We start from the raw sequence: 72089 nt of genomic DNA on the forward strand, positions 1-72089 counted from the left end.
CTTAGTACAATTCTTTTTTATAAATATGCTTTCTCTTCTACCATCCATGGTAGCACTGAAAACATTGAGTAAAGTTGGCTCTGGATAGCCCTTTGTACAACTGTTTCATGTGTCTACCAATTATGCCACTGAGTGCACAAAACGTGTGTAGTGTACGCAGCAGTGTAAATGTGCAGTAATAAATACAGAGGTGGGGTGCAAATACAATCTGATAATTCCTATTGTGCCACGCTAACTCTGTGATTTGAACACAATCAAATTTCATAGTCACTTTTTTGCTAAATAGCATCACTTGACAACGTAATTGCTTTGTATTCTAAACACAGATCAAAGCTGCTACCTCACAAACTACCCTGATTCAGCAACCATTGAAAAACAATACGGCCTCACCGTAGATGATTAATTCTAGTACTTATTGCAGAGCAATCTCAGACTGAGTTTTTTTTATGGCCAATTTTCTTCTAATCAGTTTCCCCTACTCTTGCTTAACATTTAAGTTTGAAAAACTCCCACGGGCACAGAGTACATTGCCTGCAAACACTAACAGTATGCCTGCCCCTGCTCCCTCAGCAGTACGTGGGACATCAGTCCAGCTCACCTTCCCGTGCTTCTGTGGTTTGCTGAGGACAGGAGGATTACAGCTGGCTTTCCTTTGCCAGTGGAAGTTGTGTTGGCTTGCGGGGAAAGGACTGCGCGAGATCACCCTTTTGCACTGGAATATCCCATGTCTATGTGATAAATGGGAAGGAGCATAAGGAAGAATGGGAGAGAGATGGGGGATGGCAGTGTGGGAGAGCAAAGTGCCAGAAAAATCTTCTGGAAAAACACGGGCTTGCCCGGGAGCAGGCACTGTCACTCCTCGAGGAGAGGAGCGCGGCACCGCCGGAGGGCTGAGAGGCGCTGCCTTCGTGCTTCATGGAGACGGAGATTTTGTAGGAACATCCACAGCTCTTCAGGCAAACAGACAAGAGCCTGCAGAGCGTCCTGCCAAGCTATGTGCACCAACCCGTTTTTATGATGTGCTGGAGGATTGCATGGTCTCCAGCCCCGGCACTGAAACTTTTCCCACGGAGGAGAGCGTTAACCTTGTGGGGATCTGCCAGGGTCGCAGCCGGATGGGTGGGTGCTGTAGGGCACCGGCGTCTGCCCGGCTGGCCCGCGCAGCCCGGGCTCCTTGCAGGAACTGCTGCTTCCTCATCCTTTGTGCAGCTTCCTCCTGTTCACGCTGGCGGAAGGGAGGGTGCTCTGTAGTTGTTGGCAACACAGCTTTTCTTTGCTTTTCCTCTTGTTTCCACATGAGCTTGGAGGCCAAGGAGAGAATCCAGGCATTAACAAAGCCTCAATGTTTCATTGCAGATACATGTCGCTGGAGAAATGCAGGCTTTTAAGGCACGACCTTGTTAAAGTTCCTACAAATGCAGAAATTTGGTTTTCTCTGCTAGGCAGTTCCTACCTAACCCTCGGTAAGTTGTTCCTTTCCTTCCTTCCCTCCCCCCCCCCCCGCTTCTTCTGAAAGATTGTTGCTCTTTTGGCAGGTGTAATTCAATCAAATAGTCATTGCATATTCCTTGCTAGTCATTGCCTGCCCCCCTAGGCACTGACCGAGTCATTGCCTACCTGTTGGCCTTTCCGGGAAGCTGCATAACGCTGCAGAGACATGGTGGAGAAAAGCAGTATTTTTAAATGTGTGCTTTATTTTTGAAACCTGTATAAATAAATACAAAATGACAAAGAGGTTCATGTTTACTAAACATTGCATTTGATTGTATGACATTACACAGTGTCTGTCACAAGAGTTCACCTTGTAATTGTGTCCTTTTAGCTGTTGGTGCATAATTCTATAACTCACAGGAGACAATTAGTCCTGAAGCTGCATCCAGCCACCCTTTTAGTGGAACCCCTGAGTGCTTACATTGCAAGAGAGTGTTAGGGGAGCTCTGGAGCCAAGTGGCTGAAACCAGGGAATTTCGTTAAGAGAGGTCTGACATAGCAAAAGAAGAAGCTAATGGGAGAGGTGGGATAGATTCTCCAGAAAACAAAAAAGTATTAAAGCTTTGGAGCATTTTTATTTTGGATTTTTTCCCCTTACCAGTTACAGAAAAATATCTAAAGTCAGCAGAGATCACGGGTTCATTTGGGTATATGTTTTTTTTATGCTCGCTGAGAGCGGGCAAATGGACAAATCTTGAATGATCAGTTTTTACCTGAAGAGCTAGTTCATATTTTGATAGGGGTAAAAATATACACAACCACTTGATGAAGTGCTGGTTCTCCAAACCACTTACTCTCCTCCCCCAGTGAAGGTCAACTGCCAAGGTTTTATAGACATACTCTGGTCATGATTTGCTTGCTTGCTTCTTCTAATTGCATTCTTTGCTCTTTTTCACATTCATTCTCTCTAATTCTCTTCTGAAGGCTTGAATGTAGATACCTTACCTTCACAGTTCGAGTTAATAAAACTATTTACTGGAAATCGTTTTTGAATTCTATTTGGCCTATTTGAAGCAAATTGTTTTTTTTCAGGTAGGCTTGAATTCTGTATAGATTTTTATGGATTATGTATTTGAATGGTGTGTGAGCACCAGGGCACTGCAGAACAGGAGGAGATAAGAAGTGAAGAACTGTAAAGAGGTTTAGGGCTTTGAAAATCTTGCCCTACAACATTTTTTCCCCCTACATGAGAGAGTTTTTGGTAACATTTAGCAGACTCTGCATTCAGCTCTGCGTTTCCACCACATACCAGGTTTCCTGTTGTTTCCATTTGCTCTTGCCTTCCTTGTAAGTGCTGCCTGCTTGCTGCTCATCTTTCCTATTTTCCCCTACTGATGGAGTTAGAGCTCGATACCTTCCTTCCATTCAGCAGCAATTTGAAACAAACCTGGTGGGTAAAGTGCCACTTTACTCTTCCATGAAGCGATTAAATCCAAACCCAGACACCCCCCTTTGATCAAAGTGCTGCTTTGATACTGGACATACTAATGTCACCTGGGTGCGTGACAAAGCTGAGGCATTACAGAAATGTCAGCAAAGATACGTCTTTTCGCAGCTCACCTCCTGCTTCTCTCCTTCTGCGCAGAAGCCTCTCGTCTTCATTGCAGCTCATGCAGAATTGTCAATAACATAGGTTAATCTGGCCAGCATTTTCATAACTGATGTTATATACTTCAAATTTGGGATACTCAGTGAGACTTGTTAACAAATAAAATATCGTCCTAAGTCCTCTTTTAACAGAAAATCTCATATCCAAAGTGCATTCTTTTTTTGTTCCTTTGACTCATTTTCATTCCCACCTGACAAAGGAATAATCTGTCAAAATTTTTTTTAATGAAAAGCCAATATTTTCTGATGCAAATCTCAAAAAAGCAGTTCTTTCCTCTTCTCCTTCCCTTTCCAATAGTTTTTCCACGAGGAAACGTGTTTTCAAGCCAACTATTATATTCTGCTTGCTCTGTCATATAGCAATATTGAAAACCCAGCTCTTCCTGGCTTCAAATTGGGAATATTAAGCATTTTCAGGAAAGTTGGTAGAGGAAACTGAGCCTCCCAAAATCACTGGTGATTGAGCCTTGCAAAATCAGCTTCCACCTAGTAAAAATAAAGGGATTTCTGCTTGTTTTACAATTCTCATGCTCCTCCTGCTGTTGCCACCTTCATTTCCAAATGTACTAACAGAGAATAGAGATGGTAGGTGGGAGAAACCTTCTGGGGTGAGTACTGTCTAGGGAGCACCAATTTTTCTTGTAAGCCTAAGTAGAGGCCTATTGTTTTTGTAAACTTTTAAAGAACATTAAAAATATGGATGCCCTCTTTTAGGCTTCTCTTTGAGGAGAGAGTAATGAAATGCTCCACCTCTGCAGTGCTAGCCTCTAGGTTGTTTCTCCTTCTGCCTGGGATGGCCAGTGCTCAGCCGCAGCTGGTTCCGTGTCCCAGACACCTGGTCGGACACCCAGGCACCGTTAGAGCCCCCGTCTGCTGTGGGGAGCCGTCTCACAAAACTAAACTTAGCCCTTGGCTTCGAGGCGCAGAGGAAAATGGCCATTTGGAGCGTGATGGGCTGCATTTTCAGCAAAGCTTAATAGCTATAACCCCTGTGAGGTCTGTAAAGAGACACTGATGTACAGAAGAGTTATTTATTAAAGTATTTTCCCCATTATTTTTTCCATTTCTCCCTTAGCCAGGCACCACAGTTTAAAGCTCTATTGGTTGTAGGTGTCAGTAATTTAAACCTCTTACCTTATTTTCAGCCTGATGCTGGGAGAGACCACCTGAAGAGCTCTTCAGGGCTGTGAGTACATTTGAAAGGTTTTCTGTGCAGGCTTTTATGGCATGCTCTACAGTAAATTTAGACATTCCTAATTTGAGTTGACTTTTTGATTCCCTTGATTTTCCCATTTCCAATATGTTTTTATTTCTACCTGTGAAAATATTCTCCCGAAATTTATTATTGACCGCTCACTTCAGATATTTTATATTCTGAGATCCTAGCTTTTGAAACACAAGCTGGGAAAAAAAGGAACTCAATCAATGCTTCCAATCTTTTTTTCATAATTTTGAAGTCTTGCACCTCAACTCTGAATTTCTCCTCTCTAAGTCTGATTCTTCTAACCTTTTCAGGCTTGCTATCCTCACTGGCTGCAAGGCTGTAATTGCACCTTTGCTGGAGAGATTTGCAAAGCGTCAAATGGGTAGTTTGAATGGTATTTTCCTCCCCTCTCCCGTCTCTTTCTTTTCCTCTCCCCTTTTCTGCATGTTCCATATTATAAATCTGTCTAATATGCACACAGATGGGGATATAAACTATAATATGATGTTTAGACATGAAGTTTTGAATATTCCTCCTTTCTGGACTTCACAACTTACATCATGCCACTCTAACATATCAGAGGTATGGCAGAGCAGTAAAATGTCTTTGGCTTTCCTAGGGCAGCTGCTGCAGGGACTCTTCCAGCAAGATCCGAGCTGTTGGCAGAAATGGCTCCCATCAAAGGGGCTACCCAACAGGAAAAATCATGAAATTATACTGGGACCACAGCCTCTGGAGCCAGCACCAGAGGAGACTCAGCAGAAACCCACCGCTCTTGCCAGCAGCAGTACGGTGCCCTGATCTATGCAATGCTGCGAATAGGCGAGTCTGGAAGAGCTCACAACGACATGCTGAGCAGAAAGAAAAGAGAGAAATCCAGTTGCAGACATTCTTGGCTCAAGAATCACCTTAAAGGCGCTGGTATTTCCCAGTTCCTGCTGTAGGAAGTGTGCCTCAGGGCTCACTTGGTCTGGAAAGAAAACTGAACACAGCTTAAAAGAAAAAAAAAACCCTCCAACACATGAGTATTTTCTCATGAAGGTGTGGCTATTTTCAAACCACTACCAGTGAGCTGTTTTTCTCTAAAGTAAGAATACCAGCCAAAGAATACCAGCCAGGGTGCATTTGTTATTTTCAGTAAGTTATAAGCTAGCGTGCACGCGATCACTCTCTGATTCTGTATGATATTGTATATATTTCATGCAAAAGCCTCCAGCACTGGGAGGAGACTCTCCAGAGTCAATTATGAATGCTATCCACCTTTTATTCCAGAGCAATGAAATGCTGAATCTGTATCTGAATTCATATAAAGAGACAGCTGTGAATTTTCATTTGCCATATGTGGAGAGCTTCAGTCCTATTTAGACAACCTTAATATACATTATAGTTGCAAATTTTACATACTCTCAAATAATTTTGCTCACTCCTCATTTTTGTGTAGACCTTCCTTGCCCTTGCAACTCAGCAGTTTTTATATTTTTTCTCCTGTTCACCTGACACAATAAAAACTGTTTATTTTCCTTTTTTAGCAGTTCTGAATTTCTGCAACCAGCTTTTTTGTTCTTAACTCAATAACTTCTCTGTTGCTCCACTCCTGCTGATTCATTACTATCAGGACAGCTAAAACAGTCTTCCTACCAATTTCCGACAACATTTCTGGTTGGCTTTTCCTCCTTTTTATATAGAGCCAACTTGAATTGGGTATATGCACTCTACCTAATTGGTATGGGGGTGTATGCTCTCTCTGTATATATTAATGGGGCATGTAATTTTCCTGAATACAGCTGCCAAATATAAGATAATTTTTACTTGTAGTATCAGTGAACAGATTGCTTATTATGAAATATAATCAGTATGTAAAGACATACTTTTTTGCACTATGTGTTTTCTGGCACTGATTTGTTTGTATGCGTTTAAAATTTTGTTTTCAGCAAACTTCACCTGGGCAACTTGCTAATTTCTAGGAACACTGGTGTCAATCCTGCTCAAAATATGGATATTCACAGAATGGAGCATATTTAAAGGGATTTAATGTGGCCAAAGAGATTCAGAATAGAATATTTTGCGATCATTTAAATCACATTCTGTTGTATATACTCTGAATTTTCCAGCTATTAGGCTCTTTAAAGCATGTTTCTTCTATATCCTGAATCTGTAAACTTTAGACTGGACTTTTATTTCTGCTGTTGGATTGTTAGATGTCTTGTTCCCCTATTCTATATAGCTAGATGGTTGGCATATGTTTCAGTTATTCTGTATCAGGAAACTTAAATCAGCAAAACAAATCCAGTTCTCCTCAATAAATTCTGTGCTGCCATTAACCTACACATGTGTAAGTGGTGTTTAAAGGATGAACGTAAATGTAAGCGCACTCAGGTCTGTTGAATCAGTAGTCCTTCCTAGTTCATCTATGCAAACTAGTTGTGCATGACTCAATGACGTATTTTGGGATTAAAATATTCTGATTAGTATGTAGCATATACAGTTTAAACATGCTGTTCGTGAACATTTGCTGGGCTCACTTGAATTCCTTGGTAACCTAAAAAAGAGACTTAATATGCCTGCGTTCTGGAGGCATACATGCGGATGAGAGGGTTTTTTTTCAGAATAATATGTATTGATTACACATTTAGATAGCCTAGCTTTTGTAAGTAAGTCATGCCTGTGGACAACTACATGAACAGCTTTTGCTAATGTAGGCCAGTGAGGCACACTGGCCTTGTGCAGGACTGTTGCTCTTTGAGTTCCTGAATGATGTTGAGATGCAGCTTCTCTCACATTAGAATTTGATTGACTGTTTCAGCCAGAATTTCTGCCACCAGTGCTTGTGAATGTTGAATGTAGGCAGCGTGAGAAAGCATGAATGGATGGGGCCAGGTCAGGAACCATAACATGCAGTAGAAGTTACCTGTGGACTTCAGACTCCAGTTTTCAATGAAAGCAAAGTGGCTGAAAGCCTTGGTGAGTGCTGCTGGCAGCCAAGAGCTCTCTAGCTCTCAGATCTGCTACAGTTTACCCTGACTTGGGCTTGGGTCCTTCACTTGCTCTTTAAACTCTTTTTTATCTCATTGCTGCAACCAGGTGCAACAGAGCAACCAAAGCTAAACCCCTTGTCATTCAGTGTGGTGATTTGCTTCTCCAAGAAGCCTCAGCTCCCCCAAAACCCTAGCAGAAGGTGCGAAAAGGGTGGTCTGTGTGGCTGTGGGGGAAAGGATGAAGGCTAGGTAGACCCTGGGTGATGACCCCAGCTGTACCATGTAGACAGAGAGGTGTGTCTTGATGGCTGTTTTATAACTTTCTAGACACTAAGGCGTTTGTAAGGAAATGTTTAACAGCAATATTTCTGGTGGTCCTGGTAGAGGTCTAGTTCTCATGTAATCTGACAACTCTAGATTTTGGACCTATTCAAACCATCACTCAGTTGCAGATTTTTAGCTTAACCATTGGTTAGACTGCTCGGGCTGTGGTTCTGCTGCTGGATTTGCTAGGAAAAACAAAGAAAAACACTTGGATGCTATGAACATGGGAACAAAAACATACGTGGAAGCCTTTTCCCTGTGCTTGCTGCTGAGCAGGGCACAGCATGAGGCAAGAGGAGCTACTGGAGAAGCACTGCAAGCTCCGTCTTTGGGACATTGCTGGCCTCGAGCTGCTGCAGATATCCCTGAACTATTTAACCTTTGCTCTCTGATGGGAGTCGGAGAGGACGCACAGTCATTAGTTGGGTTAGGCCAGATAATTTATCAGTTTGCTGACTAGGTGATGGCACAGGAATTCTGTAGCAGGTTGGGAGCACAGGAAGCAAGGAGAGAGACAGCCATTTTATTTTAGGCTTATGCTATACATTGAGATTCATTATACAATTTTCTTCCCTAAATTAATACAAAAATAGTAAAAATAGGTTAAAAAAAGCCAAAACGAACCCCCCTGAAATCTTACAAGCCATTTATTTGACGCACAGATTAAGACTTCTTGGAGCTTAAATAACCTAGAGTTATTTAGACCAATTTTTTCCCGTCCCCAAACTAAAAAAAGGTGATGACTTTCAGAACGCCAGCCATATTGGACTAATTCCTGTCTAAGCAGAAACTGCCCCAAATAGCCGCATGTAAATGCTGAGGTGTCCCTCTCTTCAGGTGGGAGGCTGTGTCAGGTGTGGGTGTCTCAGGACCACTACAGGGTGCAGGGCACATCCACAGAAACATTGCTCTGCCCAACCTCAAGTGCACTGGGCAGGAATACCTCTTTGAATCACCTCCTGGGTCCATGCCCATCTCAAAAAAAGGTTTTCCCTTACACTTTCCTGGCAGGGAGTGGTTTTCACAATGGGATCCCCAGATGCATAGCCCAGAATTTGGACCTAAAGCTCCCCATTCTCTGGTTGGGCTGGGGAGGGGAGAGAGCGAGCTGAGTTTGCCCCCCGTGCCTGCTGTGGGCTGGGGTCCTCAGTGCTGCTCTCCCCATTCTCATCAGAGCTGCGTGTGCCCCAGGGATGCTTACGTCTTTCAAAATATTTAAAAGCCAATAAATGACAAAGAGCTTGAGTGATAAATATAACTATGTAAGCAAAGAAGAAATACTTTGCCCATATATAGCTAGTTGTACAATTCAATTTTTCTAGAAATGGGTCTTGATAGGCGTTAAGGTAAGGGAGGAAAAAAGTTGTGGGTAGTCCTTTCTGCTGAGGGTCTTTAAAAAGCAGCTTCCCATTGGGCTTGTGCCTTAGCACGTGAGCTCTGCTTCAGCAAAACACTCAAGCGTTTTAATAATTTCACACAGATGAGTAGCTGTATGTGAACAGGATTTCTTACATGCTTCAAGTTGCACTATGCTGAGGGACCTGCTGGCCCAGGCCACGGGACGGAGGCTTTGCCCCAGGGGAGCCCTGGGGCACTGGCCCGGTGGTAGCATGCGTTAGCCATGCACTGTGCTGTGGCTTGCCGCAGTAAGTAACCACCCGGCAGATCGGCCCCTTTCCTTCTTGTGCTCCTTTCCTGCCTCCGGCCTCTCATCCATGCTAGAGTCATTAAAGCAATTCAAGGTCTGTAGCAAACCCAAGGCCTAACTCATGCTCTCTGCTTCCTTTCCCATGTCCTCCAAAAATTCTGTCTTTTTCCCAAATTAAGGAATAGGAAAATCATTAATTTGCTAAGTTTTGAAATATCTATTTTTTTCTCTTACAAGGACACATGCTAAAGAGAAGCCTTTTCCTACTTTCCCCCTATTTAAAGGGGAAATCATGATCTCTAGTTCTGACTCTCCTGAATTTTGTCCAGTAGTGCCACCACTCAATTTTGTTTCGCCTTTTAATCAAACTAAGCAAGCTGTTGGTTGAAGTAGGATTTGGGAACTCACAGGAGGACACTTAGCCTAGAGAAGCATTTAAAAATACACCTTTCAATTTACAGTGTACATTTTACCTGAAATCAGCACTGGCTCAGAAAGCTTCTGAGAGCAGATGTGAATCCTCACAATTCAAAGTAACCTCAAGCCACTTTGGTATGGTTTTCTCTCCAGGTTTAAACAGTTGACAGTGATGATTATGTTTATTTGTCTTTAGAAATGCTTTTCTCTGCCAGATAGGCTTGTCTCAGTCTTCACAGCTCTAATTTTAGTCTAACTAGAATATTCTCACGTAAAGCTTTGGGCAGAAAATTCTGGCTTCATCAATTAATTTTTACAGTGAGATTATTCTGGCTATACCAGCTTTTCTCTTTTCATTTTTTCCTCCAGTTAGAGTACTTATGAATTGAGAGTGAACTTGTGCTAAGCCAAAATAAGGAATTATGTTACAAGAAAGACTGGACTGATCTTGAAGGTTTTATGCATTTAGGTTGGTTCTTTTTCCCTATGCTTACTGCATAGTAAAAATATACTGTAAACCATACCTTACTGTATGGAACTTTTCATGTTTCTAGCTGATATATGTGCTCAGAGAGCCACTGTCCTGCACATTCATGTAAGTCTTTGTTAAAAAAAAATATTTGCTGTTAAATTTAGGCAGTGCCTGACAGTGTATAATATGGCATTAATTACTAAATTTATACAAAAAAATGCGTCATTTATATTGCAGACAAAACTGCAGTTAAACCTGGGCTACAAAGCCACTTCAAAGCGTGACAAAATGCTTAAACATAGGTAGTCTTCTAAAACGGAGGTTTACTCCTATGCACCGTTAGGCATTTAGAGTGCTTTGGACCAAGAACAGAGCATGATATTTGCACCCATTACTCTATCGATGCAATTGATTTTGGTGAAAATAATTGCTCCAGAGAAAAGAGCCAAAGGGGAGCAAGGCCAACGTGGGTTAGCATAGTTGAAGAACACGCAGTTTCTGGTACATGTTGAAGTATTTAAGCTGCCTATACAGAAGGAGTGTTTGGTGTATCTCAGATACCTTGAGAATCGGGCAGAAATCTGATGGAGCTGGGTTAGGTGCATTGTAGGCATTTCTGAGGTTTTACCTCACCAAGCCTGAAAGTGGGGAATGGAGTAACAGCTTGAGGTGAAATGCCATGAGAAAGGTACGTAAGTTGTTTCTGCTTCTGTTTGGGGTTTTTCTACGGGAGCTGAGAGGCTTTAGAAAGTGGTGCTTCCTTGGCCTGGCCTTCCCTGCATGGACACGGACACGATCCCTGTTCCCTGCCAGCCCTGGGAAACAACAGCAACTACTGGTAAGGAATAAATTCCTGAAATAAAATGCCTGGGAAAGTTCAGGAATATGCCTTTATAAAGATTTCTAAGAATGGGCGAGACAAATATCCTTCAGCAATGATTAAGTACAGCTGGCTTTGCCCTGTGGTGAGAGAACGGACTAGATGCCTTCTAACCCTGATTTCTGTGGAAGCCCAAGCTTCTGCTGTGCCACTTCATCTTAGGAATGCCTCTACATCCATTTTCCAACAGGTCTGGAGACAGCAGAGAAATTTTATCACTGGTTTTATCACCTTTCTTGGAGAGCTCAGAAGGCCTCACATGCTGAGATTTAATAAGAGATCTGTGAAACTAGAAGCTCATCTTTGGTCATCTTTTTAAAGATGCTCCTATTTATGCATTTCAATTACATGTGAGGAGGTTTATCATAGCTATCCCTGCGCCTGGTGGTTGTAACTGATGGCATCAGGGATAGCAGAGGTGCAAAATCAGTGTTTGACTCGCATTCCTTTCTGCAGCGTACAAACAACCTCTTTCACACATTTCCCATTTCCAGGTGTCCCACAATTTAGTAGACTGCTGCTGTCAAAAGTGGCTTGTTATTTCTTTGAAACACTCTGTTGATTTGTTAATGCCGTCGTAAGTTTAAAAGCCACCGCAGCTGCCTGTTGAACAGCTGGGACATAGGTTGGTTGTTACATAGAGGACATAATGACTGTCACAAAAAGTCTGCAACAGAATATATATTTGAGGAATTATTTCTAGCTGGAAAATGTAGCCCCCAAGCCTGCGTCTAAAAAAAAAAAATAGGAGAAACAGATCTTTCCCTTCAGCTCACATACATTTAGCTGTCTTGAGGGTGTCCACCTGATTTCTGCCAAGGTTGAAGTTGCTGTTACAGCTCGCCAGCTGCTACTCATCTTATGCTATTCAAGCAAAGAGCCTGTGCATTCCTGGACACAAAATCCTTTGTCCTCTGGTCAGGGAAGAGCGCTATTCGGAAGAAGCAAATGTTGGCAGCTGCACTGCAAACTTGCCGGTATGTAACATTTTGCTTCAGGGCAAAATATCTGGCTACCTTATCTTCTGCTAGAGAAGAGGCTTTGGTAGTACCCTTGGCTTGAAAACTAACAAACATTCACAAGGTGGCATTTGAAGATTTTGCATAGTGCATCCAGTGGTTTGAATGGAATAGATGCTAAAAGCAAGTTTCACAGGATGCAGCATAATCTGGGTTTGCTATCCTAGATGCGCTAATCACGCCAATGTCCGTGCAACCCAAGCAGCCTCCTGAGCCAAAGCACTCTCACTGGGCTGAGCCATATGGCTGCTGCAACGCCCACTAGGCAAACAGTGGCACCAAGTGCTGAAAATTTTTCAAGAACTACTTTCTGGACAAGCTGGAGGAAGGAGTCCGGTTGAAATATCCATATATTCATAGAACACCTGACACACCAGCTAGCTTCCCGCAACTGGGTTTTAGCAGGCAACTCATAGTTGGAATACTCTCAGCAAAACTAGTACAAGTGGCTTATGTATCCCCACTAGGGCTCTGCCTAATAACAAAACCTTCCAAGAACGCGTTTGTAGGAGGGTAGAGGAGAAAAGAGATGCTTCTTTGTCTGCGTTACTCCACAGAACTGTGGAGGCATAGTTCTGGCAGAGTTATTGATTTAGAACTCACAGCTCCAAAAAGCAGTAACATAATCTTTCCAATTATTTCTTTCCCTCTAATGTGATGCTTTCAATAGACCCCGTTGGTACAGGCCCTTTGGGGACATAGTTGAACTGGCTAAACTGCAGTCCCTACCTTCAGTTTGTTACATACGACACTTACAGTTTACTGTCTCTTGGAAGAGCCCATAGCTATAAGGTCTATTGCTTTACAGGTACTCTAGGAAGATTGAGGGATTAAGTTAAACATTACGTAAAACTACCCACTAATCCTCTTAGCGTGCCTTACTGGTGAATGGCCTGAAATAGACTCTTATTAAAGAGCCCTAACATTCACTCCCTTGATGATATTTAAGTATTTGAGGTTTGTGTCATGGATTTTGGTGCTGAAATATTCAGTACACCAACTTCTGTCTGCTGCTAGGTCCACTGGCACATGCTAGTAGAGTGCTAACAAAATTACAGTTGGTAAAGCAGATTACTTTTTAAACTAATAGTGAGACATTTATAAAATAGAATTATATATTTTCTAGAGTGACAGAGTCACTGGGATGGTTTGTTTGTTCTTTTTTTTTGTTCTTTTTGTTTTTATAAGAAAAAGAAACAGCTATAAAACCATGATTAAAAATGTTCCAGAGGATGATTTACATTTTAAAATAATGATTTTTTTTTTTTTTTTTTTTTTAGGAAAAATAAGCTGATTTATAACATAAATGTGTTTTGAAAGTGTTTGGTTGCTGCATACTGCCTTCTTTCCCAGTACAGTTTGCTATCTGTTACACAGTCTTGCATAAATGTTTAGATTAGGGGAGAAAGGAAAAATTAAATGTGATGGCTAAGACCTATAAGAGCTGACTCACTGACTTGAGTTATTGCTGTGCAGAAAGTTTGTAAAGCCTTTACATCCAGTGGACACTGACTGCTACTCCGGCCTTGACAGTTGACCTTTCAATCTGATTGGGTTTAGCAACAATAATTTGGTACCTGCAGTACAGCCGGTGCAGGACGCTGCTTAGTAACCCAACTTTGCTCATTAGATCTTACTTCATGTGTCTAAAATTCACCCTCTCTTTGCATGTGTGTGCAAATTCTCTCATAATACCTGTTAAGGGAGCCAATCAAGGAACAATCCCCTTGATTTTTTCTTCATTCCTCCCATCATTTTGAGTATTCTTGGATTTAGCTTAGAGGGTGAACCCTCCCCCCTCAAACCTCTTCCCCTTCCTGCCCCCAAATGTTTAGCCAATACTGGTTTCTTTTTCTCTCAGTAAGACCTAGTGTAAAAAACAACAAACAAACAAGTTAGACTGTTGTAATTTGGTCAACCACTCGGGTGCTATCCATATCCACCATTTCAACACACTCTATTTCCTCACGGTTTTCAGGATTCTTCTTCTCTTTCCTCTTCTTCTTAGATGGTGGCAGGAAAGTCAGTATCACAGGTAAAATGGCAAAGCAGTGAAAGAAGGTGACTAATGCTATTAAAAACAAGCACCTGAACAGTGTACGGGTCAGATTTGAAGGCACAGCTGCTAGAGGAATCAGACCAACTATGTAGCAGAGGTAGCTCTGCAAAATAGCTACCCCATGCACTTCCAGGGCATTTTTCACCCATTTAGTTCTTGTGAACTCTTTGCCCAGGACAAAGGTTGATAACAGTGGAGCACAGTTGTCAATTGTATAATTAATTCCGTAAATTAAGCACAACACAGAAATACAGTCTAGTTCCACTTTCCACAAGGTCATAAAACCTATAACTCCAAACTCAACTGAGGCAACAGTTAGAGTGAGCCAGACATTGATCAGAGAGTCTGCCACCAGGAATGCAGAGAAGAAGAGCAGAAATAAAGCACTGATGCAGGAGTTTTGTAAGGGGGCTCCCACCGAAGAAGCGTAACGATCCATGTACACGAACGATGGATTGAAGACAATGAATTTCACCTTGGAGGTGAGCGAGAGCTTCCTCAGGGTTTCCAGGAGGTCATAAAGTTCTTCCCTCTTGGTTTCCATTGTCTTGGCCACCAAGAACATCCTGGAGGCCACTACATCGACTTCGTTGTTGTATTTCTTGGAAAAGATGATATCCTCTGTAAAATGGGCAAACTGAGGGGCTTTCAGGAAAGAGTTCCTCAACATATCAGTGAAATTTTTCTTGGGCAATCCAGTAGATATGTTGAGTTTCCTAAGATAATTTAAGTAGCTCTCAAACCAAGATATCCTCACAAACCCCTTGGTATACTCTAGCACATCCTCTTGAACACTGGTGTTCCAGTACTCTATCGACTCATAGATATAAAACCCAATGACTGGGCTGTAGTTACTGAAATACTTTTGCTGGGCAGTAGTATACTCAATGGTTCGTGTTGCAGTTGCTACGATGTTACTAAGGTCTGACCCTTCACTGACCTGCAGGTAGCCCATTAAGGCAAAGGAAATATAAACCAAGTAAAAGAGAACTACAAAAGGCTTGACGTAAGTGTTTGTTATCCAGTCACAATAATAGCGTTTAAGGAACCACACCAAAAGATGACTTTCGTAAGTGTTTGTTTCCTCTGAATCTGTTGTGTCCTCGCTGAATTTGGCTGTCAGAAGAAACCTATACCATGCAGGCTTCTCTTGCAATACCTCTGGCTTTGGTACCTTTCTACAGAAGATACTATGCTGGTAGTTGTTTTCTATGTAGCCAGTAAACACCAGGCTGGAACCATAAAAGGAGAGTACATAGAGGTAGTTGAAGAAAATTGCAATACAGGAATTGCAGCAGAAAATCCTGGCTGCTTCAATGTTAGTGAAGGGACTGGCCCCTATTCCAAAAGTGACCAGGTACATGGCAGTGGTGAGAGAAAACGAGAGCATGGAGTCTGCAAATACGGCTGCAGTTCTCTCCTTAACATGTTGGTCTTCTCTAGTTTTTCTCCAGGAGGACAACATTTCAAAAGTCCCATATAACCCATGACCTACAATAGAGAACAAAGCAAATGTTTAAAGTACTCAAATCAACATGAGGAAAAACGGAGTGTGGGCATGCTAAAGGCTCAAAGGCGACCCATTTGGCTGTTATCGATCCTTGAGGTAAATGACCTGCAGAAGAGAGAAATTGTTATGGATTTATAAGCCACAGACTCACATTCACTACTGACTAGCAAACCTCAGTATCTGAACTTGACGGGAGTTCTGCCTCATTGATGCAGGGTTGATGAGTTAAAGAAAAGGTATTTTTTCTGGTTGGCTGTTTCATTTCATTATTTCAGAGTGATTGTGATGGAAGATGCTTTGAAATTAGTTTTTCCTGATGATGGTATCTGACCTGTGATGAAAACAAAGAAATAGGACCTTGAAGTGCCTATGCTGGAAGCAGAGCTTTAGTCAGTCACTTTGTAGAAAAACTGTAAAAAATGAAACCTTTATGTAAGCTGAGTACTGTCAAGTAAATCAGTCACTGACTTGTCCACTTCCTATCCAAATTTTCTGTCAGGAAAAAGAATCCTAGAAATGAAGAAAAAAAAAACACAATGAATTTTAGAGAAGCAGAATGATAGAATTGATGTGCCACTGCATTAGTTTTCTTACTTTAATATGTTAATAAAACCAAGTGGAGCTCCATTTTTCTTGCCAGTTCCTAAATGTTGTATTACTTTAATTAACTATTAAAGTGGATGCAGCTTTCATGAAAGGAGATAAAGACCTGCAGACCTAAAACCTTCCATTTAACCACAAAGTGCAGGTAGAATAGGGAAAATGCATGGTTTTATCTTAATCTCTGGTTGGCTGTCTTCCTCGTCTAGTTTCTTTTCTGAGACAGATAACAAACGTACATTTAGGGGATACAGAACTCTGCTTGCTTGCAGTAGAGCTGAATGGGAAACATAGTCATCAACCAAATATCAGATGAGAATGGTCAAGATAAAAGTAGGCTGAGGTTTTATGTGGAGGTCAAAGTAAAAAACTGTCTTTCTATCACAGCTAAATTTTAAGACTTTGACACTTTCTCATAATACTTCATACCATCTTCATCAGTAAGTAACAGCTCTTTTCCACACAATCTCACCCTCTTTGTTGCCTTTTAATTTCTCTTCTTCCTTATTGTTTTGCTGTTTCTCCTGTCTGCTGCTTCTCTCTCTGGTCTGCTCTTTTCTCTGCATGGCATTTTCTCTAGATACTCCCCAAAGCCACTCCCCTGTGCTTTGCTCTTACCCCACTCCCTGATAACATTAGATAAAATGATCAGTGCTGAATTAGCTGCTGATGAGAATGAAGTGCAATCATTGGACTTTTTAAGTTGATACTCCAGTCAGGCAGGGTCAAGGTAATTCACACATCTCCGTCAGAATGTCAGGCTGTCTGCAGAGTACCAAAATTGCTGTATTGGTTGCGTGGCTCTTCACATACAGATGATTATCACTTCTGCCACATGGGCTACAAAATTGTTCAAGCAAACCCTGAACAAAGTACGCGTTCTGAAGACCCAGCACATATCATGGTTTATTCTTAAATGCCCCAGGTGAGCTAGATATTTAACTCACTTGACAAATTAACTCTTTTGTAGTCAGTGCCTTTCAGAGAATGGACAGCTACCCCCGATACACACCACCCTTGCAAGGATTATCCTATCCACATGGTGAACAGGTGGAAGAGCTGTTCACTCTGTTAATACTGAAGAGAATGGATATGTTATAAAGAATTCAAAATAGAGCACTCACGAGATGAGATAACAGAGCAACTGGTGTATTTCCTTATCACCATCACCTGGTATTTGGAATAACAAAGTCCATGCTCTCATGTGAATCAGATATCATGCCTACCTTGTTACTTGGAGTCATAGCCTGGAACACAAATGTCCAGTTCGTAGCAATATTACAGTCTCATTTTTGGTACGGCATTTAGCATTTATCTTAATTTTCCCAAACAACGTTTTACAGTTGTTTTCAGAGGCCAGGTCAAGACTGTTAATTTGATAACTAGCATCATGGCCCCTCTTAAAACTAATGGGAAATACTGGAACTCCCGAGACATAAAATAAAGGAAAAAGCACAGTCAGTGACTGGCACCCCGTTGTTAATTATGCTTCAAATACTTATGTTCGAGCCTCAGTAGGGAAAGCTATTAAGCTTGCTTTCAGTGTGTTCTTTGTAAAGACAGACTGACCTTTATTTAAATGTAACTGATCACTTGCCAAAGCAGGGAGTGAGAGGTTTAATCCATTTATGGCTCCCATAAGTCCTGCAGACAGGCTTGTCTGAGAATTTCACATGGCATCATGTGCATTAGCTTCTAGTGAGCAAAACAGTATAAAATGAGGTCATTGAATATTACAAATTACTTGCATCATGAGCTTTAGTTATAACATGTTTTTGTAAAAAAAGTACTTCAGCAATAATAGGCTCTGCCTAAAAACATTCAGACAGCTGCATTAATTTGGAAGGCCTTTGACTTAGCAATGAAACAAAAATTAGATCTAATTAAATGCGACACAGAGTATGACTTTTCAACAGGTATAAGATTTTGGATAATAACAATGTCTGATAACATTGACTCCTGATACCATATATTTTCTCTAAGGAGAAAACATAAAAACACTGTGGGACACAATCTGTTCTTACATAATCTTGGAGACTAATCCAAAAAAGAATTTGATTAAGAGAAATGTGAAGTAAATGCATGAAGATCCTTCACTGCATGGGCTCTACAAAACTAATTGAAAACAGCTGTATGTTATTCTGTTTTCGGATAAGTTACTTTTATTGTTTGGTACACAATCTGCATGCTAGGGATGGGTATTTTCTTTTGATTGTAGAATTTCTGATTCCTCTGCCCATTTTGTGTAATAGCTACAAAGTTCTAACTTACCTTTAGGAAGATGTGCCTAAATGACCCATAGACCCATAGACAGTGCACTTTTTGCATCAGTGGCACTACTGACCAGATCCAATGCCCCCTGAGAAAAAGATTTAAGCCCAAACCCATACAAAAATTGGGCAGGGCAGTCCAAAAATTAGCCATATTTAGGTAGAATGGGATTTATCTAATCTATTTTACTCCTCTAAATACTGACTACAAGCGCAACTTGAGGTAACTATCTCCAGCATTATCTAACTCGCTGATGCTTTATAGGTCTGCATCACAGACATTGGGGCAGACAGATCCATAGAGGCATTTTGTAAGAATTTCTTTCACTCACTTGTCATTTCAGAGTTTCCATTTTTTGCAACCCTGATTTGCACCACTTTTATTCCTCTTGCTAGTACTGTCTGCCCTGTATAATACTAATGAGAAGCAGGCAAATTTTTCTTTGCAAATAAATCATGTAATTACTTTAACCAATTTCCCCTTTTCACTAGACAATTAGCCACAAATATCCAATGATTTACACCAATTTGCTCATTATTCACAGTCACTCAGTAAATAATAAATATGAACTCAAACAGCTGATGGGCTATTGGAGAACTTTTCCTGTTGACATTTGCTATTATGATTCACTGGTCGTGCCCTACAGTCAGGCTGTACTGCTATAAGCTATGAACAAGCAGTACAAGGAAGGACTGGATTTTTTCAAGGAAAAGAGATTCTGAATGAGCAAAGGAAAATGATAGGGGAGCAAGAGAAAGATATTGGCAAAAATAGAGACCAAATTCTTTGAAATGCATCCTTTTATATGCAAAGCGCTTGCTCAAGCAAGAGGCCTTTATGAATGGGCATAGGTAGCCTAGGCTTAAAGTTGGCTCTGTCCCTGCTTGGCAAATGGCAAGGCTGAAGCACGGAGGGGCACACTGATTGAAAGCAGCCCAAGAGCCTGTGGCAGATGGGTGACGCCACCTCCCAGTCACCAGAGTCACAGGCTAATGCTCTATTCACTTAGCTTAATTGCTTCCCTAAAAAGAAGGCTGCTGCCAGCTTTTCTTCAGTTTAAGGATTAAGCAAAATGTTCAGCCATATATTAGAAACATGTGAGGTTTGGAAGTTTTGATCTTATGATGAAGTTTGGATATTGAAATAAGACTTTTCAGTAAGAGAAAGTACGGAAAATGACTGAGAATGAAGTTTTGAGTCCCTTTCTCAGAGTTCTACTCATCTATGAAAGTACAGAATAATGGTATCACCTATGCTGATGCTGAAGACACAAAAGCCTGGGCCAAAGGTGTGGATGAGCCTCAGCAGTGGGTGTGGAAGCCTTGCAACGCGGTCGGACAAAACCTCAACTGGACCCATGCTCCGATGGAGTTACTGAGGTTAAGACTCAGTTTTTATTTAGGGTTTCTGCTTGTATTGCAATGGCTGCATCCATGCAACACTGTCAGTTCAGCTGGATGAATGCTGTGTCACTTAGGTTGATTTAAATCTGAAATCATTCCACTGTATAGGAGGACCTGTCTACAAGAGGAATTTAGTGTGCAGTGAAACAGTGTGTGAATTTATAGAGTACTAGCTGCTTTGCACCAGCTTTTTTTTTTTTGTGGAAACCTGTGCAAGGGAGCTTGACTCACATTCAAAGTGCAGCAAAATATCATCCAGAAAGGCAAACACTGGAGGAATTAACATGAAGCAGCCAGGATGCTATAAATTCATACCCCAGCTTATTGCCAATGTAGGCAAGCTTCAAAGAGCTACACTTGTGCAAAATTAGTACATGGCAGATCAGAATCATACCCCAGGAATTGCCCTTTCCAAAACTATACCTGTAATAACATATGATATAATGAAGGTGCAATGAATTTTCCTAGCTGACTGCATTAAAAATAACAATGTACACTGCTCAACTATGTGATTGCTTTCCACAGAATGTAAACAAAGAGGCTGAGATAATTTCCATCCGCTGACTTATTTTTTCCAGCTAGATCAGCGAGCTCATCAGCTCCCACCTTACGCAAAGCCGAGTGAAATTGCTAATCCTGACTCCCTTTGTCACAGGAGTTATAATCAACCAGTTGTTGACTAAATATTAATGCTATGTGACCTGCCTCATGTGGCCTTTCCCAGCAGGAAGAATTTTAACTTGGAACATATAGCGGTTTCAAAGCGCTGCTGAATATGCAGGTAGAGCAAGAGAATTTGCATCCAGTTCAAACAGCAAGCAAGCAAACACTTGGATTCACACACTGTTCCCACTAAAATAATATTAACGCAAATTGAGATAGCTCAGCATGCAAACAGAATTAGAACCAAATGTAACTTACACTTCAGTTCTCAATGATCTTATCACAATTTAGTGGCATGGGTTGAGCTGAGCATAGTTAAAGCGTCATTAGTACAATGTTGCAGCCAACCATGAGTTATTCTAACCGATGTCTTATTTTGCCTTCCATAAGCAGAGCTGTAAGACTGCAGTTTTGCTGCGTGAATGTCAGAGCGGGTGTATGGTCATCTGTTCCACAGGGTGCAAGTTTGCCTGTCCCAAACAACTCTGATGAGTAAAGAAAAGTCACCGCAGAGCCTACTGGCTTTTCTTACACCCCCGGAGTATTCTTGGGGGGCAGCTCACAGCACCGATAGGACGTATTATGTAGTGGCCTGTAAGGTGCTCATCTGAGCAAATGCGGTCCCAGTCGCCTCCAGTGTTTTTCTCAGGAGGATTATGGAAAGGGCGTTGGAGGCCTGTCGACAGTTGAGTAGTCGTGACTGTGTCCTCACCTGCAAAGTGAGTGAAATTCTGGCCACCAAGCCTGGCCGCCAAGCCTAGCCTGACTTTATGTCATGCCTCCCAGCACACGTGCGAAGGGCAAGTAAGCCTGAAAAGCTATGTGTGGGCTTGGTCGCTGAATTAAGAGAAATGCATGAAGAGCACTACAGCAGAGACATTCCTTATAAAACTGTTAACTGTTAATTAGGCTTTCCTGGAAGGTATTGGTAGAAGCAAGGGCTGTACATAGTGTAACCCCGCTTCTTTACCCCCTGTCACACAAACCCTACAAGTCTGTATGGTAACTGGATTACGAGTGACAGCATAACTCAAAAATACAATGGCAATGGTGCAGGTTATTGTGGCTATGTTTTAAAGACTACTAAATTTTATACATGTATCCAGAAGGTAAATTATACCTACACGTTAACATTTGATTTGGGATCCTCCCTAAACAAGAAATACACTTAACTGAAATCAGGTATATCAATCTTTTAGGCATTTAGGCAAGACCAGTCTTGCATTTGAATATTAGCTGTTCACCCTCAATAGTCAGAGCTGATCTCTTAAACCACGCTTATAACAGTACCAACCATGCCAGTCCGAAACCACCAGGCATGTCCATATACTCCTCAGTTTAGTGCCTGGATAAAAAAATCTGAGCATCTCAGAGTATTCACACTGGGTAAAAATCTGCCTCAGTCTCCTGGGAGGGTGCCTGTCTGTTGTGTTTGCTACTGAATCTACTTGGGAACAAAACAGGAGAAACTGAAATGTTTTATAATATGCTCTAAGTATCTGCTGTATTTGACATCTGTGGGCACAGCCAGTGAAACACTCCAGTGAAAATATGATTATATACAACATACAGTGCTGGCTGGTGCATGCAAAGAAGAAATCTTCAACCAGTGCTCAACATGTTACGTTATGAGACCACAACGTTATTTTTAGTCTTCGATCCTACAGAAAGACTCTCCGGGCCATTAAGCCTGTGTTCAAATTGCTTAATGCATATGCAGGAAAACAGTGCCTTGAAATCCAGCACAAGGTTTATGCCTCATTTAGGTCTCATGTGGGGCCTCCAAACACAGCTTAAAAGGGGTTTAGGTTGCTCATAAGATTCATGCGGATCTGCTGCATGGCAGTAATTTTGATCCCTGTCTTCTGACACACAGTAGCCTACCTGTGCTCTGCTTCTACAGATTGCAATTTTTGGAAAGGCAGCATAAGCTCTCTGCTCTTCCATGAAAGACCCTGTCTCAGTGAGGCTTTACCCTTTACGAATGATATTTTTTTCAATAAGTATACATTTACACAAAGAATATACTGCCAAAAAGAAATCACCCTCGTCTCTGTTTCAGAGAAAATAGCCAGGACTAGTGATGCTTGGCATACCTGATGTGTCCTTTTATAAAGTTAAGCTCCCAAATACTCATCTTCTATCTCGGCAAACAAACATTAATGGCACATGTTTTAGAAATGATACAAAAGACAAGCTAATTTTAAGAGTGTGACCAATATATTATTATTGAAACTAAAATTATTCCAGATAATTCCAGTGCTTAACTGTGAACAAATATATACACATACACACAAGACAGATGTGCACAGTCCTGTCATTTTCCTATCTATATAATGGGAAGAGAAACAAAGAAAAGGAGGACTATTTTAAATAACTAGAATTAAACAATGCCTCAATATTCAAAATTCTAGTCTTACCATGATCTCCAGTCATGGTTTGCCATATTTTAGTTTTAGAATAGGTCTATTTTAATACCATTCATTAAAAAAAGCCATCTTCTCACTAAATTTTGCATTTTCAAATTAAAATATTTTAAATGACAGCAAATTAAATTCAAATCAATGACCTCTTATTATTGTGACTATATTGACAATTCAATGAGTAGGTGGTTAATCGTCACAGTGCCATTGATTTAAACAAAGTAAAAATAACTGATTTAAGTCTTGAGAAATGCTGCTTTTTGCTTGGATCACCCTTTTTTCAGTACTGAACCAAGGTAATATTTGAGTTTTTGTTGTTATAGCGATAGCAGGAATGCAAGATAAGCACATTTTATAAATAGAAATAAATTTGAGAGAAAACATAAGTGGCTTTTTTATTTTGAGAAAGACAGAGAAGCAAGGCAAGCTACAGTTAAAAATCCACCTATATATATTAAGTGAATACTTAATTCCACCTAAGAATTGGTAAAGGTTTGTTTTGGCATTTAAATAGCAGGTTGTCAATTCTGTTTAAACGTGTGCCTGACTTTCCTCAGTTTTCATGGAAGACCTGGCAAAAGCAGAAAGTTGCATTTCTTTCGGTGCAACGAAAGGAGCTGAGCGCTAGCAAAAGCGCACGTTAGGCGCTGGGATATTTATACCTGCGTGGTGCACGCGTACTGATCACCCGGTCCTGAACCCAGAGCACCTGAACCAAACCCACGCTGGGCGCGCGTGCAGCTCGGGCTCCTCCAGGAGGGAGCGCGGCCGGGAGCCCAGAGCCGGCGGGTGCCTGCCTCCCCATCCAAGGTGCCCGGGAGAAACGCTTCGTTTTGCTGCACGAAGCGCGGCCAGGGCAGGAGGGCACAAAGCCGCGGCTGCCTGCGATAGCTGCTGGCCACGGGTATGCGCCGCGGGGTGTTTGCGGGGGGCTGAGACGCCCTTTGCGGGAGGGGAGCCATGCAGGACGGGAAAGCCCGATGCCACGAGAACGGGGAGATGACAGAGGTGTCTGGAGAGACAAATTGCCCCTCTGATATATGCACCTCGAGCCTCACTAACCAAGAAGGCTCTTAGATACCGGGTTATATGTAAAGCCATACTACGCTCTTCTTGTATATGACATGCCTGGATTCATACCAGCAGCTAAAACCGCAAACTGATTTTCCCCATGAAGTGAGTTCTTGATAGATTTTATGTTTACTATCTAAAACAAAACAAATTACTTAAAGGTAAATGAAAGCTACCTGCAACCGCCTGTGAAAGGTTAAGGTTTACCATGTCACAGAAAAGCTAGATGACATGCAGTACCTGGCAGTTTCTGAAGACAGAAAGAGACAAAGTGAGTCTGTCTGAGACAAAATCTTGTTTAAAATCAGTTTTAAATCTTAAATCTCACAAGCCAAAATATCATTTGCTTCTGGAAGTGTTTTCCTTTATGGGTTAGTAGTGTATGGATTAGTTTACCACATTTCAAGTTTCCCTTTTTTTGCTCAGAAAACTGAAACCAAAACATCTCAAGTATACTCTTATATTCTCCCATTTAAACACTGTTTGCTATTACTCTTAGTCACAATGGACAGAATCAACTGCATACGAAACACAGTACTCTAAAAGTTGCAAAATTTCAATTAAATCACGTATGACCTATTATTTTTAGTGATCAAAAAACAACAAGAAAAGGAAAACTCTTTATAATTTTGGAGCTCAGCTTGGACTGTACCAAACACCCAAAGAAACTCCCAAAGCCGATCAGCTTTATCCCAACAGGTTCAGCACTCGTCTCCCTTCATCTCCACCACTGTCCTTTTCCAGAAGGCAGAGGTCTCATTACCTGGAAGCGGCAGGCCTCCTCCTGCCACCCACACTGCTCAGCTAGCACTTATTTTGGGGAATGTCACTGATTAGAGGCACATAGTGTACACCATTGCTCTCACACAAAGACCTGAAATGAAAAGTCACGGCTGTTCCCACTGACCTTCCCTAGCTCTCCATTGACCATCTGAATCCAGTATGCAAAGTATACCACAAAACTGATTCTGTTTATCTGTCTGTCTATCTATCCATCCATCCATCCATCCATCCAGCTCTCTCTCTCTCTCTTTCTTTTCTTTAACCTGTAAACTTCAAAAAAATTTTCATATAAGTCAAACTTTCTCTTGAGGGACATCACTCCTTGAAGAAAATCAGGATGTCAAAGCCAGGCAAATTCTTAGCGCCCTTGACTGTTTCTGTTCTCTGACAAGCCCTCCCAGTAAACAATCACAAACATTAATTTCTCTATAGTTAAAAGCATGCAGACAGTGAGACTAAAATATAATTGCTTTCCACTACTCTTTGCATATACCAATGCTGAATAAAAATGCACTGTGTTGCCTGTAATATGCTTTTCTTAGGTCACAAATGTGTACTAGAGTACCACCAGTCAAGACGAAACCCTTGATCCTACTGTCTGATTGTAGAGTACTCACTTTATTAAACTGTTCCCTGGACACTTTTTTCCCTACAAATACAGCTCCTCTCTTCCAAAAGGTACTGTATTTACTGAGTCACTAATAGTCTCCTGAAGCCAAGAAGCACACATACATGCAAGATTTTCACTGGGGTTCGTGTTGCTGAGGGGGGAATATGGGTGTGTGTTAGCAGTGTTGTTATCCCACTTTGCTCGCTGGGTATTCTCCTTGCATGCTTGCACTGCCCCAGCAAGCTGGTACAACAGTATCTCATGTACTCTGCCACCATGTGTACCTTAAGCATATTTGCTTTCCATGCGTTAGTGCCCTCTTTGCAGTTGGTTCCCTTAGTAATTTGGGGCAACAGCCTGATTAGGAGGAGAACTGGATAAAGGGAGAACAGCAGGTGGAGGCGGAGGTTAATCAACTTGCCTTTGAGAAGAAAGAGATAACTTTGGTGAGAGGACTGTGGTAGACTGACTGAGAAGGGGCAGCCTGGAGGCTTGTTCTGCCCTTCCTCTCCAAGAACAGAAATGCTGGGAGTGATGTCTGAGGGACTAGAGAAGATGCATGGCAGGTTAGAGAGGTCAGGAAGAGACTGAAAGATTGAGGAGAGAGGAGTGAAAAAGGAGAGGAGAGAGCAATGACTAGCCACAATGACACACCTGGGAACCTGTTCAGAGTGGATAAAAATAAATAATTTTGTTTGTTTCTTAGAAGGGGGATGAATGGAACAAAGCTGCACAGGACTGAAATGGGCAGGTTGAGCAGATGGAGTAATAAAAAGCAAAAATACTTCCAGGGCCATTCAAGGAATCCTTTGGCAGAGAAAAAGCAGCACAGGACTAACTGTGGAAATCACTGGGAAATCTGAGGCAGCAGAGAGATTACTGCAGGATATGGGCAACATGGTGAGAAACTATTTGCGAACCAAGGAAGCTATTCAAGACTATAAAGATCAAGAGGAACAGCCATTGCTGGGGCAGTCTAAGTGACAGGAAGTGTTGTGCAGGCTTAGTTTGCTTAAGCTGAGCTGGGAGTAGAGGAATACGGGAGAGAGAGAGAAAAGGAAAGGCCAGGGTGGATGCCCTACCAGGAGTGGGGAAAACAGAAAAAGAAATGAAGGAAATTTAGGGAGACCAAAGCATATTGAAAGCTGTGCTGGGATCAGGAAGGGGAGAACATGGCATGGAACAGGGAAATCGGCCAGATGTGCTGGCAATGGCTGCAGGAGATTGTAATCAAGATGAATGAGATGGGAGAGGGAAAGCAGGGCAGTAAATAGTGAGGCAGCTAGTTGAAGATTGACACATTTCTTCCTGGAATGAACAGACAGAAAAGGGGCAGGCTGACAACGAAAGCGAGAAAGCTTAGCGCAGAGAATAAAAACAAGAGAGACTCAGTAAGCTTCACATTTTTATTAACTGGTAACAAAAACGTTGGTGGAAAAGTGCTATACAAAGTCAAACATTTGTGTGTATGTTACCATTATGTGTGGACTGTCGGGCATCTGGGAGACCTGTGCTGGAGCTGTTGTAAGAGCTGTTTTTCTCTGTAACTCTACGTAACCAATTTTGATATTTCAGTTTTCATGAATATAATAAATACTTGCGTGCTTGATAAGGAATATAAAAAATGCTTTTAGGGCTTACAGGTTTGGCACACATTGCAATTACTTACTAGCAACTCTTTTGAGAAACCTGAGAGGCAACCAGGTTGCCTTTCAGCACTGAGGCTCAGCACCCACAAGTCGCCTGTGGAGTTTCGAACTGTGCTGGCTCCAGCTCCTGCTCCACAGCAGCGCTGAGCTTTCAAGTTTTTCATGCTGCTTGTCAGCTGCCCTGCTTGGATTAGCTACTTGTTGACTTCATGATCCCTATGCTTCAGCAGTCCTCTCATCTCCTTTGCACGTCCTGATCTTTTCACTCCCATTTTCAAACAGTGAATTTCCCTCCTCTTCTAAGTTCAAATTTTCCTTCTGACCTTTCTCAAATGTCTGACCTCAAACCCCACCTTTGCTGCTCCAACTTTTTGAATCCATAGAACCCTTGTGCAGACATCTGAGCTCCCTGCTCTATCAGGATGAGACCCCACCAGGCAAGCCATGGGGGAGAAGCGTGTCCAACAATTTCGTGTTTCTTAGAAGTGCTCAGTGTTTGTTTGCATCTGAGAGACGCTCTTTTAATAGTGGTCCACAAACTCTGGGCTCTCTGGATACCTCCTAGCACATTTTGCACGGTTATGCTCTTTTTCCTCCTCTTGTGAACCCACAAACCAAACACAGCTGTGTGTAGCCTGTAAGGTGCTGCAAGAGCTAATACGGGGGTAGTGGTGAGGCAGCCTGCAGCGGGGACCCACCAGAGATCCCCTGTACGGGCACTGCGCATCCCTGCCTTGCACAACAGGCTGGGCCTTCCCCCTCCAGATCTTGCTTCCAGCAATCTCCCGGGCTCTGGTTTCCCCATTTTTTCTCCCTGTAACTTTCCCCCAGGTGATCGAAGCTCCGAAGGGCCTCTCCTCAGGTTTGCCTGCCACTCGGTCCCCTTTTACGCACTCGCTGCCCTTTTACCTTTTATGCACTCAAGTTTTCCCTCATTAGACCCACCCTGTGAACTAGCTTCCCCTTCTGCCTTCACCAAAACGTGTGTGTTTTGAAGCTGCTGCTGCCCTACTGAACAAAACAGAGCGTGATTAGATGAAGGAGTGTGGGATGTGGAAGGCAGTAAGAACCGGGTTTATATTTATTTGTATTTTGGCAAATTTCACAAAATGCTTGCTATCATTTCAATTTCCAGAAAGCTGCAAGTTCAGGCCATTCTTTTCACTGTAACTGTTTTTTCCATGCCAGTTTAAAAAGCAGTGTACTTTCAAATCAGAAGCTAAATATAAGCTTGTGAAACAGGCCCTGCATCTTTCCCCATATTTGGTGATGTCTGACATTCCATAATTATTTTACATAGCTGATTCTTTTCATGAACTTGGCAGCTGAAGAGAGCCACGTCCTTCTGAATAAACTGTAGGAGTTTCTACAGGAATACGAAACAGATTGCTAGTTTTCTCTTAAATACAAAAGACCAATATTGCAACTTTCATTTGAATCTCACAGTTAACTGTTGCATTCCACCTGCAGGAGGTAAAAAAGTAATACCAAAAACTTCTTGGGTGAGCACTGCTTGTTTTTCAATAGATTATTTTGTAATGCTGTGTTTTTGAAGAAACCTGTATTTTTAAAGGATTGGCCGTTATTAAACAGCATTTACTGCATAAGGGAAACTTATGATGAATTTATTAGCATCTGTGCCAGACCAAACATCTGCAAATTTTAGTGGAATAGGCAAGAGGAAATCAGAATTTTAATCCTGCTTTTCAGCTGGCATTATCATTCAGCTATTTTAAATCTAGTTGAATTATTAAGAATTTACTTTTTCAATATATAAAGCTTAGGGTGAAGTGGACAGACCCAGTTCAACACAGTATTCCACATGAACTAGGCATGTGGATAACACTGTCCTTAAAATACTTGTTTACACATGCTTAAGCACATTGATAAAAGTGGATGATAATTTTAGAAAACCATTGAGGCATATGCTGGCTCTAAATATGCCCAGATGAGTGGTGGGAGACTGTCAGGTTTCAGAGGTTTCAAGCTTCACTTTCACATTAGAAGTACCGGTATCAACCTAGAGCTCAAGAAAAAAGTTCTCAGTTCCACTTCACAACATTTTCCTTGGAAAAAAAGAGAGATTATGGCCAATGTTGCCTTAGGTGGCTCATTTTCCAATGCAGCCCTTGCCCGGGGCTGAGCAATTCCCTAGGCAGCGCTTTGCCTCCTGCCTCCTCCTCAAAGCCTGTCCTCCTGTGGCAGAAGTAGACCTGTGCTTTTTCGGTATTCGCTGGGGAAGGAGGTCTCTTGCGCTATTTCTGGTTAGTGCTAAACTTGCTGAATTGCAGTTCTCAGCAGTCACGTATCGCTACAGCTGGATTCGACTTCTGCTGTTCAGTTAGCAATTGATGGGGGTTAAAAAGAAATCTGCCACACCATCAAAATCATCACTATAGTGATATACTCAGGGTGCATACAGACAGCCACGAATGACTGAGTTATTGGGACTTAATGAGCTGCTTTTCATGAGCTGAGTTACAGGAATCTGCCTTAATTAAAGAGTAAAATACATTAGAAGAGAAGATGATTAAACCTGAAGTATAAAGTGTTTTAACTAATATATCATATTTAACAGGTGGGTAGCAAAAGGTGTTCCTACCTGCACTTACAAAGCCTGAGCTCAGGAGTGCGATTTGGTAAACTGGGATAATTTGATTGTTTATAGTTGTCCTATTGATATAAAGGCTAAGTATTCAATATATACAGAGGCTGCTAAACTTCAGTATAGATTGTTTGTTCTGGGAAATAGCTGATGCCTAAGGGATGTTAGGGAAAAAAAGATTAATAAAATCTAATATTACAGACCACATTGAACCGAATTATTTTGCAGACATATTGCATAGGTTTGTGACTAGGCAAACTACTTAACTGATTCAGAAAGTGATTTTAAAAAATATGAAAAAGCAGATATTTGCAAAATGTTGCTGACTATTCTCAGTTAATGCATCTTGGAAGGGCAGCGATGATATCAAGACAAACTTAATGAACAGGAGAAATGGTGTGACATAAACAGGGCATAATTCAGTGAGAACAAGGCTAAACTTCTACATGTTGGCTGGAATAATCAACTGTGAAAACAGAGCGGAAAGTGCCGGGAAGGATCTGTGAGTTACCATGCGCCACAAACCAAACATGTCAACCATTTCATACTGCTGAGAAAAAATCAATGTCATATGGGGATGCATGAGCACAAGTGCCATATCCAAGATGTGTGAAATAATCCTCCTACTCTACCTGGTGCTGCGAGCCTCAGCCTGAATCCTGCGCCCAGTTTTAGGCATCACACTCCAAAGAAGATGTGCAGCAGCCAAAGCGCAACAAGAAAGCTGGAACCCAGTAAGCACAATCTTTGAGGAGATCTGGGATGAAATGGAAGAGGGCTGGATTAGTGAAAGTGGTCCCAAATATGCAAAGAAAGAGGAAATACATTGCTTTCCAGATGCAGTGGAGCATGAGTTGCACTTGAGTTGCAATGGAGAAACTGAGATCACACATCATGCGAATGCTCTCATGGTGGAAAGTGAAGCACTAGGGGAAGCTGTCCAGGGAGGAGTTAAAATACAAACTGGACAAGTATCTGCTAAGAAGGGTGTAACCTTGTCCTGCGGCAAGGTCAGCAGCTGTCTGGAGATCCCTCTTGGTTCTCTAGTTCTGATGAGAAGCTAAAAATCCTCAGCTGCTATAAACTGGGGAAACTTCATTAATGATTTATTCTAGTAGAGGGCCTTGCCTGAAATCTGTCCAGTGTATTTTTTTTCTAGCTCATTTTTGCTTTTGGCCATGAAATAATGGGAGAGTAATAGCTACAGAGCTACCCTGTTAGCCAGAAATCCTTTAGCCTTCTAAAGGTCAGTTAATCTATGATTTAATCTGATGGTCACCGAAATTAAGTGGAAGTATTTCAGTAGACCGCAGTGGAGGGTGGTTTGTGTCTCTAGCCTTTGGTTACCTTGAGTTAAGCCTTCCCTATAAGCCCAACAGTGTATATAAATCAAATACATTTCAAAATTTATGAAGAATCTTTCTGTTGTACTGCAGGAAAAAAACCTGCCTTTCTAGCTATCTGCTGGTTTAAAATAGTTCTCATTAAAAACTCTAGAATGTCTTTGGTGCCTGCTGTTCACCTGTTGAGGCTCCTGTTCTTCCTTGGGAGATTTTGTGCAGCTAGGAAAGCAAGAGAAATTCATATGAAGTTGGTTGTTACATCCTGACTTTCTCATAGTGAGAGCTGAGTTGTGTATTTGAAACTTACTCTTAAAAAACTGGAATGTTTCAATTAACAAATACCCCCCCCCCCAAAAAAAAAAAAAAAAAAAAGAAAAAAACAACCCAGCATTGGACTATAAAGTTTGGCAAGACTAAAATATAAGTGTGAAACTTCAAAGTTAACCTTATGTCTTTAAAGATTTCAAGTCTCAGCATAGTCACTATCAGTGAATTAAAGATTTGAATGGCTGTCCCAGAAAGCAGATGCCTTGATCCCTAACTAGAGCTAATCTTTCATATTTTTGAGTCACTTTGCCTGGGTACTTTCACTCTTGCAGATGGACTTTTGATTTTATTTCTACTATGCATATTTTCTTTTAACACATCTGGAAATTCTCTGTGTATTCACATAAACTACTTAGTTGGAGGAACAGATTTTTATAATACATGCATAGAAACAAAAGCCACAAATGAAAACGTAAACTTAAGTCACAAGCTAACCTTCTTTTGACTCAGAGTTCTCGTGCTGTATTTCCTCTTGATTATGGTACAATTTAATTTTTTGTGGATGTCATATGAAAATGAAGATTACACACAGCAATTGATACAACATTGTTGACTTCTGTTTGTCACTGAATTTATCTTATATGTTAACCGGTAGTGTGATGCACTCAAGCATAGTCTTTAATTAAAGCACGACAAAACCGCACATATAGTATGGGCATGGCAAAGGAACCTGGCACTTGATACAAAAATAACTGTGCTGAAACGTGTCATATTACTATGTGATATGACTAAGTCAGTGGAGACACTTACGCTTGAAATCTGCAGTATTACTGAGCACTGATTTTCAGTTGGGAAAGCTGTGATCAAATCAATGCATGTATTATTCTTCACAAATGAATAATGTTGAGAACAAGGACATATTAGACCCCTACAATGTACAAAGCTTTTCGCACTGTTTATGAACCAAACACAAACCAAGAGATTGTGAACTCTCCAGAGTTTCAGAGTTCCAGAAAGCTCTTTTTCTCCCATGAAGTCCTTCTGTCTATTCTGATAAAATGCTAAGTTTCTCCACAAGGGCCCTGGTCCACAGACCACCAAAATCAACAGGAGAGTCCACTGAGTTTTGATTAGGAGCAAACTGATTCCCCTGACTTCTTCCTCGTTCTTCCTGTCCTCAAAAAGCTAAACAAAGCAACTCCACAGCCTGCAGTGAGCGAATGTGGTATGAAAACCAGAGTGAGAAGAATGTCAATAGCCATGGCCAAGGGGCTCCAGACGCAACTTGCTCTGTAGCCCACGGATGCCTGTGTTGCCCAGAGCCATGAGACACGTCAGCGCTACCTGCATGGGTCTGTTCTCTGACCAGGAGGAGGCAAAGCTCTGCACATCAGGGCTGTAAAGTGCTACTTAGCTGCCTCAGCAAACAAAGACTTTCCAAAAGAAAGGCAACAAAGAACTGACTCCTGCACTTATCCCACACACAGGCTCCTGTTAAAGCGCAAGCCAAGAGTAAAACAGCACTGTGCTCTCCAAAGGAGTGAGTGCTCTCTAAATGAAAAATGAAAACAGCCCGTTATTTGCCAAGAAAGCTGACACTGTCGCTCCACAAAGGGGACCTATGCAGAGGTTGCCTTCTGACATTGCTCACCAAAACTGTAATGAAACTTCCACAGAAAAGCAACTGTTGAGGTCCTCTCTTGCACAATGCATGGCATTAGCACATACTTGCTCCTTGCTACCACATGGGCACTGTGTCATACAGTAGGGTGCTGCACAACACCAGAGCTCCCGGGAACAGCTTTAATGTCCAGGTATGGTACAGATGTTTTTATAAGCAGAGGCCGTGTGGATTTGGTACGCTGCAGCGTTACATGACTAGATACTGGGACTCACACAGCAATGCTTCTCTATTTGCTGGGAAATATGTCAAGGAAGCACAAACACACAAAAGAGAGAGTAGTAGGAGATAGTTACCTAACATGATGAAGGGGATTCCCAGGAAGGTGGAATTGTATTTCCCACCAGTGAGATTGATGATTCCAGCTGCAGTCAGAGTGGCAAGGGTCACGGTCAGCAATCCCAGCAGGCCAAGCCAGGGCTTGCTGCGGACACAATCCTGCATGGAGCAGCAGAGAATGGCCAAGGTGACCACAAGGGCCAAGCTCGTGATCAGATAGCGTTCTGACACCCTGCTAGTCTTCTGGAAATCCTCCTTCAGCGAAGAAGAAGTGAAAGGATACATTTTGACTTTCCTGTTAGATTTCTGGAAAAGTTCAACAGTGTCACAAAAAATGGATTCCCACTTTTCCGCCACCATGTCATTCAAGGAATTGATTGCCTGCAAGTAGTAGGTGAGCTGAATGGCTTCTGCAGACTTCACCCGGTCTTTGCTGTGCACAGTAACCCCACCAAGCTGATGCCCGTTATACACTTCCCTGCCATCCTTTAAGTGAGTAATCGGATATGTGATCGCAAAATTAGTTCGATTAGAAGAACGAGCAGCCTTTAATTCCTCCAGTACATGCACTATGTCGTCCACTATGCATGTCTTGTCATTGTTCAGGATACATATATGGGCAAACGTGTAATTGAAACCAGGTCTTTGAACTTGGATCCTGGTCACAGCAGAGTGCAACTACAAGGGAAAGAGAAATCACACATGTTATTCATCAGTTCATCTTGCACAGAAGCAGCAAGAACAACAGTGGCGTGTGACCTCGGTCGCTTTCCTACTTCATCTAAGCAACAACAACAAAAGTTCTGCAGTATTAATAGCACACTTGCTGCAAAAAAGGAAGCATGCATTAAAATAGCAGTATTATTCTCCTCTGTCCTTTACTGATAACTCAGGTATGTTGTGACTTGCATATGTGCCATGTGCATCTGCTCTTCAACCCCTCTAAATAAGCGAACTCAAAAGGCCTGGAACTTCACTTTCAAGTGATCTAACAAATATAAAAGGGATAGCTACAGCATGACCATATTTGGGGATGCTCTCATACTTGTGATTGCCAAATTACTTTCTCAACAGATAAACTTCAGGTACAGAACGCAGAAAAGCAATGTGACCATGAATACCACTAACATGGGATGTAATGGGAGTCTATCAGTTGGCAGTGGAAGGGGATTAGCACCTTCTGAGAATAAAGGACAGACTACAGCTGCATGGCTTAAATGTGGGGATTGTCGGCATAGCAGGAATAAGATAGCTGACATTAATTAATTTGCCCTCTTTTTTTTCCCATCAATCCTTAGCAAAACTGAGAGCGAGAAGTAATACAAACGACTGACATTAGTTTGCTCGTTCTCTCTCTTGCAGAGTTTCTGTTAATCAGAAAAGGGCCCAATCTTAGGGGCTGCAGGTTATTATCTTTTATTATGTTGGTATAGTAACTTTTATTGCAGCCTCCCTTTTACATCATTTTGCATCTCTGAAATTTTTCATCCCTGAGCTCTGACTCAAAGTGCATTCAGTTATTTGTGACCATCACAATGAATTTCAGTCAACACAGAAGAAGCAAGAAACCTGAAACATAGGAAGGAAATAGTCCAAATATAGTAGGGTTCTTGCAGTATTTTTTTGGGGGGAAAAAAAAAGAATTCTTTGCTAATGTTAGGAGTCTTACAAAAAGCAAGCTGGTTTTTGGCCTATTTTTCTTTCTAAAGGTGTAGGCCAAGACCACCACCATCATCATTTACTACGTTCCATGCTGCTCTAGTTGCACAAAGAGTACTAAGAGCTTCTATAAGGATGCTGCTGAGGCCAAGGCTATGTTATCCACTGCCAGAAATTTGAGTAGACTTTGTCTGTGGCTCTACATTGGCAGATCTGCTTCAAGCAGCCACAAAGTTCAGGAAGGGGGTCCCCCTGCATGGGGGCATGCGGGCACCTGAAACTCCAACTGCCGGGGCCCCCCACATGCCTCTGAGCATCTGCTTTCTGCTTGGCTTAGTGAAATATGAGGTATTGACATGATGGTGCAGAAGGCGGCCAGTGTACACCCCTTTCGCTGACAACTCTATGAACTTCAGAGTCCGTATTCAGCGATGACTTTCAGCTTCACCGCAGGGGCCAGGTGAATCTTACTAGTGCCATTTTTCACAAGGGCTAATGAAAGGGGAGAAATCAGGTGGGGAGCCTGTGGCTGGACTGGGCAGCGAAATACGAGACAGATTCACCCTCAAGCACTGGCTCACAGCTTCTCCCAGAAAAAACAGGCAAACACCGGCCAGCGGAGTGCTTCTGGGACTAGGAAAACCCAAGCAGCTTGAGATACCTTGCCAACCGTGTCTGCTTGTGTGGCCCCATCCACTGCTCTGGAGGTGAACAAATGAACATTAGGTCCATTCTGAAGAAATGCAAATTTTATCATTAGGTCCATTTTATACAGAGCAAATGGACGTAGGAGCATTGCCAAGGTCTGGCAATAAACCCAGGCCTTTCCAGACAAGGAAAAGCCCTCCTTCACCTGTAAAGTGGGGAAACCATAACTCATCTGGGAAGCTGAAGAACTGAATTAAGAGTGTCTCTAACTTCCTTCCTTAAAGGGCGAATTACTATTTTCTGCCTCCAGATTCTGAGCAAGACAGAGAGAATTGGCTAAAGGGAAAGAATTTCTTTCTTTCTTTCTTTTTTTCTGTAAATGCATATGCAGTTTCCACTAAAATTCAAAGCGGACAAGAAATTCTTACACACAGTGAAGAGGCTGTGACTGGGTGATATTTAAAGGAACTAGTTACTTCTGAAGAAAAATGCAGATTAAAAAATAGGAGACGGTGTAGACTATGGCAGTCGAACTTACACTCAGCTGGTGATGATGGATGAATTGCCTAATCATCTTGGCTAAAATCCTGCATCTGTTCAACTTAATGACTCGTACTGACTTTTGTGTGATATTTCAGCCCTATTTGCAGAGCTCTCCTCCCCCCCATACATATGATATCTATTTTATCTAATATTAATATTAGATAAAGTTATTAGACATATCTAATTATCTTGTAATACATTACACAACTGGTGATAGACATAGCTTCAGTTAAATTGCCTCCATGCTCAGGGTGTTTTGATGTCATACAAGCTTCCTATACTTCTAGCTTGTTTCTCTAGGAGCGTGGGGGTGTATTTTTCCACATTTGTGTAGCTTTTATTTCCCACGTAACAACAGTTCAGTATCAGCAGCAGAAAGACAAGTTTGAGAAAAGAACTGAGCTAACAAATGTTTTCACAATACTGGAAGAATACAATACCTTGCCATGGTGAGCAGGAAATTCTCCATCATGGAGTGAGCACAACTAGCTGTCTGTGCAACAGCTTAGAGGTTCTTGCACAGCTTTCTTCTAAAACAACATAAATGAAAAGATTCCCAAGCACATGCCAGAGAAATGAGCCAGTACAGGGAATTCTTCCCATCCTTCCAGTCTGTCTCTGCAAAGTTCTGCTTTGCAAGAGCTGTTCTGGGGGCCTGAACTTCAAATGGATGTTGTTATAGTTTCAGGAAAATGTCCTGATTTACTGAAATCAAAGGTAGATATCTGATTTTAAATTTATTACAATGGCAGCGCACCGTATCTATTTCATCGACAAAGGTTGTAAAATCAAATGTCATATAGAGAAGTGTGGCCGAGGACAACTGGCAGCAATGGAAGGAATTTACTGCCTGTATTAGATTAAGCATACAACTCCTTCAGAAACGATCCATCAAATGACATAATGCAGAAGAAAAGAAACTGCCATACAAGATCAAACAAGGTGTGTTGCTATTTACCTACTCTGCCTCACTGCTGCATTCGTTTCCTTCTACATCTGAAGCACATTCTTTTAATATTTAGGTTATAAAATAACCTCATCTGTCACAGCAGTTATTTTATCTTTAGTGAAAGGCTAGAAGCTAAATGTCATACTTAAAATACTCATTTCTTCTTGGAAACTATCATTTCAGCTTCAGGAGCGAGTTCTGCCGTGGTGGCAGAGCGTTTGCGACGACGCTGCGGCGCACCAGCGGGGCCGGAGGCTCCCCGGCCAGGCAGGAGGGGCTGGACGAAGCAATCGCACGGCACCCGGCGGGGACCTGGCTGTTGACTTCCCCGCAGCGCAGCTTGCCAAGGAGGCACTGGGAAAGGCAGGGGAGCAGCCAGGGTGTGCTGTGTCCTGGCAAACGCCAGGCAGCCTTGCAGCCCCGAGCGCCTGCTGCAAGCGGGTGCGCTTCAGAGCAGCTCTGAGGCTCTCAGCTTTGCCAACTTTTGCCGCAGCCCCCGTTTGGCCTAGGATCGGAGACAAGCAGCCAAAGAGGACCAAAACCTTCCGTGCCCCCTGTCCCACTGAAGCGGGCCAAGCGCTGCCTGACGTGCGGGAGGAGGCACCTTTGGGAGCGCTGACTCACACTTTCATCCTCACGGCAAACAGGCAAATACGCTCTTTTCCCTGCAATTTGCCGCTTCAAACCAGATCCTAGAAAACCAGCCATGGGGCTTCAGTGCATTTTGCACAGGTCAGAGCAGCGCTGCAGCATCATCGCAGCGCTGTTTCCCTTGCTGGTCTGCGTTAGCCCCTGCGTCGCTAAGCTGCTGCCTCTTCTCCACATCCCACGGCACTCATAGCTCCCCTGCCTTGCTGTAAACATGCAGATTTTTTCCACTAAAATCCAGAATCCACATCCCTGGTTGCAGGCAGCGGGTTTCCACAAAACCCACCGGCCTGAAGAGGTTATAAAAATATGTGGCATGAATTTAGGGGGCTACTCTGTTTGCAATTTGGTTTGGATATGATACACCACGATGAAACTTTAGTTTGCTAACAAATGGTAAAGACTGATGTCTAATGTGGACAACATTAGCATCTTTTTCCTCAGGGCTGCAGTTTAAGTAACTATATTCCAAATAAATCTGACACCTAGCGCTGGGACAACAACTCATCACCAGGTTCTCCTTTATCCAGTTGTTTTCTTATCCTTACTGATCCTATTAGTTGAAAGGGAGAATTAATGGAATAATAAAAGCTGCATAAATAGTTTTTCTTGACAGGAGACATGTACTGCTTGTTCATCGCTTACAGCTTTTTCAGTTAACTAACAGTGCAAGTAACCGAAAAGCAGTTTACTGCTGAGGTACTAGAGCACGACAGCAGGAGAACTAAACAGGATCATCTCTGCTTACTTGCCGTGATGGCATCCCACTTTTGGCCTTTTCCCTGAAAGTGCTCAGTCATGAGATAATAACCTACACCTATCGCTCTTCATCCTTGTTTAAACAGTGACCACCACTTGCAATTCCCCTTTCCCTTCTGAAAACAGTCCTTATGCATATCCTGTACCATGATGGAGATTTCTAGAAAGGACATTTTCTCTTCCTTCAGCATGTTTGCCATTTGCATTTGATAACATCTTGGTCCCAGTCTTTGTTTACTCTTAGTCCCATGCCAACTGATTTATTTATTTTTGACAGATCGAAGGTGGCTCCAACTGGGAGGTAGACCCCTTGGTGAAAGGAGCCTCCAAGTAAGGGCTATTCGCATTTCACATCTCCACACCGATCGCTGTTTCAGTCTGAGATGTAGCTGACAGATAAGAGATGGGCTAAATCTCCCTGCCCTATCATTTTTTTGACTGCGGGCCCAGGAGGGGATGCCAGGAAGCGAAATGCAGAATCCCTGCACTGATCCTCAGCTAAACCGTTTGCCCCAGGGCCTCTGAGTGCCACAGCTGCAAAGATTTCTTAAAGCTATTTTTGCCCACTGGTATTCCTGCCTGTGCCATAAACGCAGGCAGGCACATGCTGAGAACCAGAGCTGCTCAGCGTGCTCCCTTTTGGTTTCCAGCGATTGCAAAGCCCTGCACCAGTACCAGGCTCTGCAAAGGGCCCCTCCAGTGAGCTCTGCACAACTTTCAGCACCGACAGCAAAGCAGAAACTGAAGGCAAAGGGTTGTACTTAGAGCTGTATCCTCAAGAAGAAATCTTGGTTTTACTCTTAAGCCATTCAAAAGACCCAGGGAGCCATGAGAAGGGGCCAGGAAAACCTCTAGCTCCTTCCATTTGTTTAAAAGTCCTGCCTTTAATTAAAAAGTGAGTGCACACTGTCAGACTTTTTTTTGTCAATTTAATAAGGAAACAAAAAAACTCTGCAGCATTCCTGTGAAGCAAACAGATCCCATCCCAGCAGGGAGGGCTTAGAAACTGCTGATTCATTTGCAAAATGGTCCAATCCCAGAAATCCTTTAAGTCCACGTTATATAATCTGCTACCAGGATCAAAGCTATAGTCAAACAGGATGAGGACTGAAGAACCAGAAATGGTAATTTGTGCCTGGCAGAGAATCTCCTTGCTGGCAGAGCGGTTTTGCTCCCAGGGAAACTCCACTGCAAGGGAGCAGCAACCTTCAGCTGGGCGCCTGGGTTTTACGCAGCTCCTCTCCCAGGCCAGGGAAAGGTGGTCTGGCTCCCCCGGATCGCAACAGAGCTGCCACCAACATTTTTAATATTAAGGAGGCGTAAAGCCAGCTTGCGGTTATTATAGTGCAAAAAATGTGTTTGGTTTAGCTGTTGAGCAGTGATGTGCAGTGTTTTATAGGTGACATTACTCATCATAAGGACTTGACTATGCTTTGTTACTTGACATATAGTCAATGAACAGCCAACTAGATAAAGCTAGCTAAATCTAAGTTTTTCTTCCTGTGTTGCAAATGAACCCGCACATACAGAGACATGTTTTACTCATGAGAATCAGGTCTTTGCAATGTCACATTACATTGTGTTTTTTTTTGCTGTCATCTATGTAGTCTTGCAATTTGTGTCTTATGGTTGGAATTAAAAATGAACTTCATTTTAGTCAGTGGTGCCAACTTTTAAAATTTTATTGTCATTTTCTGGTGTTTCTTTGAGCCCTAGAGCCTAAAGTATTGTGGTTTTTTTTTGAGAATCTTGGCTTTCGTTAGAAAAAGAAATGCCTGATCTCACAGTTATGGAGGAAAGCCTGAGAAGGCCCCAAAATAAAGCAAAGAACAAACTCATTATGTATTAATGCTTAAAAACTCGTCACTGTTTTGGGCTCCTGCTTTCTACTTTTTCAGTTGGAAGACAACGAATTAAACATAGGCTTCATTTTTCTGTAAAACTGGTTTACTGTTTGGTAATTTTTACAGGTAACTTGTGCCAAAGAAAACAAAGAGACGGAAAAGCTTTTATTGGATTGCTATAAACATCTCCTCTTTTTGTATGATCTCAGTAGTCTTTGGCATGCTCTATCTTTGCAGAGTGCTTTTTTATTCACTTCAAGAGACTGCCTCAGTTAAAAAGCAAAACGGTTGTATGAGAGAAAAGACTTACACAGCTCCCAGCTTAATTCACAAAAGAAAACACTCGGCGTACTTTGCAGACATGGACAGAATGAAACTATTCATAATGTACTTCAACCAGGAAAGGGTGCAGGTGGGGAAGGCAAGGTGGCCTTTCAGTGGGACTGGGATCTGCTGTCACCCAGCTACCATGCCTCCAGGACAGGGGGCCAAGCCAGGCTGATGGCCACCGTGTCCTGAACAAGCCATTCTGGCGGAGGGATGGAGACTGCGTGTGCAGCCGACGGGTGAAGCCAACAGATCATGACGGCTCAGAAAAAAACATGAGAAATTGTAGTTGGAGAGGAACCTTATGGGTAGCTGGGCTCTTTCTCTAGCAGTCGCACAGACAGATTTCCTAAATAGACTCTAGTTTCTAAAAGAGGATGCTAATTATTTAAGCTGTGTATTTTTACAATTAGTTTGGTCAGCTATCCAAAACATAGTGAGTAACAATTATGTTTTTTTCAAACAATTTTTAATGTAAATAAAATCTAAAAAATGTGTGAAATACGACTCCTCAACATATGGACCACTATTAGTGCTTGAACATGTATGCTGGTGGATATGTGTGCATTTATATTTCTATCGACTTTCTTGACAGAAAATTGCTAGAGATAATTTTTCTTTTCCAAAGTGGAAAAGCTTCTCCAGTCACCATGGTCTTCATTGCAACCACCGCCCCGGCAATGCCATCTGAATTTGTTTCACTGAGCTAAGGACACTCTGGTTTGGCCAGTGTATTTTCAGTCCTACTGCTCCAGGAGGACATGATGCAGAAGCAGCAGAAATCCTGCTGGGGAACTTGGAATGGGATCATTTCTTAGGACCAGAATCAGGTATTTTTGTTGCTGATCTCACATCAGTTCTACAGGTGGACTTCGCTCCCCAGACCTCTCCATAAATATCTTTCAATTCTTAAAACACTTTTCAGGAGAGCTGGGAACAGGGCACAGACTCTTATCCAGGCCTCCTCCAGCATAACGCTTCATCACACGAGAGGTCAGCTCTGACCTTCCCACGCGGGCAAGGCCACACGACACGGGGCGGTCGGCACCTCCAGCACGGACAGCCTGGGGCGGCTCCGAATCGCTGAGCGGGGGTCGGCTGGCTGAAAGCGCCCGGGAGGGCAGCACGGAGCCGCCGTGGCTCCCTGGCGCCTGCGAACTTCACGACTTCTGCTCCGGCCCGAGCTGCTCCGCAGAGGCCAAACTCCCTCGCGCGCAGAAGCGGCACCGAGCTCCTGCCCCCGCCGCGGCCACCAGCTCGGGGCAGGGGCTCTGCGCGTGTTTCCGTGTTGTCCTTGCAGCGCGCTATTTATTTCCCTTTCTCCCTGGCTGCGCCTGGATCTTACCTGGGTATCTTAATTCTCATCTGTTTTCGCATAAGATACATTTTAGCCCTGCAGCATTGTGCTGCTATGACAACAGGCTTGCACTTCTGCTGCTTTCACACCCTTGTTTTTCTTATATTGGGACTCTTCCCCTTGTCTTACAGCCTTGCTCTGAAGACACAACTTCATCCTTCATTTTTCAGCAAATTCACTACTTGTGCAGTTGACTACTTGCCTAGAAGTGTTTTTAGTGCCTGAGCTACACAGGAAAGGTGAAAATAGACTATATCCATGGCTAGATCCGCCATTTACTGTCTGTGTCCTGGCACTTAGAAGTAGCCAAAGTTGTAAAACGACGGGTACCTGCTGTTAGCCAAAATCACAACAGACCTAGTTTTCAGCTGTGCTGAACAACCAGAGGTTCCACTGACTTTGAAAATAAAGGCTTGTGTGTGCCACTCTTGCACAGCAAAGCAATTAGAAATACCATAAACACGGAAACATAAATACAGTTATCTCCTTCATGGGTTTCTTCACCCAGAGAAAATGAATGTGGAAATCTGGGAAGACAGCAGACAGAGCATGGAGGCATATGTATTAACACAGATATAATAATTAAAAAACAGGGAGAAGAAATAAAACCCAAATAGTTACGATGGCTACAAAATTCTGAAGTTAAACCATTTTGTTTTGCAATAATCGTACATTGTGTAGTTCTTCAATAAGTGTGTCCTTTATATAAATATCTAATTTGACTACTTGCTTGCATGTGCAAGTAGATATTCAAGTAGTTATCTAGCTCCAGTGATGGCCAGCTTATGAGAGGCACCGCATAAGCACTGTCTTTGAAAATCTGCACTTAAGACAGGCATCTTTAAAAGAACACACCCCCCCCCCCCCCCAGATCCTCCACCCTACATCTATGGATTTTCATACCGGTAAACTGTAAATACAGTCACTTTCAGTAAGGCATGCTACATTTTATTCCTTTTTCATCTTTGTGTCTTGTCACCTTAAGCAGAGTTTTCTGGCAAAAAAATATTAATATGGTGTTAATGTTATTATAATGTAAGGGGAAGAGAAGAATTTTTTTTCTGCAAAAAGGAATATATTTTTAAAAAGTGTGTTGAAGTATAGCACAGTTAACTCACTGTAATTATGAAAGAATGAACAGGCAGGCTTATAAGGATGGGTGTCTCAAATTTCAGCTAAATCAGAATAAATTTATTTTTGAGGCTTAAAAAATCTGTCTAGATCTGTATTGCCATCAACTCTGTATCCCTTTAAAGCTGCAAGTGAAAATATCACAGTGAAATTGGAGGGGGCTGCTCTTATACTATTTTTAGATTTGATTCTAGACTTAAATGATTTATACAGGATTTACATAAGCATCTGAACTTTTGCATGATGGTCTGCACCAAATATCCAAATTATTTTTGTTTCGCCAACTACTTCTTTAAATACAAGAGTAAAAACACACTTTCTTCAACTAGGTGTTTTCATTTCATCTCTCTCTCTCTCTCTCAGGAGGGAAATCTTGAGGAAGAAAGGTCTTGGCCTGGCAGCGCAGGATGCCAATGCCCTCTGCTCAGTCACGGAGCAGGCACAGCAGGCAGCAAATTCCATTACTGCCCCCCCAGAGCACCCCGGTCTGAAGGTGCATCACTTGAGTACCTGCGACTCTGCAAAGCTTTTTGTTGGCTCACCCATTCAAGGCCAGAGACTCTGGACAGGTTTAGGTTCTCCCCCTTCCTATTTTCTGCAAATGACGAGGCAACTTGGAAATGCAATGGGCAGCAGGTACAGAAAGGGTTTAAGTGTTTATGGGGAGAAGTATGAGAACTATGGATGGAGACTGACTGCTACACAAAAAAAAAAAAAAAAAAAAAAAAAGGTAATCAGCACAGTCTTCAAATCGAAACTATTATAGATAAGGCAGCCACATGCCTCCCTGCTAATTGACAGGAGAGAACTTGTGCGGAGCAGCTTGTACATTCAGCAAGAACTGCCACCGTCATGTGAGCAGCCAATATCGCACTAACATATGCACGCTGTCAGCGGGGAGCCCTGCAGCATCTACTGCTCTGGGAGCCTTGCTTGAAATCTGGGCCCGAGACAGGCGTGAGGCTGTTCTCTTTACTAAATCTCTTCCCAGTCAGCCACAGAAGTATCACGCAGTAGTGGTAAGAAATAATTTATCCGGCTGATAATGCGCCCACTAGGAATTGCAGTAAGTCAACCAGGGTATTTTAGGGAAGCCACCAAAGAACTTATTAGTTTATTAGTTAAATAATTAATTGGGATATTAGAGTTATTACTTTCTGTCAGTATCGGCTACATTCCAATTCCAGTTGCTCAGACCGCAAAACTTTGTACCTCATTACTGAGGTTATGATAACGGCAGCTCACTTCCTGCGCTGCTGAAGCCAGGGAGAAAACTCCTTCTCCTTCCCTTGACATGCGACCAGGGAAACACGCGCAGTTCAATGCTCATCCCCTTTCCTCCTTGCCTGGTGAGGCAGATGTGGCGGGTAAGGAAACCCAGAAAAAAATGCCACCAGAGGTGCCTGTCGGGGCAATCTCTGCGTGCCTGCTGCCAGCGGGTGGAGATGCAGCAACAGCCATATGGGAGGAGGCAGCGTCCAACCTGATGCCTCTTCTAAAGCAAAATTTCCTCCTCAGCGAGGTCTTTCTTCTTTGCAAAAGGGAAGATACGCAAATGCTGCCATATACAGTCTGCTCTCACTGTACCTACACAGCAGCATTTATAGGAATGTAGCCGGGATTACTCCCTGTACACTTACTACTTTCACCCAGGACACTTATTTACAAGCACTGCACTTTGAATTGGCTGTTTCGGGGCTGGGTCAGATACTTTTCAGATGTCTTTGCTCCCTTCTCCCCTCCAGACAACTGGATACGTATATGAAAACCTAGATGGACAGACTACTCCCTTTCTCCTCCTGTCGCTCGTGCTGTTGACACAGAACAATGTAACCCTGTGTCACCACGAATACAATACTATTGGGACCTGGGAGCTCCCCTTCCTATTTTGCTGTGTTTTGACCCACTGGGCCATCCGCATGGTTCCTTAGGCAGCTGTCTGACTCTGGCTCTGCCCACAGAGAAATAATCAGGACAGAGACATAATCACTTTGCACAAGATATACTGGAATTAATTGGATAAGTAAAGAGTTGGAAATAATGCACCAAATATGCCTGACAATGTCAGATTACCAGTAAGTAAACAGTCAAATGGCAATGGTGTTTCATTATCTCCCTAAATGAAAAATAATCACTTTGTTGGCAAATTCTATCTATTAAAAATGAGGCAGTGTTAAATCCTGACAAAACTTTCCAAGTTACAGCTTTTTTTTTCTATTGATATGATAAATTTTTGCATAACTTTGCTTGTGGAAAGATTCAGAGTAACATTTATTTGTGTGTCACTATGCTATTGATAAAACTACAGATCTCTAGAGAAAGCAGTACAGAAAAAAAATCCATTATCATTGTTATCCTATGACTGAGTAAATGTGCACATACTGGATGTGAATGCAGTTCACAGGAAAATGAAGGAATGAAAATTGTCTCTCTGGAGTTTTCTCATTTGCCAGTAACATTTCTGTTACTGTACTTAGTGAGTCTATGCTCATTAAATCTATTTGCTGATTACTGTTGGGTAAGATGTCAACAGCAAAAAAAGGAAAACATAAAATACTGAGTAACTCTGTACTATAGTTCTGCGCAGGGCTACAGTGGAAATAAAATAAAAATGAATGCCTTGTAACAGTTACTTCTGTGCTTAAAGAATGAGATATCCCCAGAGTCTCTTAGAACAGGTATTTGCATCTACCTTCTCGTTTTAGAAGAGACACTCCTTCCAACTTAAAGATATTAACATTGCCTTTTGTATGGTCCGACAGTTTGACATTCAGGAGGAAAAGGAAAAGCAATGCTGAGTCTCTGGGGTTTCCAAAAGGGAAGAGTGTAAACGTGCAGCCCTCCAGTTGCTCAATGCTGAAGGTGCACAAATTCAGATAGCCACACCTCTAGGTATTTGTAAACGTTCTCTTCTTTCATGTCTTGACCCTCTCAGCATACAATTTTTGCATCTGTCCTCCCTGTTTTTCCTTCAAGGAATGCTCAGAACTACTGCGGTGTAAACTACAAGACCAGCTCCAAGAAATTTAGACTTCCAACATGTTATGACATACTATCCAAGCAGATGTCCTGTGCGACTGTTACATACCCCACATTGTCTAAGCGACATGAAAAGACGATGCCCAGTGTATACATAACTTGAAACAGCAGCACATCACATGCCAGTCTGCACCACACCTCCAATCTACAGCTGAACTGCATTTTTTCTTAACCGATGAAAACAGCATTTTTTGCAATAGGTTTGGAAGGGAGGGGAAAAATTAGTGACCGCTAAAAATAATCAACTGAATCATATTATTTGCTTTCAAGAGCTGTGGAAAGGTGCTTTCATGGCAGCCTGCACAAGGCAAAAGTGCAGTACACACGCAGCAGCCCCCCAAAATGTTCTCGGCGGCTTGGCAGATTGGTACCTAACTGCTTCTGAAGTTGGAGTTTATCAAACCCCGAGCTGCCTTAACTCGGGAGCACGACTGCAAGATGAGTGCGGAGGGACTGGAAAAATTGTTTCCACAAGCAACCTGCCATTCTCATTCACCCAAAGCAAATAAAAAATAATTTTAAAAAAAGGACAAAACACAGCAGCAGCAACAACAACAACAGAAAAAGCGCACTCCCTTCGCTGTGGCTTTCTCTGAGGTAGCAAGGGGGAGAGAGAGGTTTCAGAGCTCCCTTAAAAAACGGGTAGTCATCCCAACTGTTGCAGGGATGCGACTTCGCAGCTGTGCGCGCCGCGTCTCTGGCAGGCAGGCACACGCCAGAATGCAATGTATATGCGCACGCAGTTACATATATATATATAGATATATACGTGTGTGCGCGTGTGCATGTATGCATGTATGTATCCGTGCAGCTGCCGCGAGGTGCCGAGGATGCAGAGCCGGGCGGGGGTGGGTGGGGGGGCGGCGGCGGCGGGGACGCGGTTACCTTGAGGATGAGCTCGGTGTGGTGCTGGTCGAGCATGTTGGCCTTGCGGAAGGAGGTGATGATCACCCGGCCGTAACGGCCCGGGGTCTGCAGGTCGGAGTAGAGCCGGTGCTTGGAGCGGTTCACGGGGAAGAGGCTGTTGACGAGGCTCCGCTCGATCTTGGCGAGGCTGTGCGCGGGGGCCAGCAGGTGCTCCACGCTCTCCTCCACCTGGTAGCGGCTGAAGCTGGCGCCCAGCAGGATGGAGATGAGCACGGGCGCCGAGGCGAAGAACACCGGGTGGCTGGCGACGAAGTGCCCGAGCCGGGAGAAGCACGTCCCCAGCCCCCTGTGCAAGACCTGCCGCAACATCCTAGTGCGGAGGGCGCGCAGGAGGGACAGCGCCGCGCCGGGGCCGCCGCACCTGCCCCACGGCCCCCGCCAGACCATGGGGCAGCCCCGCCGGCCGCGGCTGCGGGGGGGCGGGGGCGCTGTGCGTGCGCCTGCCTCCGCGCGTGTGCGGGGTGCGTGCGCGCGCGCGTGTCTGTGTGTGTGTGTGTGTGTGTGTGTGTGTGTGTGTGTGTGTGTGTGTGCGCGCGCGGGGCGGCTACGGCGCTCTTCCTCCTGCGACGCCGCCGTGCCCGAGAGGAGTTTCCCAGCGCCTCGTTGCCTGACTTGCCGGCGCACACCGCCCGCCGCGGCCGCGGAGCGGCGGCGCGGACCGCCGCGGGCAGCCCCGCCGCCGCGGAGTGTGCGCGGGAGCGGGGCTGCGCGCAGACTGCTGACTAATCCCGCGGCAGGCAGGCGGGGCGGGTGCACCGAGCCCTGCGCGGCGCCCCCGCGGCCGCGCCGCGCCGGGCCGGGCCGCGCCGGGCGGCGGCGGGGAGCGCGGGGCGCAGCGCGGCGCCTGCCGCCGGGGCCGCGCCCCGCCCGGCTGCCGGGGCGGCTCCGCCCGCCGCCGCCCGGCGCATCCCCCGCCCCGCCGCGGCCCCGAAAATGATTAGTCAGGCGGCGCCGGGGCGGCCTCCTCCGACGGGCGGGCTCAGCCCCGGCGGGCGGCGGCGGCGGCAGCGCGGCCCGCACCCGCGCCCGACGGCGCGGCCTCTCGCCGCCCCAGCGGGCATGTGCGGGCGGCTGCGCCCGGCATCGCCCCCCGGCCCCCGGCGTCGCCCCCCGGGCCGGCGCGGCTCTGCGGGTCAGGGCCGGTGCCGCCGGGGGCCGTGCGGCCGCCTACCTGCGCACACGAAGCCCGCACGCCTCTGCGCGGCGGGAGCAGCCTGCCTGGGCTTTAAAACCGCTGCTGCGGCGAGATACCAGGCAGGGCTGAGAGAGAGCGGCGTGCTCGGGCGAGCCGGTTCCCACCGCTGACACAGACACCCGTGGCTTTTGTTCCCCCGAGCGAAGCTCTCTGTAATCGCTGTCCTGTGGCTGCCCAGGCCAGTGGTTTTACAAATCGGTGAAAAGGAAGTTTCTGTTTGACAACTGTTTCACCTGTTGCTGCGTGGAATAGCAGCAGCTCTGCGTTTCGGTTGTTGATAGACAGACGGCCACCCTCCCGCTCACATTTCAGCAGCGTCTGACCTAAGCTCATGTTTTGTCCATGGACGCTTCGTGCACAAGACCTCCTTGACATTGTTTCCCGTCTCTTTGCTCACAGTTAGGTCACACAGCTTGAATGCTAAACTCTTTCCATGTTTCATTGCTTCTAATGAGGCGAGCAAGTGAACTGCTTGATTGAGCAGTGCTGAGTTATGGCCAGTAATGTCCCCACTTTCTCTGATTCTTCTGGCTTTTTGTGCCTAAGTCTAATAAAGACACTGCCAGCATATAGCATCATCTAGCCTGTTGGACTGCTGAAGCAGGTATTTGTAATGTGATCGTGCTCCCGGTCAGTTGCAGCTGAGTCTTCTGACAGAGATGGGTCCTCATTGTGCTATGTCCTGTATCAGACCTGTATCAGTCTTGTATCAGATCAAGAAAAAGTTTAATTTGAGTAAAACTTGGATTAAACCATGCAGATTGGGGATAAATGCAGGAGCACAGAGAGGGAAATGATTTGGCCCAATTTTGTGTGAAGTTCTGTAGCAGAACAAGAAATATAGCCTAGGTTTTACCCCCCAATCCAGCTGCTTCTCCTTGTTGCCTGTTTGTAGCTGCAGACAAACCATAGTATAGGGCTGATTTGCATTATTATGCATTAGGATGAAACATGAGGATGTGCATAGTACTTTATGTTATTAGCAGCGAGTAAAGAGCTTTGTCATTGCTACTGACAGTATCATCTGTGCTGATTTTTTTGTCTCCATTAAAATATTTTTATCATTATTAAAATTGAAAGGGATTATTAATGATTTCAGCAACTATGCAGTGGCTGATTCGCATTTCTCCCAGATACCTCAGGAAAATGGCTTTAAGGGATTTAAGGGAACTGGGACATCCAGCCCAGTTCTCAGCACATTAATAGAATATATCCAATTTGCTAGGACAGAGAGGAAAACCAATGTATCAGCAGTTCTACTGAATATTCCTCTCTCTTCCCAGACCAGTGTCTCTTTTATTACCTGTTGTAACCTGCATCAGACTGCACAGTTAACTGCTATGGAAATGAAATCTTTCTGAAGGTAGTTGTGGGTTTTTGCCCTGCTGAATTCTGCCTCCTCTTGGTCCAGGGAATTGCACTGTCCTCCTCTGTGGAGCTTCCCGTAGGGATATCTGTAGGGGTGGGATGTGAGGCAGTTTGACACATGCTTCTAAGAACACAGCTCAGTCTTATGTGCTGTAACCAAGCCAAACAACAGTGTTACAAAGCCACGAGCCTTAGGTAGATGTTACAAAAACAGAGGGCAACCCCCCTGCGAATTCCTTGCTGTGCAGACAGTGAAATCACCCTGCTACCTACCGTCACTGCTCCGACGCTCTTAAAATTGCCTTCAAAATATGGCTTGTGATAGTCTGGTTGTCAGGAGTGCAGCAGCTGCAGGCCTCCCATGGTACTCTGAGAAAAGCAAAACACGGCTGAGCTCTTGCATTTGTTTTAGGGGAAAGCGCCAGTAACTGGAGTTCCTGCCAGTAGCACCTGCTGGGCTGTGGTGCATTAACCTGCTGAGCATTAACCAGCTCCACGTGACTTTTGGAGGAAAAGGATGGGTAGGATTTCTATCACGTATGAGTGCTACTCCACTACAGCTTTGAATGGCGCTTTACAAAATAGATAATGATGTCTTATTGCTCTAGAGAGTTTCCAAACTAAATTAAGAAGAGAACGATGGGAAGAGATGACCACGGAATGAGGTGCAGGTACTGGTAAGAGAGATAATGAGGGTGAGGACAATATGATTATGTCTTTTCAAAGCGAACGCCTCAGGGCAGCTACTTTTGGGGACAGAGTTTAAAAGGATGATGAGAAAGATGTGACTCATAAAGACAGTATCTATGTCTGCTTCCAAGATAAGACCTGTCCACTATGAATGCTGTTAACTCTCAGACCTGTGCAAAGATGATGTCTCAACCCAAGCTCAGGAGCTCTCAAGAAGGGAGAAGGTAAAACGTGTATGGTGGCTTAGCATGAGGCCATGCTCTCTTTCCTAGAAGCTGAAAGGATAGGATGGGCCAAGTCCAGTATAGCCCAAGTCACAGAGCTTTCGCTTTCTGTGGGCACAAGAAGTGTGCTTTGACCCTCCAGTAACATGCATCTCCACGCATCTGCCCAATATTGTTACCATTGCAAGTTTTAAACCTAATGTGAGAGGAAGAATTGGACAAGGTTAAAATAACCTCTTGCTTCTGTTAATAGTTGTTGCTGCAGTTGCTGGAAGGGCTTAGTGGCACCCATAAAGGAACATGAGAGGATGTGAATTTTTTGTTGTGTAGATGTTGTTCATCCTAATGTCTACAAATACCTTAAGGGGGGGGGGTGTCAAGAGAATGGGGCTGGACTCTTTTCAGTAGTGCCAAGTGACAGGTCTAGAGGCAATGGGCATAAACTGAAACCCGGAAAGTTCTGCCTGAATATAAGGAAGAACTTCTTTGCAGTGTGAGTGATGGAGCACTGGAACAGGTTGCCCAGAGAGGCTGTGGAATCTCCTTCTCTGGAGATATTCAAAACCCACCGGGATGTGATCCTGTCTCACATGCTCTGGGTGACCCTGCTTGAGCAGGGGGGTTGGACTAGATGATCTCCAGAGGTCCCTTCCATCCTCAACCATTCTGTGATTCTGTGATTCCATGAATGTGAATGCTCATAGTGACCACTAGCAGAGAGTAACCATCCAAAAAGGAGTCCCATGAAAGAGAAAGATTAGACAAGTGATGGAGGAGGGGATTCCTGATGAGTAACTTCAGCTGAGTGAAGAGGGCCTACGGGAATGAAAGGTGGCAGGAGCAGCTGGGATGGCTGTGGGAGGCATGCAGAGAATCAGGATTTTGTGCTGTTTTGTTAGGCGTAAGAAACCAAAGAAGATATTTTAGGAGTGTGTGCATGGGATTTAGTGCTACGAAAGGGGAGTGATTTTTGCAACACAGCACTGAGCAATGTGTGATGCCGGTTCTGGCTGGAGCCTGGAGAGAATGAAGTTACCCACCCCACAGAGAGGAGACGGGTAACAAAGCCTTTTTTTTTTCTAAGGAAACTAAGAAGAAGATTTGTGAGGATTTTAATTGTGGCTAGAGTCTTAACTGATGCAAAACCTTTTCCAGCAAACTTTTCACTTCAGCAGGGGTCAGAATGGCATGTAGGCTGTCTGAGATGGGTGGGCAGAGCAGCAGTCCTTACTGCATGCATCAGCTGATTGAGCTCTGCTTTGTATTTCTTGGCCTTGGGTCTGGGACCTGGGCCAATGCCAGTTAAATTGGTGAGGGCGTAGGCAAGGTTAACAATAAAGTTAATTTCCCATTGCTGATTGGTGAGGAAATCTCACAACTTGTAGCTTTTGCCAGTTTGCAGTCAACAGAAAAGTGGAAGGTCTCCTCCTTATTTCTATGGTAGTGACCTATCAGAGTATATATCAGAGTAGGAAGATTACCTGCCAGTCTCACCCCTTTCATTGATACATTATAAGGACAGCAATATGCTTAGAAAAAAAAGGGTGTTGCCTAAGCATCCATGGAAAACTGTACACCAGTTTCAGTGCAATTACTTTAATCAGTGAAATTGTTTGCTTTTGCTCTTCATTTTATTTTTCATTTCCCCAGTCCCACCTTCTTCTGGCTGGCACGAAAGAGTGGGGCATCATGGGATGAACAGCATGAATCACAGCTTGAGAGTCCCCACGCCAGAGTGATTGCTTTAACTCTGCAACCAGAAAAAGTGGAAATGAAGTATAGAAACAAAGCAGAATTTTTAGCAGGCGTGATCCTCTCAGAACAAGTCCTTTAGGGCCTTGGATGATGGGGATACTTGAAGAGAGGCTGCCTTTCTAACCCAGCTTAGAAACCAGGAGGCAGTACCCTTGCCAAGAGTTGGCCACATATTTCGCAACCTGGACCCACAGATTCCAGGACCAGAGTTTAAGATGGCTGATTTGTTACTTCCTGAAACAGGCTCCCGGCAAAATCAGTCTTGTTCCTTTAGCATGTGTGAGCCTCTCATGTTCACCAAACTGAATGGGAGAGAGGGGTAAAAATGAAGCCTAGCTACAATTGTGCACGCATTTCAAAGCCGCGCTCCCCAGTGCCCTGATGTTCTGCCACCCGTAACAGGACATACATATTTTAATTGGACCTGCAAATGCAGATCTTGGGAGAAGTCACAGGAACAGGGCTATCTTTTTGCATCAGCTAAAAAGAAAGAAATCCTCTCTCCTTGTGTGCTGCATGAAAATATCTCCTTTTTGCAGCCTGTGCTAAAAAATGGAAATGGGTATATGCTCCTCACTGGTCTATTCCTCCTTCCAGATACAGACATATATAAAAAGAATGTAAATCACCAAGAAATGCTTTGACAGCTGGCACCTGATTCTTTCTTGAGTGCCTCGATGGTCACTCTTCAGCAGCTCTTTGCTGATTCATGAAGACTGCTAAGAGAAAGTGTGTGTGACTTAATCTTTTATAAAGTGTAATAAAAAGAGGGAAGTGCCCTGTGTGGCTAGAACTGCAGTTCTGTGGTCTGTCTCTGAGATGCTCCATTAGCCTGCTGCTGGCAGCAATGACACAAAAATTGGATTGGAGATCCCCGGTTGTACCATTAGCATGAACAGATTGAAAAAGCAAACTGGAATAAAAGAGGGAGCCTGTGCTTTCCCTGTGCTTGTGTGAAAACTCAGTGGAGAGGGAGGGTGATTCTGTTTCCTCACATGTTGGCACAGGCTGCACAAAAGCACAGCTCTGCTTTTGCTAGGGTTCGTCCATATTGTATTAGATCTAGATTTACTTCTTAAACTGCAGCCTTTGGAGTATCCTTCACTTTATTTTTGGCAGTTTGACCAGATTGTTTGTCCTGGCCTCTCATCTGCTTATTTTAAAACGGTGGCTGTTGACATCTCTGTCAGTATTGCTTCTGGCCTTGGAGAAGGGTCTTTCCTTCACCATAAACAGTGATGGCCTGACAAAAAGTCATTCTGTGCAGAAAGATGGATTAAGTTCTTATTTTGAAATGCGGTCTAAATGGTCCTGATGTACTAAAATGTAACAGCTAATATAAGCGGACGAGTCAATTTACAGCTTTCATACTACATTTTAAGAAACAAAACAAGCAGACAAGACAGCACAATAAATCTGCCTGGTGTCCCCGTCTGGTTGATGTTAATTGAACACAGTTGTATCAGATAGCTGGATGATGCAGCTTTCTAAACAACAGGAAATGCACATATTTTGGCAAGAACATGAATTTGTCCAAAGAATGGGGGATTGACTTAAACAATATATTCTTCTAAAAAAGGTCAGGAGGCCGATGAATAAGCATAGATGTGTATGTACACAATACAAGGTTCATGTTATAATAATAGTCCTGCTGATATTAGAAAAATAATTATATTATTCAGGATTCAAGGGACCAACAAAGAAAAGAAATATTATTCATGGATAAATGATTTTAGAAAAACATGAATTTATAATGTAACTATCATAATTAACTGTATAAAATATATGGATTCTTTTCTGTAAGAGTAAAGCACCTGCTTTAAGAGACAAATTTTAATATGAACCAAAACATTAACTAGGAGTCTAGTAAGTATGTCTGGAGACACTGGCATTTTGGCAGAGTGAAACTCCTAGAATAGTGTGAAAGTTTATTTTCTGTTTATGCGTCTTCATATAAAATTGGGTAAAACATAGGTTTCAAATGAAAGCAGAATAAAAAGCTATTGAAATAGGTTTACATCTGTTTTCATATTTAGGAATATATATATGTATATACACATATGTATGTGTGTATGCACACACACATGCCATACATATATAAAATATATATGTTTATTTTATGCATATAGATGTGTATAGTTTACACACACAGGCTTAAATGAAAGCAATGGACATTTAAGTCAGGTATGAGCAAAACTTTCTAATAGTAACATCTATCTAATAATAATGTAGAGCACTAGGATAACCTAAGAAGGATGTAGAGTTTCCATCACTGGAGGATTTTAAGAACAAGCTAGATAAATATGTAAGGTGTGACATAAGTATTGCTGATCCCACCTTGGGGCAGGAGAATGATTAAGGATGATTAAGGGACCAGAGCATCTTTCACATGAGGAGAGGCTGAGAGAGCTGTGACTGTTCAGCCTGGAAAAGAGAAGGTTTAGCGGGCAAGGAGGCAGGACCTTATCAATGTTTATAAATACTTGATAGGAAGTTGTCAAGAAGATGGGGCCAGGCTCTTCTCAGTGGTGCTAGTGAAAGAATAAAAGGCAAAGGGCACAAACCAAAACACAGGAAATTGTACTTGAATGTAAGAAAGCACATCTTCACTGTGAGGGTGGCTGAACCAATGTACTGAGCAGGTTGCACAGAGAGGCTGTGGAGTTTCCATCTCTGGAGATACTTAAAACCAAATGGATGTGGTCCTGGGCAACCTGGTCTAGGGGGCCCTGCTTGAGCAGGGTGTTTGGACCAGCTGATCTCTGGAGATGCCTTCCAACCCCAACTATTCTGTGATTCTGTGAATGGACCAGGTGTCCTCTTAAGATCTCTGTCAGCCCTATTTTCTAAGTTTCTAGGATATAGCCAAAGGATAGGTTAGGTGTACATACTTATACATCTGATGAAGTGAAAGAAAAATAGTGTATGATTTGCAGATGCAGAGATATTTACTGCTAAGCACAGAAGACACTCATCTACAAGAACAGTGAACACAGGCTTGTTGACAGTCCCCCAACATAGTATCCAAGCTGTATAGACAGGGCTGATCAGTCTGTTTCTCCCCAATTACTGCTTCATGTTCTGACTTATGTCCAATTTATAGCCTTTGGCTAGGCTTTGTGTCTCTAAAGCTGTTAGTAAAGATAATTATATAAATATAAATGACAGATGTACAGCTTTGGGACAGCACACTTTGACTCAGAATTGTCTTCATACTGCTCTGTCACGTTCTTCCACCTGTATCTAGATTGCATATTGAGTCATATTGACGGTGTAGTTGGCTGTAAAGTGAAAGACCTTCAGCAAGGGCATAAAAAAAAAAAAAACTCTTACTTTTTCTCCTGCCTTTGAGAATGCCTGTATGAATTGGTATCATGTTAACTAGGTTTTAGACAAAACTATGGAGTTTTTGCATCGTTTACAGGATGCAGCACAGACTATTGGAGGAAGTATGGATCAAGGCTGTAAGCTCCAGAAATCTGGTTATATCACTTCTCTTGGCCTGTCACAGTCAGTTCACTGTTAATTGCTCCATGGCTCAGTTTCCCCGCATTTAAAACTCAAATGAGAAAGGTTGGCTGTGTCCTACAGGGAGTGGAATGAGCATATTTAATCGGCAATTTAACAGCACGCAGGAAACATAGTATAATAAACCAATGTGGAGTGTTACAGTATTCAGATCAGAGAACCCTTATTCATAAGATCATTTCTATTAACATTCCCTTTGTTATGTTTTATTAATTAAGTTAATTAAAATGAGCCAAATGGTACAATAAGAAAAGGAGAAGTTAGTTTTAACTACTCTTTAACGAGCTTATTTTTTCAGCTTTCCATAAAAATATGGATGCGATACGATCATCGTCCGGACCCTGCCCCAGTGCTCCTTTCTCAACATACCACACAGTTGTACCAAGTTGTGCTTGGTAAGAGAGTTTTGAGGTACCTGCATGCTGTGTTGAGCTTGTGCTGTCTTTCCTGGCCATCACTGACATGTTTTTCTCATGCTGCGCTGTCAGTACCCGTGAATGAAGTCAAGGACCGTCTACAATTTGAAAATAAAAAAGAAGAGGATCATTCAAAACCTTTAAACAGCAAACTAACCAACCAGCCAACCAAAACAAAATAGCTACATTGCTTTAAAGCAAAGCACTGGCCATCCCCGATTAATGAAATCTGAAAATGGTACTGAAAACGTACCACCGCCATATTTTAACTGCCCTTAAAAATGTCTTGTTACTTGTTTACCCCATGTTACCAGGTAGAAAATATGCAGGGTAGAAGCTGAAGATTTCTGAGAACTTTGTTGGGATAAGACAAAAGTCCATCTGGTTTTATTTTTAAATAACAAAAGCTACGATGACAAAACAAGGAATATACAATGCTGAAAGAAATCCTTTGCAGTAAGCTACAGGTGTACATCTTATGAGAAGGTGAAACACACACAGCATTTGAGGGAGATCACTTATATGGAGCACATTTTCAGGTTAGCAGAAGCATTAGGTATTTAAACAGGTGTATATTGAAAGTAAGAAAACATCAGAGTCCTTTTTCTCTTACGTGCTTTTCATAGGAGTGGCTTGATTTTGTGATTATTTCTAATGTTCCTGAGATAACAAAACAGAAACAAGGAATTCCATATCGTACAATCTGTATTTGACCTTTGTGTGTTTTTTTTTGTTTTGTTTTCTATGTAAGTTACATTCCAAACAGCATTTTTCACTCATGAATATAGAATTACGTTAGTACTGTAAATGTAACTTGTTATCTTACGTTTTAATCAAGGAGCTGGTGTTCTACATGGTTAAGTGCCCATCAGCGTTAGACAATACGCAATTAAAACAGAATGACAAAACCTGATTTTCTAAGGCAAATGTTTGAAATGGCATATATACCTATTTCTGGATCAAAACTCCTTATCAGTTCATACACTGGCTATCCTAGCAAACACGAACATGCAGACCATGGCAGTATGAATCATCAGATTGCCTCTGATCTGAATTCAGGATATGTTCTGTTTTGTGCATAATACTAATTGAGTTTGGCTTTGCACCTGGAAACACACTTTATTTTGACTGCATGGGAATATCATATGAGGAGAGACTCTTTTACATTTCATTGAGATTTACTGTAATGTTTGAGTAAATCATTAAGAATATTTTTTCCTCCAGGCTGCAGAAGCATTTTGGTTTATGGGAGATGTATGTTATTCCTAAGACTAAAAGCAGTTTTCATTATTCTGTAACATTTATGTCACAGGAGTACTTAGCGTACTCTTGCTGTTTCTCTAAAATTCTTCCAAAATTTGCTAAATTATAATACTCCTGAAAGTCACTATTTGTGCATGTTTAGCAGATGGCTCCTAGGAGATGGCTGCTAAAACCACACTGCATTTAGCATGCTCAGACTGGGGATTTGCAATTGCTTTTTTTGGAAGCCAGGGGCTGCTCTGGTCCCTGGCAATTCTGTTAAGTTCTGGGAAATTGTTTGCTGTTCCTTCCTATGTGTCCTCCTCTGGTATCATGGAAGGTGAATTAGTCAGACTGGACTGGAGAGGAGCAGAGGTGCTTGGAGTCAGAGCTGTCTGAAAACTGGTGGGGACTAATGGTGCAGAGGGAAACGGGAACCAGCTGCTGGGATATAACAGCAGGAGACAGAGTGAATCCCAGGCTTGGGGAACACATTGCTTACGGGAGTGGGTGAGAACACATTGCTTACGGGAGTGGGCGATGAAGGGAGAGAGTTGGGTCCGTAAGGACTTGCTTGCATCCTTCTGTAGGTTTTGCTGGGTCCCTCTTCTGCTATCACAGCAGAGTAATGACAATCTCAGTAAAGGGAGTGTTTCAGCCTTCCCCAGTAAGGGCAACTTTCCCTCTCGGCTGGAGAGGTAGAAGTCTATATGTTAGGAGTTCCGAGCTGCAGATAGGCCCTCTAAGATGACAGTCTGTGCAGGAATTCCTGCAGGGGAGAGGAAGCCACTAAGCCTCAAAAAGTGACACCCCCACCCCGTCCCCACTCCTGAATTTAGGTATGGATGTGTTTTTAAAGACCATTCAGGTTATCGAGTCAAGCACTGAAATGTTCAGAAACACTTAATTCAGGATGTCAGTACAACCTTAATTTGGTCTCAGTGTGCACACACATTTTACTCACGTGGTAGCATAATAGTTCCGTTTTTTCTTTCTTTTTGAAAAGATGATTCCTGGGGGGAAACCGATCCATTCCTTATTAGGTGTCCAGGATCAACAGGAATTTGGGAAGGAGTCAGAATTGCATACTGAATGATTTTTTCCCTGGAGACTGGACCTGGTGTTATTTGCTGTAGATCCTGGAAGGAAGCAAAAAAGAGGCCATCAAAAAAAAAAAAAAAAAAAAAAAAAAAAAAAAAAAAAGGAAAGATCCATGAGCTATGTTGCTGTATATACCCTCTTGCAAATTAGATTTTGTCCCTTCCTCTTACTACTACGTCTCACTGCATCAGGACTCTGACACGTGAGTTTCGGGAAGCACAATTTGGTTTGGATGAAAAGATGGGAGGAAAATGCTTGAACGGGGAAGAGCTGCAGTAGGGAAGGGAACTCAGCCTCGGCTTCTGAAATTGGTTACCTGTCTTTGTGTCAAGGCATCTTCTAAGCAACAGAGGAAATCAAGAAATAAGTAACACTAATCCCTGGGTCACTGATCTGTAGCCAGAGGTCCAGGTGGCTTCAAATGGCCTGGATAGCAGTGAAACCAACTCCAGCCTGAGAGGGCAAGGAAGGAAGCAGGATATGAAGGTTTGCCAGGGCTTTGGCAGAGTTAGCTCAGATGTGAGGGAAAAAAAAAATAATTAAAAAGGGAAACCCTTCAGTAAAGAGCAGCTCAGGGTCGAGGGAGATCAGTAAGCCTCAACATCCCCTGGCAAAGCTGCTTTCTCACTTCTGCCCATTTACCGTTGCTTTTAGCAGTCACCAGGGATGCCACCAGCCCATCGACGCATCAGCAGCCATAGGCTCTAAATATAGATGATTCCTGGGGGGAAAGAGAGGGAGCTGCCGCTTGCAAAGCAAGCAGTGCCTTGCCCGTACGGCGACTGCAGCGCTGAGGATTCCCCCGGCCTCCGGTTCTTGGAAAGAGCCGGCGAAGGAGACCGCGGGTGGACGCGGGAGCGGCGCTTGCCGTCAAATCCCCCCCTGCTGTTTTAAGCCAAGCTTCCCCGTGCTTTGGGCAGAGGGAAAGCCCCAGAGATGGGCGCGGGGAGGCCCTGTGGGGGCGGGAAGCCCCCCGGGGAGGGGGGGGGGTGGCCCCAGGCGCTCCCTCCGCGGCTGCGGGGCTCGACGCCCACCTCGCCCCTGCGAGCACCCACGTTGCCGCCCCGGCATCGTGGGCGGCGAAGAGGAGCGCCCTGCCCTGGCGCAGCTCCCAGGCACGGGCCCTGAGCAGCTCCGGCCTCCCTAGTGCGGAAAGCGGGGGGGAAGCCGAAGCATCCCTGAGCAGCAGCAGTGGCAGCAGCAGCAGCGGTGGCAGCGGTGGCGGCAGCGGTGGCGGCGGCAGACGGGTGTCTCCGAGCAAGTGTCAGAGTGTCTTGGCAACAGTACAAGATGTCTGCAACTTTCCTTCACTTATGCAGAAAGCACGTCATGTAGGCAGTGCGGTGGTGCGTGAACACAGCGGTGTAGGCTCGGTTTTGAAAAATTTGCATCGAGAGCAAAGGCTTGTTTGGTTGGCGTAGGGAGACAGACTGAAAATTTTGTGACAGAGGCTATGGCACTTCTCTCTCTGGCCATTAATTGGTTGTTACAAATCTGCAGTGCAGTCATGTTTTTTTTTTCTTTTTTTTCCCCCTCCTTTCCTCTCCTTCAAATTATTTATTTTAATAGTAATACTAGTTTTAAGTGGTATAGAACATGAACTAGTTTCTTTGGTAACCGAGTCAGTTAAACACCCACACAAAGTTAGAATGTGTTAGGCGCAGACATTATCCCCTTTAGAAAAGATGTGCATTTTTAAAACCACAGCAGCAGGGCAACAGTGCGTGTTCTCAGGGAGCTGTTCCCGAAAAAGTTTCATGTGCCATATGCGGATTTGTAAGTCCTGATCTTTTGTTCACACGCACATACGGAAGTTGAATATATTAGCTCTGTATTGATTTCTCCAATGGCTTCAGGATTATATACTTTTTTCTCTTCTCAGTATCTCATCCTTCCCTCCTTCCCCCTCATGCCTCCCCAAATATAGAGAATAGGTGACTGTGAAACAGCATGCAGTAGGAATACAGAACAGGTGAATAAGCTGGCAAGTGCAGGCTGCATTGTTTCATGCTTTTTTTGGTGGAAATAAAAATTTGCACTGTTTAGTCTGTCCCCAAAATTATATATGGGAATTGCAAAGGCTTTTGTAGATAGCTTCTTTTTAAAAGCAGTCTAAAAATAAATATGACCTTTGTGATCTTGGTAGTTTTTTAAAGCAAATATATGCATGTAGGATTAAAATTATTTTCAGGGTATGGGTTGTAACAATGAATCTGACTAATAATCTGTACCTTGTTGTCTTCATTACAACCAGCAGTTTAGTCTATAACAGAAGCTTGCAAACTTAATAGCACTTTCTCTAGTGACACATCAAACTACCCAAAATTAAAACATGAAAATATTTAAACATATTTATCTTTCTTTCTGTACATGAAGCAAGACTGGACTGGTACCTGAGAACTGAAAGATCACCATAAAAAGGCCATTTCATTATTCTGTTTGAATGAAGTTAAAAAGGAGACCAAAAAAAAAAAAGAGGTGTGAATCAAAAAAAAATTACGTTCTTTTCTTTCGTATTCTGATCATCAGTCATAGAAGAGAAAAGTAAGTATGTTTTTAGTTAAATATGTTTCTTATGCTAATGCTGTGCCTTTCAATTGCGGTGCTTCCAGAGTGGGAAAAGCCTGACACAAATATACAGAGAACACCTGAAAGTACTCTTATGCAGTACTTGTTATTTCATAACACTCCTTCCTGCACTACAACAAAGTGCATAACGTACTGTGAAATTATGCACCAGAAAGCTGGAAAGGATGCATAACATTTTCCAGTTTACAGAAGCCTGATGAAGATTGATTGGGGTGATAGGTAATAACACTTTTTATAGCAGTGCGTAGTTAAAATTTAATACATAATAAATGGCAATGAAAACATTAGTTGGAAAAAAAAAAACTTGAAGAAAACAGAAAGTATTTCTGTCCTCCTTTGGGTCACTTATATCATCCTGTGGTCACATCACTTTCCTAATCCCACAGGGCACGTTTCCCTGCATGCTTCTGCACATTCTGCTCTTTCCTCCTGGTGCCAGACACAGTATTTTCTGCAGCATCTTTCCCAGGCGCTTCCTGTCTCTCATTGCCATAGAGACAGTATGTGCCTATTAGAGACACCTCAGAGCTGTGCTCACTCAAAACCGGGGATGGATAGAGAAGACAGACCATGTGCAGAGCTGTAAGCTTAAAGTGCTGTGGAGAGGATTTTGCAGCAAGGCAGAAGATCAGGATCTGTACGGCTGTTTCAGTACGGAAGAGCAACAGGCTCTAGAAATCCTAGGTAGGGGAAATGATCTCATGAGACGCAAGCAAAAGGTTTAAGGAAAGCATTTCTAGTGCTCTGGGTCATCTGAACCAAGCTCTCAAGATATTTGTGTTAAAGATGATGCACAGTAGTATTCCTTTTTTTCAGTAATAACAAAAAATGCTTTAAATAACAGGAAGGATGTCTTAGAAGAACTAAGCAAAGATTCAAAACAGTTAGCTCTGATTAGCCCTGAGACACAGTGTTTTTTATATGGTCCTGGCCAAATTATTTCTCTACCTTAGTTTCTTCTTTGCAGAATATGGATATTATTTTCTCTTCCCTCTTGTGTGAGCTAAGTAGGAGCATATGGCCATCACCCAACCTTACCTTGGTGTATATACACATTCTCCACTCACATTTACTCCAACACAGGCCTTTTGGAGCCCTTGAGCAATGAAGAAAGCTCAGGCATGCTTGGTGCCTTACCTTGGGAATGTTGTTTCTTGCATGCGTTTTGAACTGCTCCATCCGAGACCAAGTGCCTCACTGTGTGGTCCATCAATGGGTATCTTGAGTCTGGCTTGTGTTAAGCAGTACTGACACTTTGAGTCCAAGCTACAGATGGAGTAACAACCAACAGTGTGAGTACAAAATGCCTGGTGACAATATTCACTGTGTGTAAGCCTATGCTTGGGTCCAATAGATGTGCTACCACATCTATTGTAAAAGAAGTGTATATGGGCTTATATTGTGAGTAGCAGCTCTAGGGCAGAATGTTGTTTCTGCAGAGCCAGAAACAACTCTCTGTCATCTCGCATGCTTGCAGATGACACTGTCATCTTGCCACTGTCATCTCGCATGCTTGCAGGTAGAGAATAGATGAGAAGAAGCAGGGAGCGGACTAAATTATGCCTCCCCTTTTCCATAGCTAGTCAGTGTGCTGGAGGAACAGGGGCAACACACTGCATCAGGAGCAAACCCAGAACATGACGCATGTCTACATGCAGGTACTTGGTGCAAAGACCCTGGCCCCTGTCCTGGCCAAGCTGGCATAGCCATGTTGTTTGCTATGGTGGGGTATTGGCTTGGCTCCCCTGGATGGGGGGTGGTAAGATAAGGAACTGGCAAATTGCAAGATTGTGTTTCCAGACCTACACTAATAAAGCTTGATTCTCTTAGTGGGGCTAATCAGCTTCCGTACAGTAACGTGAAAAAATGAGTTGCAGTTCTGCAGCCAGCATAGTGGTCTCTATACTGAGCACAGTCCCATGCAGACCTGCTCTGATTTTGCGGTCTCCTTGGGAGAATCCTTTCGCTCCTGGTGCAGTGGTAAAGCTGCAAGCACAAGGGATGCAGCTGCGAGTAAGGAGTCAAGGTACAAAGATGGTATGCATCATTGCTGTTGTTTCTATAATGATAGCTAAAAATAGCAAAGGCCAGCATTTACAGATACAGTTTCTTATTGGTGTTGCAACACTTTCTTTTCACTTTCCTGGGGATGAGTGGGTAGGGAATATGTTGCCCAAAGGAGGAGGTGATGGGTGACAGTTCCCCAGCTTTCCTGCTCCCAACCTTCTGTGGTGAGTTAGCAACTGAACCTCTGCGTACAGCTCTCATATAAAAAAGCTCCAGTGTGAGCATATTTTACTTTTGGGTTTATGTGTGTATGTTTACATTCACTTACTTAGCCCACAGCTGTTGTCCCCACCTTGCACAGAAGTGATGGAGAGCGTGGTTCAGCTACCTGTGGCATGTGGAAATCCTTCTGCACATTTGGTTAGTGGGTCAGGCCCGGGTTTCCTTTTATTTGGGCCCTCCAATGCTTAGGTTGCCAGACAAACAACACCGGCTGTGAAGTAGAGATGCCTAGTGCAGCCCCTTATAAGAGCTTTCCATTGCTTTCATCAAAACTTGGATTAAGCTCATAATAATGACCTTCATGTGCTGCAAATACCTTAACATACTTTCTCTGAGACAGAGCTTGGTTCCATTACACTGGTTCCTGTGCCTGCTGGAGAAGTGCTAAGTGAAATGTTGCCAGGGGATTATCACCTCCCTTTCTTGCATGGTTTTGCTAAACTGAGCAGGAGAAGAGGAGCTCCCACCACCACTCTAGGAAGCCTTAAGGAAGAATCTGTTTTGTGCTCTGTTTTTTAAGTTGTTCTCAACAAGGATGAGACAGCAGCAGCTTTTGACCATTGTTTCACTCCATCTTTTTCTTCTGTGAAGATCTGGCTTTCCACAGCTCATTCCCAACACTTCTAAGTGCCTTTGCGGAAAACCCTGGGAGCTTTCCTGGCAAAGCCCAGGGGAAGTCACCTGAGGTGCGTCTCTTACTCTCCTCTTTCTTTGTGTGCTCCAAACATATCTCCAGTGGGATTTTACTGTATATACATTGCTTGCAAGAACCAACTGTAACATTAATCGCTTGTATTTTTTGAGTTCATTGTATTTGTTGTCTTCCAGCTTTTGCTGCCTGCACAAAAGTTGCTTGACCCTTGTGTGTCTTTCTTACCCTGGTCACTCTCATCTCCCCTAACGCTAATTCACTCTACTATGAACTCTGGTTATTATACATTGGGTTTATTGCCTAATTTTGGTTTATGCAAACCAGCGTTAGCTCAGAATAGGTGTACACACTGCTCAGCTTGTGTACACATACAATTGATGGTGAGATGAAAATTGTTTGATGTTGGTATTTTATGATGTTAGGTGGTTGCATCCTGGAATGTATTTCAGTTGTGTAATGCTGTGGTAGCTGCCAATCACAAAGATATATGGATTTAGGCAGTGATATATTAAAAGCTAATTGTGGTGTGATGCTGATGCCACTTTAGAAGGTTAAACATTTAAAATAAAATTTGAGGTTTCCAAGCTTCTGTTCAGAGCAATACTATCCTGGCTGAGCTGAAGGGCTCCCTTTCCTTTTTATTTTGCGTTTTTCCAAGTGCCTCCAAACACACAAGGCACCTGATGTACAGGTGCAAAGGCACAGGTTCTGCTGGAGGAGGGCCACAGACAGGGCAGAGCGCCTGGGGCTGGGGGCCTGGATGCAGCACAGCACTGTAGCTGGGGCTGGGAGGGAAATGGCAGGGAGTTTTTGACTGTAGGGCACAAGGTACTACACTGCCCACGCCTGCCAGATGTGATCCCTGTTCTCACCCTGAGAAAGTATCATCTAATCGCTGTGAGAGAAATAAAAAACACAAGAAGGCAAATAGAAGGGAAGGAGGAGAGAAAGGAGCTGGGGAAAGTAAAGGTCTCACAGTTTCTCACTGAAGCATGAATGTATCTTGGTTGTCCATTTAATTGCAGCCTTTCTTCCTCTCTGTCTTTACCCTCCAGGTGCCTCCCTAGACAACTTTTGTGGGAACTGGAGTGAGGCAAGGGAAATGCTTCGGGAGTGAGCTGAATATGACGAAGTGTGTGCAGCAAAACACAGAGTTTGGGAAGAGGCAATAGACATAGGAAAATGAACAAGCAGATGTCCTGGGGTAGGTCAGCAGTTGAAGGTAACTTTCAAGTAGAGCACACGCAATCCTGAATCAAGGCCCTTTCCTAAATTATGGCCAGGCATACTTTATTGAGAAAAATTAAGGATATTTAAGTCGGTGGTATTGACAAAGCAGTGAGGACAGGTGCTGCAGAAGAGGTTCATGTCATAGACTTGGTAGAGAAGGGATGTGGGGCACCAAGGTTAATGAAGGCAGCTAAGGAGTTCAAACCTGGCATCCACAGGGTGAAGGAAATTGTGCGGTTGTTAAGTTGCAGCACTAACACCTAGAAAACTTTGGCTTCCTGTAAGACCTCCTGTGAGACATTATATTTGCTGTGCATATTTCTTGTACATCAGCTAAACAGAACAACAATGTATTTGTCGGAGTGTCATGGGAGTTAGTGCATCAGCGCTGGTAAATTGCTATGAGAGCTTTGGATGGACAGTACCACGAAAAGCACTTTGGTAAAAGTACATTGTAAAAATGTTTTGCTTGATATCTTACCACTTATGCTTTAAAATAGCTAATGTTAATACCGTATTCAACAGAATGAGTTAGTGTTGCTGTTAAAGAGAGTTGCAATGTGAAGAGAAAATTTATCTTTTCTGCCCTCTTTGTGTTTTTAAAAAAGCCTGCTTCCTTTTACTTGCTATCTCCTTTAGAAAGAAGGAATCACTTGTCCTCCTTTTTTGATTCCAAATCTGGGAGATGTAAGGTTAGAGGTGCATGAAAATTGGAGATTTTTTTCCCAACATTAGCTTTTGTCAAGCCAAGAAAAAAAAGTTATTACAAAAATCTTAAAAAAAAAAATCTGATAGAGAAGTGATGAAATGGCCACATAAAACATTTGCTGAATTACAGTTTTTCTTCAATTAGTAGTCTATTGAAAATGTTCCTATCATTATTTTGTCCCAATTAGAGTCAAATGTAGGGCTTCCCATTAGTGGGGAAGGCTATTTTGTAACATGGGAAATACATCTGCTTAGGAAAACTGTCCCATACAAATGTGGGGTATTGAGTTATAGTTCATAACAGGAAAATATGCCATTGCAGTGAAATCCAGCTGAACTGCTTTGGAACATAAGCATTTTGTGTCAAATTAGAATATTTACATTTGAATAGGATACCTAAACCAAGATACTTTGTTAAGTTTTTCTGGTTAGAATATTGAGAAGAAAAATCAACATCAGATTCCCCCCTCCCCACCAATGTAGGAGATGCATTATCTCCTGAAAAATCTTTACAGCATAAACTTTCTGATCTAATGCTACACAGGATCAATTCAAAATATATTGGATCTAGTGACTGACTTTTAACTTCTCCCATACAATAACACAAATATTTGTTAATTGCTGTTGAGATGAATGGTGTTTCTAAAATGTTAGGTATCTGACAAGAGGACAGGATAATGTTATGAGAAAAATATTGCTAATTAGTAACTTTATATTTCAATGAAAAATATTTTATTTTATAAAACATATTTTAAATATGTTGCTTTATTCTTTCAATAATTGATTTAATTTGATTTTTATATATATCTATAAAATATGCTATACCTATATTATGTATTATATATATATAAAGTCAGATTTAATGTAGTCTGTATAATACTACTAACAACAAGACATGAGAGGTCAGATAATCACGTACATATGTGATGTATTTCTGTATTTAAAGAAATTTCATTAAATTTAAGAGCCAGAATTTGGCCATATGTTATCATACAATACTAAAAAAATCCAAATTCTAATTCTACCTATTGTTGTTGCTAAAAATCAAATGAAGTGGTACGGCACATAGAGTACATTTATAAAAATTTCATTTGTTACAGAGCCATCCATCAGCAAAAAAGATAACTAACCAACCCTTTGTCAACAGAGCACTATTAAATCTATCATTTAAGTTGGTAGATAAACAAGAGAGTTAATGAACCAGAAGCAAGTTGGTCATGATGTACAAGAAGTGTGGGGATTCTCCCTTCGCCTTCTCCCTCGTTCATCCCTTCATACCTACGCTATTTTGTTTTGGTACCAGTTTTAGCCCCATTCTACACTTGTCTTGCATTGCAGTAAATAATTATGAAAAGATGAAGGCAATGGCAAATCAGGCTTGACATATTTCACAGAGCAAATTGCAAGAACTGCAGTTAGGACTCCTTAGGTGCTTGCCCCAGTTCTGCAAATCACTTGCTATGTGACCTTGGACAATTAACCTTTCTGTGTTTCTGTTTATCTAACCGCGCTGCCTCCCAGGGGTGTTATTTGGCTTAATTTATCAATCACTCCATACACTATTCTAAAATATTTTGAGATCTCTGCTGAAAGGGACCATGTGAGTGCAGAACAGTAGTTAGAAGGATAATTTGCCCATTAAACCTGTTTCGTAGCTGCTTCAATTTACTAGGCTTTAGCAAAAGATTTTGATTCAAAATATATAGCAAGCAGAGAATGGAGAAAAACAGGAGAGAGATATAAAGATCACGGATATTTAAAAAGAAGAAAAATTTCAAGAAGTGGTTAGTGGATCTCTTTAGGCATGATATGACACTGAATCTTTCAAACAAGCTTAAATAAATTAATATTTGTATTAATATGCATTACTCAGCAAAGTGTTCTCAATGTTTTTAGCTCACAAGCCAACTATGAAAAAGCAGACAGGTTAAAACAACTCTGCAAATAAGTTTATCCAGCAAAGACATTTTCTAGGTTTTCTTCTTATCTTCTAAACTGAAATTTCCGTCACCTCAGGAAAAAACCCAGGGAATTTGCAAGTTGCTTGTCTGAGCTCATGCGTTTTTGTGACTGTAAGGTTTAAGATTCAAAGTCCACACTTGAATCAGGAAGAAAAGATTTTGCCAGAAAATGCTTCTTGGATGTGGGAAACCACCTTCACAGAATTACATTTTCTAATGAAGATGATTATTTTTAGTCAGAAAATTCCTGTCAGAAGCTACTCTATAAGTAATAAATTGTAAACTCTATCCAAAGTTTTATCCACTTGAGGCTATTCTTTGCCCTCCTTACACCAGTGCAAATGGAGACTATTCACAATGAATGCTTCCAGATTTACACCAGAGGAAGTGAGAGCAGCCAGAAAACTCTTAAGATACAGGAGCCCAGGGAGAGCCACAACAAATGTATCAGGCAAGGTGCAGGTGTGAATGGCAGTTTTTCTGTTTAGAGTAAAAGTAGCTCCGCAATTCTGGGGAGGAAAACAGCAGAGCACTTTGCAGATAGCCTGTTGGACACATCATGTTGTAAATAGATAATGAGGAAGGAAAAAGCAGTCATCAGGGAAGGCGTTAATAGAAGCTGAAAAAACTAATCTTTCAGAATGAAGGAAGGTATGGAGATATATGCATCGCACATAAAATGATTCAAGATAGGATTTTAAACACAGCTATGAGAAGATTGTGTGTTCATTTAGAAATCAATCCCACATACTGAATAGCTGCAGTAACATCATTTCTTTCCCGATTAAAAGGGCATTTTTCCTCTTCTGAAGATGCAGTTAGCATTACAAAAAAAAAAAAAAAAAAAAAAAAAAAAAAAAAAATTATTCTGCTTATTACAATGCATGTTCTAGGATTTGAAGAACTTGCTCCCCCAGAGCAGTGAGAATAAGCTGGGAGCCCAGCTGAAGGCCAGCTTCAGCCTGCTGACTTAGCTTTTCTTCAGTGAGCACTGCAGCCCTTTTCCCTCCTACTTCCATCCCAAGCTGTAAACTAATAAAGCTTTTTCCTCCTGATGGCTGAGAAGAAAGCAATTGAAAGAGCAGCATGTCTATGCTGAAATACTTGGGAAGGGCTGACACATTATGGGGTAGGAGGGACTTAAGGGTGCATAGATACAAGAAGATAATTAAATTGATGTGAGAGTGATTTTTGCAGTTTGCTTGTTCTTAAGCTGAAAGCACATCTTTAGCCTTACAACTATTCTGGAAGCTCCACAGTTTATTCATCCTTAGCATGAGCTTAATTCCATCCAATTTCAAGTGAATGTTATCAAGTGTAGCAGATGAAATGACAACAGATCTGATTCTCCACTGCCTCGCACTGAGCAGTTGTTCAGAATCGCAGGAAGTGCCTCCGTACGCTGCCAAATCAGAACCTGCTGTTCGTGTTTGTGGCAGCATTTCTAGCTGGAGCTTGGGCACCATGTTGGTTTTCGCTCTGCAAGGCGAAGGAAGCTCAGCGCAAGGGACAGGAGTCGCAGCTGCGTTGCTGTTGTATCCTCAGTATAGCGTATCATTTTATTTTTCATCTTCTTCCTCAAAGCTGGGTGAAAAGTGGTTGAACTTTCTGTGAATTTCTGTTGAATCATCAGTAAGTCCTGCTTAGGGGGTGCAAATCAAACACGCTTTTGCTTTCCTTTGGGGAGCAGGCACTGTAGGGATAGGTGCTGATAAAGACATTTGACTGTTATTACTATTTAGAAGCTCCTGAGTATTATTGTTCTTGGGCAGTCACACTCACCTTGCTAGGGCACCTGGTATCATCATATGCGGGTAATTGATTATTGTATCTTGAGTGATGGAACACAGGCACTTTATTTTATTATATGATTGCTCAATGTAGTAGATAGTGGAGGCCTGAATTTCCACTAAATGAATGCACTTTTAATTCATTTGGAGTGTGCTAATAGAGGTAGCTTTGCCAGTAGAGGAACGGTGTGTGTGAGCGTAGCATTAGGCTTGATGAGTCATCCTGCTCTAGCGAAGTGATTTGCGTGCCACTGCAGGAGCCCTTACTGAGGGTTAATAACACTAGCACAGAGGGAGTTGCTATCTTGCTGGCTAATACTCCACTTTCTGTTCGGGGCTTAACTTATCATTGTGCCAGTTTTCATCAGCCAAGAAGTTGTAGGGAGCAAAACTCTTTGAAAAACAAAAATTATTCATCAATAGTTTATACATCAATTCTTGAATAAATTATCTGTGAGCTTCACTGAACTGCTCTGTGTAGAACAGCTATAATCCTCTGGCTTTACTCACCATGCCCTAGCCAAGCTTTCCTTCTTTGTTTCCCCTCTTTCTGGCATTTCTTCTTTCCATTGCTTTATTCATAAGGTGGTGATTTTTATCGCTTTCTGCTCAGCAATAAAGTGGTTCCTATCCTTCCTGCAAGAAGAAATTTCTTATTCTTTTTATTACATATAATCATTCTTTCCTTAATTTATAGTATGCCATGTATTATTCAATGACATCTCTTGGCTTTGATTACAGGTTCTATATAATCTTATACACTTCAAAAATGATTGTTTAAATTACAATAAAATAATATCCAGCTCATTTATCTGGTGAATTTGTCTTTCATTTGCAGTTATCGAGGCCAATGCTTTATACAAAAGAACTTTCTTTAGGAACCTTGCAGAGAGGTGGAGCTAATGTATCAGAAGTCCTTGAGAAAGAGAAAGAAACAGCCCTGGGGAGCATTACCTGCATCAGGGGAAAAATGTTGAGCTTTGGAGAGAAATAGCACACAATCTGCTTATCACTTGAAGACTGAACCAGAATGCATTAAAGTTAGTAGAAGCAATGTCAATTGATATCAAATTATGGTCTCAGCATGCTGTTAAAATGCTTCATCAGGTGGAAAACAGAATGAAGCTTTATTGTCCTCTTTACTACCTACAGACTGACTCCAAGCTTTTTCTAAGAAACATATGAACAGTGAAGACTTCTGTGGGAGTCCCTCTGCTCTCCTTTGGTGACCTGAGCCAGCAAGAGTAAAAGTCTTGCTGTGTTTTGGGTTGAATTTAGATAGCAAGAAGACTTATACAGGAGATAGGATGAATGGAAGAAACTGAGAAATGAGGAAAGGCTTGAAAAGTTGCTCTTCCTTGACCATGATGAAATTAATTTTCTAACTGCTTCTCAAGATCAATAAAATCATCTGTTCTGTGGTATTTTCTCATCAATCCATGTACAAATTGCTTCTATTGATAGTAGAAGTAATATAGTTACATATTGTGGAGGCATTATGCAAGCCCTGTAGGAAACTGAGCTTTTGTTGTTTTTAGCAGTGGATGCATGGAGAGTACAGTGTATCTGCCCCTTTTAATTCAAAACAAACTCCAGCTAATTTCAGCCAAAATTTGCTTGTCCTTCTATTTACCTTTCTCCTAGGTATCTAGTATCTCTCTGATCCTCTCCTTTATCCCAGCTACCTGCTTTCTGTCTAAGAGATAGGGAAAATATAGGGAATTTTCTGCAATTGAACTAACACTGAGCCACAGTGCAATCATATTGTCCAACTGCACTTGTGCCGAGGCTGAACCCTGGAGTAAAGCTATTAGAAATATCCAGAGTTTTTACTTGCTTTGCAGTGACTCACTAACTCAAAGAGAAGACCTCTGAATGGATTTTCTGAGTGCTCTAGGACTGAGTGCAGTTGATGGGTGTTAATAATCTGGCCATCCTTTCAGCTCCCTGGTCCTTAAAAAATAATGCAAGAAGTCCCTATGAATTCAACATATTTTACAGAAGGATCTATTTTCTCATGCTCCTTCAGTCTATCTCCACTTTAGAAGAGGCTGCTGCATGTTGCTGTAGCCAGTGCTCTGCCCACCAGTATATCCGGCAGAAGGTTTCATAGGGAATTACTCCTTCAAGCCTCAGCACTCCTTCCAACCAGTTCTGAATTCAGACACCTTGATGGGAACACAAATCCTATTTAGGGATTTATTTTGTCAAACTTCATCTTCTCAAGCTAGTGGTACATCTAGATCCTAAGCCACTGGACAGACA

The 72089-nt window shown here is 42.8% G+C and overlaps 1 protein-coding gene across 1 annotated transcript; it reads right to left on the minus strand.

Annotated features, from left to right (window-relative positions):
• Nucleotides 1–13302: 13302 nt before the first annotated feature.
• Nucleotides 13303–47480, minus strand: PTCHD1 (patched domain containing 1). The gene is made up of 3 exons (XM_062600328.1): nt 47045–47480; nt 33273–33933; nt 13303–15588 (listed from the first exon to the last, which is right to left on the minus strand). Exons 1-3 carry the CDS (start codon nt 47471–47473, stop codon nt 13934–13936), a joined length of 2745 nt encoding a protein of 914 aa, XP_062456312.1. The 5' UTR covers nt 47474–47480; the 3' UTR covers nt 13303–13933.
• Nucleotides 47481–72089: the final 24609 nt, after the last annotated feature.

This window comes from Rhea pennata, chromosome 1 (assembly GCF_028389875.1).
Source record: "Rhea pennata isolate bPtePen1 chromosome 1, bPtePen1.pri, whole genome shotgun sequence".
In the NCBI taxonomy this organism is placed as follows: Eukaryota; Metazoa; Chordata; class Aves; order Rheiformes; family Rheidae; genus Rhea; species Rhea pennata.

Coding starts and splice junctions, on each gene's coding strand:
- PTCHD1 (XM_062600328.1), bottom strand. CDS start 47,473: ATGGTCTGGCGGGGGCCGTGGGGCAGGTGCGGCGGCCCCGGCGCGGCG. Junction 33,934..47,044: donor ACACCGAGCTCATCCTCAAG/GTAACCGCGTCC, acceptor TTTCCCTTGTAG/TTGCACTCTGCTGTGACCAG. Junction 15,589..33,272: donor AATCCCCTTCATCATGTTAG/GTAACTATCTCC, acceptor TCTCTATTGTAG/GTCATGGGTTATATGGGACT.